General features: G+C 50.4%; 11 protein-coding genes across 11 annotated transcripts; all 11 read left to right on the top strand.

The window, feature by feature from the left end:
* Positions 1 to 4,954: 4,954 nt before the first annotated feature.
* LOC147002659 (uncharacterized) lies at positions 4,955 to 7,000 on the top strand. Its single transcript, XM_085842570.1, is given in 1 exon segment — positions 4,955 to 7,000. A coding segment is annotated over 1 exon segment (2,046 nt).
* Positions 7,001 to 10,104: 3,104 nt separating this feature from the next.
* On the top strand, positions 10,105 to 12,150 carry LOC147002658 (uncharacterized). Its single transcript, XM_085842569.1, has one exon. The coding sequence runs from the start codon at positions 10,105 to 10,107 to the stop codon at positions 12,148 to 12,150; it is 2,046 nt and encodes a 681-aa protein (XP_085698695.1).
* A 3,131-nt stretch (positions 12,151 to 15,281) lies between these two features.
* On the top strand, positions 15,282 to 17,327 carry LOC147002657 (uncharacterized). Its single transcript, XM_085842568.1, has one exon. The coding sequence runs from the start codon at positions 15,282 to 15,284 to the stop codon at positions 17,325 to 17,327; it is 2,046 nt and encodes a 681-aa protein (XP_085698694.1).
* A 3,124-nt stretch (positions 17,328 to 20,451) lies between these two features.
* On the top strand, positions 20,452 to 22,497 carry LOC147002656 (uncharacterized). The gene has a single exon (XM_085842567.1). It carries the CDS (start codon positions 20,452 to 20,454, stop codon positions 22,495 to 22,497), a length of 2,046 nt encoding a protein of 681 aa, XP_085698693.1.
* A 3,109-nt stretch (positions 22,498 to 25,606) lies between these two features.
* LOC147002655 (uncharacterized) lies at positions 25,607 to 28,198 on the top strand. Its single transcript, XM_085842566.1, has 2 exons — positions 25,607 to 27,452; positions 27,999 to 28,198. Exons 1-2 carry the CDS (start codon positions 25,607 to 25,609, stop codon positions 28,196 to 28,198), a joined length of 2,046 nt encoding a protein of 681 aa, XP_085698692.1.
* Positions 28,199 to 31,323: 3,125 nt separating this feature from the next.
* LOC147002654 (uncharacterized) lies at positions 31,324 to 33,915 on the top strand. Its single transcript, XM_085842565.1, has 2 exons — positions 31,324 to 32,173; positions 32,720 to 33,915. The coding sequence occupies exons 1-2, from the start codon at positions 31,324 to 31,326 to the stop codon at positions 33,913 to 33,915; spliced, it is 2,046 nt and encodes a 681-aa protein (XP_085698691.1).
* Positions 33,916 to 37,036: 3,121 nt separating this feature from the next.
* LOC147002653 (uncharacterized) lies at positions 37,037 to 39,082 on the top strand. Its single transcript, XM_085842564.1, has one exon. It carries the CDS (start codon positions 37,037 to 37,039, stop codon positions 39,080 to 39,082), a length of 2,046 nt encoding a protein of 681 aa, XP_085698690.1.
* Positions 39,083 to 42,207: 3,125 nt separating this feature from the next.
* Positions 42,208 to 44,253, top strand: LOC147002652 (uncharacterized). Its single transcript, XM_085842563.1, has one exon. The coding sequence runs from the start codon at positions 42,208 to 42,210 to the stop codon at positions 44,251 to 44,253; it is 2,046 nt and encodes a 681-aa protein (XP_085698689.1).
* Positions 44,254 to 47,350: 3,097 nt separating this feature from the next.
* LOC147002651 (uncharacterized) lies at positions 47,351 to 49,396 on the top strand. The gene has a single exon (XM_085842562.1). It carries the CDS (start codon positions 47,351 to 47,353, stop codon positions 49,394 to 49,396), a length of 2,046 nt encoding a protein of 681 aa, XP_085698688.1.
* Positions 49,397 to 52,542: 3,146 nt separating this feature from the next.
* LOC147002650 (uncharacterized) lies at positions 52,543 to 54,588 on the top strand. The gene has a single exon (XM_085842561.1). The coding sequence runs from the start codon at positions 52,543 to 52,545 to the stop codon at positions 54,586 to 54,588; it is 2,046 nt and encodes a 681-aa protein (XP_085698687.1).
* Positions 54,589 to 59,075: 4,487 nt separating this feature from the next.
* LOC147002649 (uncharacterized) lies at positions 59,076 to 59,963 on the top strand. Its single transcript, XM_085842560.1, has one exon. The coding sequence runs from the start codon at positions 59,076 to 59,078 to the stop codon at positions 59,961 to 59,963; it is 888 nt and encodes a 295-aa protein (XP_085698686.1).
* The last annotated feature ends 7,793 nt before the right edge of the window (positions 59,964 to 67,756 follow it).

Raw genomic sequence — 67,756 nt, 5'->3', positions numbered from 1 at the left:
TGGTCCACTGAGAGAGGCATGGATTCTAGAGACTCTATGCCAGGATTGTTTCTTGCTGTTGATTTGCTTTTCCTGCCACTATTACACAGCCTAATGTATCCTTGGCATCAGCCCACCCTGTTAACCAAATTTTCTGCAGACCAAGATGAAATGGACTTTGATGTAATAGTGCTGTTTAGATGAGTTAATGATTTCATACTTCCTGATAATGATTTTTCAAACTTCTGAAGTTATTCAAATAATTTTAAGCCTCTGTAGAATAAAAAGCTGCAAAGAGCATTGTGTGTTATGAGATAAGTGCCCTAGGAAGATAAAATAAGTTTGGAACAAATTTATAATAGAGGAAAACTTTCTTTCTAGTTTATAAATGAGGCTTCTAATCTCAGCAACTACAGGTCATAAACTGGGATAATCTTTCAAAGACAAAGGTTTATTGTCTTTGAAAGGACATACAATAAATGATTAACTAGTTTATCTGTACATGAATTCACAATAATAAGACACATGGCAGATTTGTTTCTTGATAACAGCTTGCTAATTAGAGACAAAAAACTATTGCTTTAATGTTGTCATGAAATTGTGGAGCAGAAAAAAATAGACAAGGAATGTTTAGTTAGGTACTAGTGTCATGGAAAGACATGTAAACAGTTCTGCTGTATCTCCTTAAATTATTGATCTATGACTTGAACTATTGCTTTAAACTTACTTTGAAATTATCAAATGTTAAAGTTTTTACAAAACCATGTAATCAATTATCCTGCTGTAACAGTTTTACCTGATGATTGCTTTTATGACAATAAGGTAACTTTTTTTCTGAGAAGGTACAGAAACTAAGAACAAAAATAATGTTGTGAAGAAGCCCCTTTCCTGAAGAAGAAGAAGAAGCCCTTTTCTGCTCCAGTGAGTGTCTGTGGTAAACAGACATCAAGTTATCTAGACACACCCTGCCAGAGGACTCATTGGCTCAAAAGGCAAAACTGATCACCCACACCAAGGCCTTAAAATTAAGAAAAGGAAAAAAACCTCAACATCTACACGGATAGCAGGTATGCTTTTGCCACAGTTCACGTCCATTAGGACATGTATCAACAGAAGGGTCTACTGAAGTCTGGAGGAAGAAAATAAGAACAAAGAGGAAATACTGTCTCTACTGAGGCCTTATATGACCCTGCCAAGGTAAACATCATACACTGTCCTAGTCACCATTAAAAAATGGGGCTCAGAGCTAAACAAAGAATTCTCACCTGAGGAATACCGAATGACTGAGAAGCACCTAAAAATGTTCAGCATCCTTAATTATCAGGGAAATGCAAATCCAAACAACCCTGAGATTCCACCTCACACCAGTGAGAATGGCTAAGATAAAAAATTCAGGTGACAGCAGATGCTGGCGAGGATGTGGAGAAAGAGGAATACTCCTCCATTGTTGGTGGGATTGCAAGCTTGTACAACTACTCTGGAAATCAGTCTGGTGGTTCCTCAGAAATTTGGACATAGTATTACCGGAGGATCCAGCAATACCTCTCCTGGGCATATATCCAGAAGATGTTCCAACTGGTAAGAAGGACGCATGCTCCACTATGTTCATAGCAGCCTTATTTATAATAGCCAGAAGCTGGAAAGAACCCAGATGTCCCTCAACAGAGGAATGGATACAGAAAATGTGGTACATTTACACAATGGAGTACTACTCAGCTATTAAAAAGAATGAATTTATGCAATTCCTAGGCAAATGGATGGACCTAGAGGGCATCATCCTGAGTGAGGTAACACAATCACAAAAGAACTCACATGATATGTACTCACTGATAAGTGAATATTAGCCCAGAAAGTTAGAATACCCAAGATACAAGATATAATTTGCAAAACTCAATCTACATTCTAAATCAAGGTTAGGCCCATCACAGTGACACCCCACTCCAGGTATCAACTTCTGTCTTGGACTTTTATTGTTGTGAACAGACAACATGATCAATAAAAACCTACAAACCTAGCCAATGACCAGTTACACCCATGCATACAAAATAAAATATTAAATAAAAAGAAATCTTATAACGGACAACATTTTAATTGGATTGGCTTACAGGGAGAGAGTTTAAGTCCATTATCACGAAGACAGGAGCCTGGCAGTGCCCAAGGAGAGCATGGTGCAGGCAGAGCTGAGAGTTCATACACTAGTGACGCCTGAATAGCAAGGAGACATAAAAAATACCTCAACAGAGGGGCCACACAAAGTGACTGGTGCAGTGGAACACAGAAAGGCTTGGGGGCACAACGTCTATGCTAATGTTCACAGGACACTACCTGAGGCAAGGGGCAGGGAAGATTATTCCATGGGTTTAATGGACTGCTTATATTCTTACCAATGCTTGGTGCTGAGCTGTGCAATGATTTATAAGCCAGTCCTTGCAAATCTACTACTCATAGAACTTTTGGTTTTGATTTGTTATGTTTGGTTTCCATTGTTTTCAATAAAGTTTATTACTTTCAATAAATTTTGTTTGTCTGTTTGTGTGTTGTTTTTTGAGTGGGGGGTTGAATAGGCTCTTTTGATCTAACTGGAGAATGTGTATGAGCTTTCCATTTAAAAGGGATGAAAGACATAGGAAGGTATTCAGGAGGGATGCAGAGAGTCCAGGTAGGAAGGGGAGAGAACAAGGAAGGCTGGGCTGTGTCCAGTGGAGAGACGGGCTTGCTTGATCTAGTAACAAGCAGGTGGAATGTCAACTGAAAGAAGAATGTGTAAGGCATAACCTTGTAAAGATGATCATCTTGGGAATACAGTGCAGCTAGGTGTGAACATCTTTTTCCCAACTTGAAACACAGCCATCAGTCCATTCTTCATCCATCCATTCATCCATCTATCCAACCATTCATCCATGCGTGCCTAAATCAATCTGGAGGTCTTTCTGCTCCTAATGGGATTAATCCCCAGCACCCTCCCTAATCCCTCTTTTGATCTTGAGATTACCAAGTCTTCAAGGTCATGCTGTTTACATGGAGCTCCAAGTTGATCCTTGACCCACATTGGAGGGCATGGTATGTTTACCATCTACAATGACCGACAATTCTACAGAGAGCCTTATGGCATGCCAGCAGGACAAAACAATCTCTCATTTGATGGCCATCACCTCAGGACAACTTATTGGAAGTGTCTCCAGTGTTCAAGGCTAACTCCAGAGATCTAAGAGCACAGAACATACCCCCAGCAAACACAGCACATGCAAGAAGAAGATCAAATCTTTTATTCACCCTGCTCCATAGAAAGTGCACAACCTACTGGTATTTCAAGCTTCCAGGCTCCTTTCCTTCCTTCCTTCCTTCCTTCCTTCCTTCCTTCCTTCCTTCCTTCCTTCCTTCCTCCCTCCTTCCTTCCTTCTTCCTTTCTTCTTTCTTCTTTCTTTCTTTCTTCGTTTCTTTTTTTTTTTTTGTTTATTTTTGTTTTTTGTTTTTTGTTTTTTTTGAGACAGGGTTTCTCTGTATAGCTGTGGCTGTCCTGGAATTCACTTCGTAGACCAGGCTGGCCTGGAACTCAGGAATCTGCCTGCCTCTGCCTCCCAAGTGCTGGGATTAAAGACATGCGCCACCACTGCTGGGCTTCCAGGCTCCTTTTCATATAATCTGTGAAAGAAAAACATTGTAAGGTGTCTCCCTCTCTCTGTGAATCTGTCCGTGTGTCTGTCTCTGTCTCTCTCTCTCCCTCCATTTCTCTTTTATTCCCCCACCCATTTCCCTCCTTGCCTCCATTTCACCATCTCTTCCACTCTCTGTCTCTCTTCCCATCCCTCTACCCTCCCATATGCACTCCCTCCCTTCCATCCACTTTCTACCTCCCTACTTCCCTATCTCTCTCTATCCATTCTTCCCTTCCTTCTGCACTCTGTCACTCTCTCCCTACCACCCTCCACCCTCTGTGCCTAAATCCCTTCCCCCTTCTCTCCACATCTGTGATTGTCTCTCTCTTCGTGTCTTCCTCTGCCCCTAACCCCATCCATGGTCGTGACTTTCTCCTCCATTAGGATATTTGTGAGCATGTGTGTGTGTGTGTGTGTGTGCATGTGTGTGTGTGCGTGTGTGCGTGCATGTATGTGTGTGTGTGGTCTGAGGGTGTGCCTGTTCACAATTGTCTCTGTGTGTTGCTGCCAGGTGCCTGGGGGGCTGTTAGAGTTTCATTTTGATCTCAGTACAGGTGATGTTCCCTCTTGTCCCCACAGCAGGGTCAGACTTGGAAAGCCAAGGAAGGGGGTCTGAAACACTCTAGAGATAGGCTGGAGGTGGTGATGTCTTTGGATCTGTGACCATGAGGTTGGGATGGTCAGTGGGAGGTCTTGTCTTTGTAAGCTGATTGAATCCGGATGGGATGAAATGAACATGGCTTCCATAGGGCTTGGGATTCCTGGAAGGCTGAGTGCAATTCCCCAAGCTTTACTGAAGACTGCTCCCCTTCTCATAGGTGTCCTGGTACCTCTGCCACCTGCCAGTCAATGAATGATATGGCTGATGGGAATGGCGAGTCCTCTGTCTCTTGTGTGCTCCCTGGGTTCTAGAATGGCGATCCCATGGCTTGCCAGGGATGAGGAGCCTTTGGGGAGACTTTGCTGAGTGTCAGAGGATGCGTGAGGTCTGCCTCCTGGTGCCCCGATGTCAGGTGCCAGGCTTGGCAGGTGTGGCAAGGACGCTTGAGGTCTGCCTCCTGGTGCCCTGATGTCTGGCGGCAGGCATGGCAGGCGTGGCGCTTCTTGGCAGCACCCGGAAGAAGGGGTAGGCATGTTCTGTAGCCCAAGGCGCCTAACTGGTAGGTAGTGGGCGGGACTACCTGAGCAGAGGCAGGGGTATTTAAGGGGCAGTGGTCACAGCCACTCTGCAGGCATTTGCTGCAGCTTGTATTTGTTCTGGAGCGGTCCTGAGTAGATTCTCCCAAGGTGAGGACTCCTGGGAGGCAGTCATTGACACCATGGCAGAAGCTGGCAGCCCTGTTGGTGGCAGTGGTGTGGCAGGGGAATCCCGGCGGCGCAGGAAGACGGTTTGGCAGGACTGGCAAGAGGAGGCCCTGCTATCAACTTTCAAGGAGAAGAGATACCTGAGCTTTAAGGAGAGGAAGGATCTGGCCCAGTGAATAGGGGTCTCAGATTGCCGCATCCGCGTGTGGTATCAGAACCGCAGGAATCACAGTGGAGAGGAGGGGCATGCCTCAAAGAGGTCCATCAGAGGCTCCAGCCAGCTAGCCTCGCCACAGCTCCAGGGAGAGCTTGGATCCAGGCCACAGGGTAGAGGCGTGCGCTCATCCAGCAGAAGGCCTCGCACTCGACTCACCTTGCTACAGCGCAGGATCCTAGGGCAAGCCTTTGCGAGGAACCCACGACCAGGCTTTGCTACCAGGGAGGAGCTGGCGCGTGAGACAGGGTTGCCCGAGGACACGATCCACATATGGTTTCAAAACCGAAGAGCTCGGCAGCGCCACAAGACGGGCAGGCCCACAGCTCAAGATCAAAACTTGCTGGCGTCACAAGGGTCGCATGGGGCCCCTGCAGGTCTGCAAGGCAGAGAGCATGAAGGTGCCCAGGAGAGCTTGTTGCCACAGGAAGAAGCAGGAAGTACGGGCATGGATACCTCGAGCCCTAGCGACTTGCCCTCCTTCTGCGAAGAGTCCCAGCCTTCCCAAGTGGCACAGCCCCGTGGAGCAGGCCAACAAGAGGCCCCCACTCAAGGAGGCAACGCAGGCTCTCTGGAACTCCTTCTTGATCAACTGCTGGATGAAGTCCAAGTAGAAGAGCATGCTCCAGCCCCTCTGAATTTGGACGGAGGTCCTGGTGGCAGGGTGCATGAAGGTTCCTGGGATAGCTTTTGGCCACAGGAAGAAGCAGGAAGCACAGGCATGGATACTTCATGCCCCAGTGACGCACCCTCCTTCTGCAGAGAGTCCCAGCCTTCCCAAGTGGCACAGCCCTGTGGAGCGGGCCAAGAAGATGCCCGCACTCATGCAGACAATACAGGCCCTGTAGAACTCCTCCTTGACCAACTGCTAGACGAAGTCCCAAAGGAAGAGCATGTGCCAGCCCCACTGGATTGGGGTAGAAATCCTGGCAGCAGGGAGCATGAAGGTTACCAGGACAGCTTACTGCCCCTGGATGAAGCAGAAAATTCGGGCATGGATACCTCCATCCCTAGTATCTGGCCAAGCTTCTGCAGAGAGTCCCAGCCTCCCCACGTGGCTCAGCCCTCTGGACCATGCCAAGCACAGGCCCCCACTCAAGGTGGGAACATGGATCCCCTGGAGCTCTTCCTCTATCAACAGCTGGATGAAGTCCAAGTAGAAGACCATGCTCCAGCCCTTCTGAATTTGGACGGAGGTCCTGGTGGCAGGGTGCATGAAGGTTCCTGGGATAGCTTTTGGCCACAGGAAGAAGCAGGAAGTACAGGCATGGATACTTCATGCCCCAGTGACGCACCCTCCTTCTGCAGAGAGTCCCAGCCTTCCCAAGTGGCACAGCCCTGTGGAGCGGGCCAAGGAGATGCCCACACTCAAGCAGACAGCACAGGCCCTGTGGAACTCCTCCTTGATCAATTGCTGGACGAAGTCCCAAAGGAAGAGTACGTGCCAGCCCCACTGGACTGGGGTAGAAATCCTGGCAGCAGGGAGCATGAAGGTTCCCAGGACAGCTTACTGCCCCTGGATGAAGCAACAAATTCGGGCATGGATACCTCGGTCCCTAGCATCTGGCCAACCTTCAGCAGAGAGTCCCAGCCTCCCCAAGTGGCACAGCACTCTGAACCAGGCCAAGCACAGGCCCCCACTCAAGGTGGGAACACGGACCCCCTGGAACTCTTCCTTGATCAACTGCTGACCGAAGTCCAACTTGAGGAGCAGGGGCCTGCCCCTGTGAATGTGAAGGAAACAGGGGAGCAAATGGACACGGCACCTGAGCTGCCTCTCACTCCAGAAGAATATCAGACTCTTCTAGATATGCTGTGTCTCCCCGACAGTAGCCCTTTCTTCTAGAAACCCCAGAGGTCAAAGTCCTGAAGAGACCAGATTTGGAACTGGAGAAGGTACCCATCCCAGCAAGGATGTGCATCCAAAACCCAACTCCAGGGACTTCCTGAAATGCAAAGTGTCTCGCTAACTATAAGGATGGTTGGCAGGTGTGGATAATAATGAAGTGCCGCCTCCAGGGCCCGGGGATTAGGAAATCAGCCCTGACAAAGTGAGAGACTCTGCTACAGGGACAGACGGAGAGACCAATAGTGACTCCTCAACAACAAGGAGCCTAAAGATAACCCCAAAAGCAGGGCCACACCTAGTGACTGTCTCCAGTGGACCCTAGGAAATCACACGGGACACTAGGACTAGGTTTAACTACAGAGGACACACACTACCCTAGGGCAATGGGGAGAGTGGACTCCTTCCCTGGGTTATATGGACTGCTGCTATCCTTACAGATGCTTTGTGCAGAGCTGTGCAAGGATTTACAAGCCCGTCCTTTCATATCTACTACTCATAGGTCTTTTGGTTGTTTTCTTTTTCACTTTCTTTTTCTTTTGTTTTTCTCTTTCTTTTGGGAGGGGGGATTGGCTTTGTTGGGTTTGGTTTGGTTTGGTTTTGTGTAGTTTGTTTCCATTGCTTTCAATAAAGTTTACTGGTTTTGACAAAATTTGTTTGTGTGTTTGTGTGCTGTTTTGTGGGATGAGGGGTGGGTTGAATAGGCTGTTTTGTTGTACCTGGAGAATGTGCATGAGCTTTCCATTTAAAAGGGATGAAAGACATAGGAAGGTATTCAGGAGGGATGCAGAGAGGCCAGGTAGGAAGGCGACAGAACAAGGAAGGCTGGGCTGTGTCCAGTGGAGAGACGGGCTTGCTTGATCTAGTAACAAGCAGGTGGAATGTCAACTGAAAGAAGAATGTGTAAGGCATAACCTTGTAAAGATGATCATCTTGGGAATACAGTGCAGCTAGGTGTGAACATCTTTTTCCCAACTTGAAACACAGCCATCAGTCCATTCTTCATCCATCCATTCATCCATCTATCCAACCATTCATCCATGCTTGCCTAAATCAATCTGGAGGTCTTTCTGCTCCTGATCGGATTAATCCCCAGCACCCTCCCTAATCCCTCTTTTGATCTTGAGATTACCAAGTCTTCAAGGTCATGCTGTTTACATGGAGCTCCAAGTTGATCCGTGACCCACATTGGAGGGCATGGTATGTTTACCATCTACAATGACCTACAATTCTACAGAGAGCCTTATGGCATGCCAGCAGGACAAAACAGTCTCTCATTTGATGGCCATCACCTCAGGACAACTTATTTGAAGTGTCTCCAGTGTTCAAGGCTAACTCCAGAGATCTAAGAGCACAGAACATACCCCCAGCAAACACAGCACATGCAAGAAGACGATCAACTCTTTTATTCACCCTGCTCCATAGAAAGTGCACAACCTACTGGTATTTCAAGCTTCCAGGCTCCTTTTCTTTCTTTCTTCCTTCCTTCCTTCCTTCCTTCCTTCCTTCCTTCCTTCCTTCCTTCCTTTCTTTTTTCTTTCTTTCTTTCTTCCTTTCTTCTTTTTTTTTTTTTGTTTGTTATTTTTGTTTTTTTGAGACAGGGTTTCTCTGTATAGCTGTGGCTGTCCTGGAATTCACTTCGTAGACCAGGCTGGCCTGGAACTCAGGAATCTGCCTGCCTCTGCCTCCCAAGTGCTGGGATTAAAGACATGCGCCACCACTGCTGGGCTTCCAGGCTCCTTTTCATATAATCTGTGAAAGAAAAACATTGTAAGGTGTCTCCCTCTCTCTGTGTCTCTGTCCGTGTGTCTGTCTCTGTCTCTCTCTCTCCCTCCATTTCTCTTTTGTTCCCCCTCCCATTTCCCTCCTTGCCTCCATTTCACCATCTCTTCCACTCTCTGTCTCTCTTCCCATCCCTCTACCCTCCCATATGCACTCCCTCCCTTCCATCCACTTTCTACCTCCCTACTTCCCTATCTCTCTCTATCCATTCTTCCCTTCCTTCTGCACTCTGTCACTCTCTCCCTACCACCTTCCACCCTCTGTGCCTAAATCCCTTCCCCCTTCTCTCCACATCTGTGATTGTCTCTCTCTTCGTGTCTTCCTCTGCCCCTAACCCCATCCATGGTCGTGACTTTCTCCTCCATTAGGATATTTGCGAGCATGTGTGTTTGTGTGTGTGTGTGTGTGTGTGTGTGTGCATGTGTGTGTGTACGTGTGTGCGTGCATGTATGTGTGTGTGTGGTCTGAGGGTGTGCCTGTTCACAATTGTCTCTGTGTGTTGCTGCCAGGTGCCTGGGGGGCTGTTAGAGTTTCATTTTGATCTCAGTACAGGTGATGTTCCCTCTTGTCCCCAGAGCAGGGTCAGACTTGGAAAGCCAAGGAAGGGGGTCTGAAACACTCTAGAGAGAGGCTGGAGGTGGTGATGTCTTTGGATCTGTGACCATGAGGTTGGGATGGTCAGTGGGAGGTCTTGTCTTTGTAAGCTGATTGAATCCGGATGGGATGAAATGAACATGGCTTCCATAGGGCTTGGGATTCCTGGAAGGCTGAGTGCAATTCCCCAAGCTTTACTGAAGACTGCTCCCCTTCTCATAGATGTCCTGGTACCTCTGCCACCTGCCAGTCAATGAATGATATGGCTGATGGGAATGGCGAGTCCTCTGTCTCTTGTGTGCTCCCTGGGTGTGGTTCTAGAATGGCGATCCCATGGCTTGCCAGGGATGAGGAGCCTTTGGGGAGACTTTGCTGAGTGTCAGAGGATGCGTGAGGTCTGCCTCCTGGTGCCCCGATGTCAGGTGCCAGGCTTGGCAGGTGTGGCAAGGACGCTTGAGGTCTGCCTCCTGGTGCCCTGATGTCTGGCGGCAGGCATGGCAGGCGTGGCGCTTCTTGGCAGCACCCGGAAGAAGGGGTAGGCATGTTCTGTAGCCCAAGGCGCCTAACTGGTAGGTAGTGGGCGGGACTACCTGAGCAGAGGCAGGGGTATTTAAGGGGCCGTGGTCACAGCCACTCTGCAGGCATTTGCTGCAGCTTGTATTTGTTCTGGAGCGGTCCTGAGTAGATCCTCCCAAGGTGAGGACTCCTGGGAGGCTGTCATTGGCACCATGGCAGAAGCTGGCAGCCCTGTTGGTGGCAGTGGTGTGGCAGGGGAATCCCGGCGGCGCAGGAAGACGGTTTGGCAGGACTGGCAAGAGGAGGCCCTGCAATCAGCTTTCAAGAAGAAGAGATACCTGAGCTTCAAGGAGAGGAAGGATCTGGCCCAGCGAATAGGGGTCTCAGATTGCCGCATCCGCGTGTGGTATCAGAACCGCAGGAATCGCAGTGGAGAGGAGGGGCATGCCTCAAAGAGGTCCATCAGAGGCTCCAGCCGGCTAGCCTCGCCACAGCTCCAGGGAGAGCTTGGATCCAGGCCACAGGGTAGAGGCGTGTGCTCATCCAGCAGAAGGCCTCGCACTCGACTCACCTTGCTACAGCGCAGGATCCTAGGGCAAGCCTTTGTGAGGAACCCACGACCAGGCTTTGCTACCAGGGAGGAGCTGGCGCGTGAGACAGGGTTGCCCGAGGACACGATCCACATATGGTTTCAAAACCGAAGAGCTCGGCAGCGCCACAAGACGGGCAGGCCCACAGCTCAAGATCAAAACTTGCTGGCTTCACAAGGGTCGCATGGGGCCCCTGCAGGTCTGCAAGACAGAGAGCATGAAGGTGCCCAGGAGAGCTTGTTGCCACAGGAAGAAGCAGGAAGTACGGGCATGGATACCTCGAGCCCTAGCGACTTGCCCTCCTTCTGCAGAGAGTCCCAGCCTTCCCAAGTGGCACAGCCCCGTGGAGCAGGCCAACAAGAGGCCCCCACTCAAGGAGGCAACGCAGGCTCTCTGGAACTCCTTCTTGATCAACTGCTGGATGAAGTCCAAGTAGAAGAGCATGCTCCAGCCCCTCTGAATTTGGACGGAGGTCCTGGTGGCAGGGTGCATGAAGGTTCCTGGGATAGCTTTTGGCCACAGGAAGAAGCAGGAAGCACAGGCATGGATACTTCATGCCCCAGTGACGCACCCTCCTTCTGCAGAGAGTCCCAGCCTTCCCAAGTGGCACAGCCCTGTGGAGCGGGCCAAGGCGATGCCCGCACTCAAGCAGACAGCACAGGCCCTGTGGAACTCCTCCTTGATCAACTGCTGGACGAAGTCCCAAAGGAAGAGCATGTGCCAGCCCCACTGGACTGGGGTAGAAATCCTGGCAGCAGGGAGCATGAAGGTTCCCAGGACAGCTTACTGCCCCTGGATGAAGCAGAAAATTCGGGCATGGATACCTTCATCCCTAGTATCTGGCCAAGCTTCTGCAGAGAGTCCCAGCCTCCCCAAGTGGCACAGCACTCTGGACCATGCCAAGCACAGGCCCCCACTCAAGGTGGGAACACGGATCCCCTGGAGCTCTTCCTCTATCAACAGCTGGATGAAGTCCAAGTAGAAGACCATGCTCCAGCCCTTCTGAATTTGGACGGAGGTCCTGGTGGCAGGGTGCATGAAGGTTCCTGGGATAGCTTTTGGCCACAGGAAGAAGCAGGAAGTACAGGCATGGATACTTCATGCCCCATTGACGCACCCTCCTTCTGCAGAGGGTCCCAGCCTTCCCAAGTGGCACAGCCCTGTGGAGCGGGCCAAGGCGATGCCCGCACTCAAGCAGACAGCACAGGCCCTGTGGAACTCCTCCTTGATCAACTGCTTGACGAAGTCCCAAAGGAAGAGCACGTGCCAGCCCCACTGGACTGGGGTAGAAATCCTGGCAGCAGGGAGCATGAAGGTTCCCAGGACAGCTTACTGCCCCTGGATGAAGCAACAAATTCGGGCATGGATACCTCGGTCCCTAGCATCTGGCCAACCTTCAGCAGAGAGTCCCAGCCTCCCCAAGTGGCACAGCACTCTGGACCAGGCCAAGCACAGGCCCCCACTCAAGGTGGGAACACGGACCCCCTGGAACTCTTCCTTGATCAACTGCTGACCGAAGTCCAACTTGAGGAGCAGGGGCCTGCCCCTGTGAATGTGGAGGAAACAGGGGAGCAAATGGACACGACACCTGAGCTGCCTCTCACTCCAGAAGAATATCAGACTCTTCTAGATATGCTGTGTCTCCCCGACAGTAGCCCTTGCTTCTAGAAACCCCAGAGGTCAAAGTCCTGAAGAGACCAGATTTGGAACTGGAGAAGGTACCCATCCCAGCAAGGAAGGATGTGCATCCAAAACCCAACTCCAGGGACTTCCCGAAATGCAAAGTGACTCGCTAACTATAAGGATGGTTGGCAGGTGTGGATAATAATGAAGTGCTGCCTCCAGGGCCCGGGGATTAGGAAATCAGCCTTGACAAAGTGAGAGACTCTGCTACAGGGACAGACGGAGAGACCAATAGTGACTCCTCAACAACAAGGAGCCTAAAGATAACCCCAAAAGCAGGGCCACACCTAGTGACTGTCTCCAGTGGACCCTAGGAAATCACACGGGACACTAGGACTAGGTTTAACTACAGAGGACACACACTACCCTAGGGCAATGGGGAGAGTGGACTCCTTCCCTGGGTTATATGGACTGCTGCTATCCTTACAGATGCTTTGTGCAGAGCTGTGCAAGGATTTACAAGCCCGTCCTTTCATATCTACTACTCATAGGTCTTTTGGTTGTTTTCTTTTTCACTTTCTTTTTCTTTTGTTTTTCTCTTTCTTTTGGGAGGGGGGATTGGCTTTGTTGGGTTTGGTTTGGTTTTGTGTAGTTTGTTTCCATTGCTTTCAATAAAGTTTACTGGTTTTGACAAAATTTGTTTGTGTGTTTGTGTGCTGTTTTGTGGGATGAGGGGTGGGTTGAATAGGCTGTTTTGTTGTACCCGGAGAATGTGCATGAGCTTTCCATTTAAAAGGGATGAAAGACATAGGAAGGTATTCAGGAGGGATGCAGAGAGGCCAGGTAGGAAGGGGAGAGAACAAGGAAGGCTGGGCTGTGTCCAGTGGAGAGACGGGCTTGCTTGATCTAGTAACAAGCAGGTGGAATGTCAACTGAAAGAAGAATGTGTAAGGCATAACCTTGTAAAGATGATCATCTTGGGAATACAGTGCAGCTAGGTGTGAACATCTTTTTCCCAACTTGAAACACAGCCATCAGTCCATTCTTCATCCATCCATTCATCCATCTATCCAACCATTCATCCATGCTTGCCTAAATCAATCTGGAGGTCTTTCTGTTCCTGATGGGATTAATCCCCAGCACCCTCCCTAATCCCTCTTTTGATCTTGAGATTACCAAGTCTTCAAGGTCATGCTGTTTACATGGAGCTCCAAGTTGATCCTTGACCCACATTGGAGGGCATGGTATGTTTACCATCTACAATGACCTACAATTCTACAGAGAGCCTTATGGCATGCCAGCAGGACAAAACAGTCTCTCATTTGATGGCCATCACCTCAGGACAACTTATTTGAAGTGTCTCCAGTGTTCAAGGCTAACTCCAGAGATCTAAGAGCACAGAACATACCCCCAGCAAACACAGCACATGCAAGAAGACGATCAACTCTTTTATTCACCCTGCTCCATAGAAAGTGCACAACCTACTGGTATTTCAAGCTTCCAGGCTCCTTTTCTTTCTTCCTTCCTTCCTTCCTTTCTTCCTTCCTTCCTTCCTTCCTTCCTTTCTTTTTTCTTTCTTTCTTTCTTTCTTTCTTTCTTTCTTTCTTTCTTTCTTTCTTCCTTTCTTCTTTTTTTTTTTCTGTTTGTTATTTTTGTTTTTTTGAGACAGGGTTTCTCTGTATAGCTGTGGCTGTCCTGGAATTCACTTCGTAGACCAGGCTGGCCTGGAACTCAGGAATCTGCCTGCCTCTGCCTCCCAAGTGCTGGGATTAAAGACATGCGCCACCACTGCTGGGCTTCCAGGCTCCTTTTCATATAATCTGTGAAAGAAAAACATTGTAAGGTGTCTCCCTCTCTCTGTGTCTCTGTCCGTGTGTCTGTCTCTGTCTCTCTCTCTCCCTCCATTTCTCTTTTGTTCCCCCTCCCATTTCCCTCCTTGCCTCCATTTCACCATCTCTTCCACTCTCTGTCTCTCTTCCCATCCCTCTACCCTCCCATATGCACTCCCTCCCTTCCATCCACTTTCTACCTCCCTACTTCCCTATCTCTCTCTATCCATTCTTCCCTTCCTTCTGCACTCTGTCACTCTCTCCCTACCACCCTCCACCCTCTGTGCCTAAATCCCTTCCCGCTTCTCTCCACATCTGTGATTGTCTCTCTCTTCGTGTCTTCCTCTGCCCCTAACCCCATCCATGGTCGTGACTTTCTCCTCCATTAGGATATTTGCGAGCATGTGTGTTTGTGTGTGTGTGTGTATGTTTGTGTGTGTGTGCATGTGTGTGTGTACGTGTGTGCGTGCATGTATGTGTGTGTGTGGTCTGAGGGTGTGCCTGTTCACAATTGTCTCTGTGTGTTGCTGCCAGGTGCCTGGGGGGCTGTTAGAGTTTCATTTTGATCTCAGTACAGGTGATGTTCCCTCTTGTCCCCACAGCAGGGTCAGACTTGGAAAGCCAAGGAAGGGGGTCTGAAACACTCTAGAGATAGGCTGGAGGTGGTGATGTCTTTGGATCTGTGACCATGAGGTTGGGATGGTCAGTGGGAGGTCTTGTCTTTGTAAGCTGATTGAATCCGGATGGGATGAAATGAACATGGCTTCCATAGGGCTTGGGATTCCTGGAAGGCTGAGTGCAATTCCCCAAGCTTTACTGAAGACTGCTCCCCTTCTCATAGATGTCCTGGTACCTCTGCCACCTGCCAGTCAATGAATGATATGGCTGATGGGAATGGCGAGTCCTCTGTCTCTTGTGTGCTCCCTGGGTGTGGTTCTAGAATGGCGATCCCATGGCTTGCCAGGGATGAGGAGCCTTTGGGGAGACTTTGCTGAGTGTCAGAGGATGCGTGAGGTCTGCCTCCTGGTGCCCCGATGTCAGGTGCCAGGCTTGGCAGGTGTGGCAAGGACGCTTGAGGTCTGCCTCCTGGTGCCCTGATGTCTGGCGGCAGGCATGGCAGGCGTGGCGCTTCTTGGCAGCACCCGGAAGAAGGGGTAGGCATGTTCTGTAGCCCAAGGCGCCTAACTGGTAGGTAGTGGGCGGGACTACCTGAGCAGAGGCAGGGGTATTTAAGGGGCCGTGGTCACAGCCACTCTGCAGGCATTTGCTGCAGCTTGTATTTGTTCTGGAGCGGTCCTGAGTAGATCCTCCCAAGGTGAGGACTCCTGGGAGGCTGTCATTGGCACCATGGCAGAAGCTGGCAGCCCTGTTGGTGGCAGTGGTGTGGCAGGGGAATCCCGGCGGCGCAGGAAGACGGTTTGGCAGGACTGGCAAGAGGAGGCCCTGCAATCAGCTTTCAAGAAGAAGAGATACCTGAGCTTCAAGGAGAGGAAGGATCTGGCCCAGCGAATAGGGGTCTCAGATTGCCGCATCCGCGTGTGGTATCAGAACCGCAGGAATCGCAGTGGAGAGGAGGGGCATGCCTCAAAGAGGTCCATCAGAGGCTCCAGCCGGCTAGCCTCGCCACAGCTCCAGGGAGAGCTTGGATCCAGGCCACAGGGTAGAGGCGTGCGCTCATCCAGCAGAAGGCCTCGCACTCGACTCACCTTGCTACAGCGCAGGATCCTAGGGCAAGCCTTTGTGAGGAACCCACGACCAGGCTTTGCTACCAGGGAGGAGCTGGCGCGTGAGACAGGGTTGCCCAAGGACACGATCCACATATGGTTTCAAAACCGAAGAGCTCGGCAGCGCCACAAGACGGGCAGGCCCACAGCTCAAGATCAAAACTTGCTGGCTTCACAAGGGTCGCATGGGGCCCCTGCAGGTCTGCAAGACAGAGAGCATGAAGGTGCCCAGGAGAGCTTGTTGCCACAGGAAGAAGCAGGAAGTACGGGCATGGATACCTCGAGCCCTAGCGACTTGCCCTCCTTCTGCAGAGAGTCCCAGCCTTCCCAAGTGGCACAGCCCCGTGGAGCAGGCCAACAAGAGGCCCCCACTCAAGGAGGCAACGCAGGCTCTCTGGAACTCCTTCTTGATCAACTGCTGGATGAAGTCCAAGTAGAAGAGCATGCTCCAGCCCCTCTGAATTTGGACGGAGGTCCTGGTGGCAGGGTGCATGAAGGTTCCTGGGATAGCTTTTGGCCACAGGAAGAAGCAGGAAGCACAGGCATGGATACTTCATGCCCCAGTGACGCACCCTCCTTCTGCAGAGAGTCCCAGCCTTCCCAAGTGGCACAGCCCTGTGGAGCGGGCCAAGGCGATGCCCGCACTCAAGCAGACAGCACAGGCCCTGTGGAACTCCTCCTTGATCAACTGCTGGACGAAGTCCCAAAGGAAGAGCATGTGCCAGCCCCACTGGACTGGGGTAGAAATCCTGGCAGCAGGGAGCATGAAGGTTCCCAGGACAGCTTACTGCCCCTGGATGAAGCAGAAAATTCGGGCATGGATACCTTCATCCCTAGTATCTGGCCAAGCTTCTGCAGAGAGTCCCAGCCTCCCCAAGTGGCACAGCACTCTGGACCATGCCAAGCACAGGCCCCCACTCAAGGTGGGAACACGGATCCCCTGGAGCTCTTCCTCTATCAACAGCTGGATGAAGTCCAAGTAGAAGACCATGCTCCAGCCCTTCTGAATTTGGACGGAGGTCCTGGTGGCAGGGTGCATGAAGGTTCCTGGGATAGCTTTTGGCCACAGGAAGAAGCAGGAAGTACAGGCATGGATACTTCATGCCCCATTGACGCACCCTCCTTCTGCAGAGGGTCCCAGCCTTCCCAAGTGGCACAGCCCTGTGGAGCGGGCCAAGGCGATGCCCGCACTCAAGCAGACAGCACAGGCCCTGTGGAACTCCTCCTTGATCAACTGCTTGACGAAGTCCCAAAGGAAGAGCACGTGCCAGCCCCACTGGACTGGGGTAGAAATCCTGGCAGCAGGGAGCATGAAGGTTCCCAGGACAGCTTACTGCCCCTGGATGAAGCAACAAATTCGGGCATGGATACCTCGGTCCCTAGCATCTGGCCAACCTTCAGCAGAGAGTCCCAGCCTCCCCAAGTGGCACAGCACTCTGGACCAGGCCAAGCACAGGCCCCCACTCAAGGTGGGAACACGGACCCCCTGGAACTCTTCCTTGATCAACTGCTGACCGAAGTCCAACTTGAGGAGCAGGGGCCTGCCCCTGTGAATGTGGAGGAAACAGGGGAGCAAATGGACACGACACCTGAGCTGCCTCTCACTCCAGAAGAATATCAGACTCTTCTAGATATGCTGTGTCTCCCCGACAGTAGCCCTTGCTTCTAGAAACCCCAGAGGTCAAAGTCCTGAAGAGACCAGATTTGGAACTGGAGAAGGTACCCATCCCAGCAAGGAAGGATGTGCATCCAAAACCCAACTCCAGGGACTTCCCGAAATGCAAAGTGTCTCGCTAACTATAAGGATGGTTGGCAGGTGTGGATAATAATGAAGTGCTGCCTCCAGGGCCCGGGGATTAGGAAATCAGCCTTGACAAAGTGAGAGACTCTGCTACAGGGACAGACGGAGAGACCAATAGTGACTCCTCAACAACAAGGAGCCTAAAGATAACCCCAAAAGCAGGGCCACACCTAGTGACTGTCTCCAGTGGACCCTAGGAAATCACACGGGACACTAGGACTAGGTTTAACTACAGAGGACACACACTACCCTAGGGCAATGGGGAGAGTGGACTCCTTCCCTGGGTTATATGGACTGCTGCTATCCTTACAGATGCTTTGTGCAGAGCTGTGCAAGGATTTACAAGCCCGTCCTTTCATATCTACTACTCATAGGTCTTTTGGTTGTTTTCTTTTTCACTTTCTTTTTCTTTTGTTTTTCTCTTTCTTTTGGGAGGGGGGATTGGCTTTGTTGGGTTTGGTTTGGTTTTGTGTAGTTTGTTTCCATTGCTTTCAATAAAGTTTACTGGTTTTGACAAAATTTGTTTGTGTGTTTGTGTGCTGTTTTGTGGGATGAGGGGTGGGTTGAATAGGCTGTTTTGTTGTACCCGGAGAATGTGCATGAGCTTTCCATTTAAAAGGGATGAAAGACATAGGAAGGTATTCAGGAGGGATGCAGAGAGGCCAGGTAGGAAGGGGAGAGAACAAGGAAGGCTGGGCTGTGTCCAGTGGAGAGACGGGCTTGCTTGATCTAGTAACAAGCAGGTGGAATGTCAACTGAAAGAAGAATGTGTAAGGCATAACCTTGTAAAGATGATCATCTTGGGAATACAGTGCAGCTAGGTGTGAACATCTTTTTCCCAACTTGAAACACAGCCATCAGTCCATTCTTCATCCATCCATTCATCCATCTATCCAACCATTCATCCATGCTGCCTAAATCAATCTGGAGGTCTTTCTGCTCCTGATGGGATTAATCCCCAGCACCCTCCCTAATCCCTCTTTTGATCTTGAGATTACCAAGTCTTCAAGGTCATGCTGTTTACATGGAGCTCCAAGTTGATCCTTGACCCACATTGGAGGGCATGGTATGTTTACCATCTACAATGACCTACAATTCTACAGAGAGCCTTATGGCATGCCAGCAGGACAAAACAGTCTCTCATTTGATGGCGATCACCTCAGGACAACTTATTTGAAGTGTCTCCAGTGTTCAAGGCTAACTCCAGAGATCTAAGAGCACAGAACATACCCCCAGCAAACACAGCACATGCAAGAAGACGATCAACTCTTTTATTCACCCTGCTCCATAGAAAGTGCACAACCTACTGGTATTTCAAGCTTCCAGGCTCCTTTTCTTTCTTTCTTCCTTCCTTCCTTTCTTCCTTCCTTCCTTCCTTCCTTTCTTTTTTCTTTCTTTCTTTCTTTCTTTCTTTCTTTCTTTCTTCCTTTCTTCTTTTTTTTTTTTTTTGTTTGTTATTTTTGTTTTTTTGAGACAGGGTTTCTCTGTATAGCTGTGGCTGTCCTGGAATTCACTTCGTAGACCAGGCTGGCCTGGAACTCAGGAATCTGCCTGCCTCTGCCTCCCAAGTGCTGGGATTAAAGACATGCGCCACCACTGCTGGGCTTCCAGGCTCCTTTTCATATAATCTGTGAAAGAAAAACATTGTAAGGTGTCTCCCTCTCTCTGTGTCTCTGTCCGTGTGTCTGTCTCTGTCTCTCTCTCTCCCTCCATTTCTCTTTTGTTCCCCCTCCCATTTCCCTCCTTGCCTCCATTTCACCATCTCTTCCACTCTCTGTCTCTCTTCCCATCCCTCTACCCTCCCATATGCACTCCCTCCCTTCCATCCACTTTCTACCTTTCTACTTCCCTATCTCTCTCTATCCATTCTTCCCTTCCTTCTGCACTCTGTCACTCTCTCCCTACCACCCTCCACCCTCTGTGCCTAAATCCCTTCCCCCTTCTCTCCACATCTGTGATTGTCTCTCTCTTCGTGTCTTCCTCTGCCCCTAACCCCATCCATGGTCGTGACTTTCTCCTCCATTAGGATATTTGCGAGCATGTGTGTTTGTGTGTGTGTGTGTGTGTGTGTGTGTGTGTGTGTGTGTGCATGTGTGTGTGTACGTGTGTGCGTGCATGTATGTGTGTGTGTGGTCTGAGGGTGTGCCTGTTCACAATTGTCTCTGTGTGTTGCTGCCAGGTGCCTGGGGGGCTGTTAGAGTTTCATTTTGATCTCAGTACAGGTGATGTTCCCTCTTGTCCCCACAGCAGGGTCAGACTTGGAAAGCCAAGGAAGGGGGTCTGAAACACTCTAGAGATAGGCTGGAGGTGGTGATGTCTTTGGATCTGTGACCATGAGGTTGGGATGGTCAGTGGGAGGTCTTGTCTTTGTAAGCTGATTGAATCCGGATGGGATGAAATGAACATGGCTTCCATAGGGCTTGGGATTCCTGGAAGGCTGAGTGCAATTTCCCAAGCTTTACTGAAGACTGCTCCCCTTCTCATAGATGTCCTGGTACCTCTGCCACCTGCCAGTCAATGAATGATATGGCTGATGGGAATGGCGAGTCCTCTGTCTCTTGTGTGCTCCCTGGGTGTGGTTCTAGAATGGCGATCCCATGGCTTGCCAGGGATGAGGAGCCTTTGGGGAGACTTTGCTGAGTGTCAGAGGATGCGTGAGGTCTGCCTCCTGGTGCCCCGATGTCAGGTGCCAGGCTTGGCAGGTGTGGCAAGGACGCTTGAGGTCTGCCTCCTGGTGCCCTGATGTCTGGCGGCAGGCATGGCAGGCGTGGCGCTTCTTGGCAGCACCTGGAAGAAGGGGTAGGCATGTTCTGTAGCCCAAGGCGCCTAACTGGTAGGTAGTGGGCGGGACTACCTGAGCAGAGGCAGGGGTATTTAAGGGGCCGTGGTCACAGCCACTCTGCAGGCATTTGCTGCAGCTTGTATTTGTTCTGGAGCGGTCCTGAGTAGATCCTCCCAAGGTGAGGACTCCTGGGAGGCTGTCATTGGCACCATGGCAGAAGCTGGCAGCCCTGTTGGTGGCAGTGGTGTGGCAGGGGAATCCCGGTGGCGCAGGAAGACGGTTTGGCAGGACTGGCAAGAGGAGGCCCTGCAATCAGCTTTCAAGAAGAAGAGATACCTGAGCTTCAAGGAGAGGAAGGATCTGGCCCAGCGAATAGGGGTCTCAGATTGCCGCATCCGCGTGTGGTATCAGAACCGCAGGAATCGCAGTGGAGAGGAGGGGCATGCCTCAAAGAGGTCCATCAGAGGCTCCAGCCGGCTAGCCTCGCCACAGCTCCAGGGAGAGCTTGGATCCAGGCCACAGGGTAGAGGCGTGTGCTCATCCAGCAGAAGGCCTCGCACTCGACTCACCTTGCTACAGCGCAGGATCCTAGGGCAAGCCTTTGTGAGGAACCCACGACCAGGCTTTGCTACCAGGGAGGAGCTGGCGCGTGAGACAGGGTTGCCCGAGGACACGATCCACATATGGTTTCAAAACCGAAGAGCTCGGCAGCGCCACAAGACGGGCAGGCCCACAGCTCAAGATCAAAACTTGCTGGCTTCACAAGGGTCGCATGGGGCCCCTGCAGGTCTGCAAGACAGAGAGCATGAAGGTGCCCAGGAGAGCTTGTTGCCACAGGAAGAAGCAGGAAGTACGGGCATGGATACCTCGAGCCCTAGCGACTTGCCCTCCTTCTGCGGAGAGTCCCAGCCTTCCCAAGTGGCACAGCCCCGTGGAGCAGGCCAACAAGAGGCCCCCACTCAAGGAGGCAACGCAGGCTCTCTGGAACTCCTTCTTGATCAACTGCTGGATGAAGTCCAAGTAGAAGAGCATGCTCCAGCCCCTCTGAATTTGGACGGAGGTCCTGGTGGCAGGGTGCATGAAGGTTCCTGGGATAGCTTTTGGCCACAGGAAGAAGCAGGAAGCACAGGCATGGATACTTCATGCCCCAGTGACGCACCCTCCTTCTGCAGAGAGTCCCAGCCTTCCCAAGTGGCACAGCCCTGTGGAGCGGGCCAAGGCGATGCCCGCACTCAAGCAGACAGCACAGGCCCTGTGGAACTCCTCCTTGATCAACTGCTGGACGAAGTCCCAAAGGAAGAGCATGTGCCAGCCCCACTGGACTGGGGTAGAAATCCTGGCAGCAGGGAGCATGAAGGTTCCCAGGACAGCTTACTGCCCCTGGATGAAGCAGAAAATTCGGGCATGGATACCTTCATCCCTAGTATCTGGCCAAGCTTCTGCAGAGAGTCCCAGCCTCCCCAAGTGGCACAGCACTCTGGACCATGCCAAGCACAGGCCCCCACTCAAGGTGGGAACACGGATCCCCTGGAGCTCTTCCTCTATCAACAGCTGGATGAAGTCCAAGTAGAAGACCATGCTCCAGCCCTTCTGAATTTGGACGGAGGTCCTGGTGGCAGGGTGCATGAAGGTTCCTGGGATAGCTTTTGGCCACAGGAAGAAGCAGGAAGTACAGGCATGGATACTTCATGCCCCATTGACGCACCCTCCTTCTGCAGAGGGTCCCAGCCTTCCCAAGTGGCACAGCCCTGTGGAGCGGGCCAAGGCGATGCCCGCACTCAAGCAGACAGCACAGGCCCTGTGGAACTCCTCCTTGATCAACTGCTTGACGAAGTCCCAAAGGAAGAGCACGTGCCAGCCCCACTGGACTGGGGTAGAAATCCTGGCAGCAGGGAGCATGAAGGTTCCCAGGACAGCTTACTGCCCCTGGATGAAGCAACAAATTCGGGCATGGATACCTCGGTCCCTAGCATCTGGCCAACCTTCAGCAGAGAGTCCCAGCCTCCCCAAGTGGCACAGCACTCTGGACCATGCCAAGCACAGGCCCCCACTCAAGGTGGGAACACGGACCCCCTGGAACTCTTCCTTGATCAACTGCTGACCGAAGTCCAACTTGAGGAGCAGGGGCCTGCCCCTGTGAATGTGGAGGAAACAGGGGAGCAAATGGACACGACACCTGAGCTGCCTCTCACTCCAGAAGAATATCAGACTCTTCTAGATATGCTGTGTCTCCCCGACAGTAGCCCTTGCTTCTAGAAACCCCAGAGGTCAAAGTCCTGAAGAGACCAGATTTGGAACTGGAGGAGGTACCCATCCCAGCAAGGAAGGATGTGCATCCAAAACCCAACTCCAGGGACTTCCCGAAATGCAAAGTGACTCGCTAACTATAAGGATGGTTGGCAGGTGTGGATAATAATGAAGTGCTGCCTCCAGGGCCCGGGGATTAGGAAATCAGCCTTGACAAAGTGAGAGACTCTGCTACAGGGACAGACGGAGAGACCAATAGTGACTCCTCAACAACAAGGAGCCTAAAGATAACCCCAAAAGCAGGGCCACACCTAGTGACTGTCTCCAGTGGACCCTAGGAAATCACACGGGACATTAGGACTAGGTTTAACTACAGAGGACACACACTACCCTAGGGCAATGGGGAGAGTGGACTCCTTCCCTGGGTTATATGGACTGCTGCTATCCTTACAGATGCTTTGTGCAGAGCTGTGCAAGGATTTACAAGCCCGTCCTTTCATATCTACTACTCATAGGTCTTTTGGTTGTTTTCTTTTTCACTTTCTTTTTCTTTTGTTTTTCTCTTTCTTTTGGGAGGGGGGATTGGCTTTGTTGGGTTTGGTTTGGTTTTGTGTAGTTTGTTTCCATTGCTTTCAATAAAGTTTACTGGTTTTGACAAAATTTGTTTGTGTGTTTGTGTGCTGTTTTGTGGGATGAGGGGTGGGTTGAATAGGCTGTTTTGTTGTACCCGGAGAATGTGCATGAGCTTTCCATTTAAAAGGGATGAAAGACATAGGAAGGTATTCAGGAGGGATGCAGAGAGGCCAGGTAGGAAGGGGAGAGAACAAGGAAGGCTGGGCTGTGTCCAGTGGAGAGACGGGCTTGCTTGATCTAGTAACAAGCAGGTGGAATGTCAACTGAAAGAAGAATGTGTAAGGCATAACCTTGTAAAGATGATCATCTTGGGAATACAGTGCAGCTAGGTGTGAACATCTTTTTCCCAACTTGAAACACAGCCATCAGTCCATTCTTCATCCATCCATTCATCCATCTATCCAACCATTCATCCATGCGTGCCTAAATCAATCTGGAGGTCTTTCTGCTCCTGATGGGATTAATCCCCAGCACCCTCCCTAATCCCTCTTTTGATCTTGAGATTACCAAGTCTTCAAGGTCATGCTGTTTACATGGAGCTCCAAGTTGATCCTTGACCCACATTGGAGGGCATGGTATGTTTACCATCTACAATGACCTACAATTCTACAGAGAGCCTTATGGCATGCCAGCAGGACAAAACAGTCTCTCATTTGATGGCGATCACCTCAGGACAACTTATTTGAAGTGTCTCCAGTGTTCAAGGCTAACTCCAGAGATCTAAGAGCACAGAACATACCCCCAGCAAACACAGCACATGCAAGAAGACGATCAACTCTTTTATTCACCCTGCTCCATAGAAAGTGCACAACCTACTGGTATTTCAAGCTTCCAGGCTCCTTTTCTTTCTTTCTTCCTTCCTTCCTTTCTTCCTTCCTTCCTTCCTTCCTTTCTTTTTTCTTTCTTTCTTTCTTTCTTTCTTTCTTTCTTTCTTTCTTTCTTCCTTTCTTCTTTTTTTTTTTTTTTGTTTGTTATTTTTGTTTTTTTGAGACAGGGTTTCTCTGTATAGCTGTGGCTGTCCTGGAATTCACTTCGTAGACCAGGCTGGCCTGGAACTCAGGAATCTGCCTGCCTCTGCCTCCCAAGTGCTGGGATTAAAGACATGCGCCACCACTGCTGGGCTTCCAGGCTCCTTTTCATATAATCTGTGAAAGAAAAACATTGTAAGGTGTCTCCCTCTCTCTGTGTCTCTGTCCGTGTGTCTGTCTCTGTCTCTCTCTCTCCCTCCATTTCTCTTTTGTTCCCCCTCCCATTTCCCTCCTTGCCTCCATTTCACCATCTCTTCCACTCTCTGTCTCTCTTCCCATCCCTCTACCCTCCCATATGCACTCCCTCCCTTCCATCCACTTTCTACCTTTCTACTTCCCTATCTCTCTCTATCCATTCTTCCCTTCCTTCTGCACTCTGTCACTCTCTCCCTACCACCCTCCACCCTCTGTGCCTAAATCCCTTCCCCCTTCTCTCCACATCTGTGATTGTCTCTCTCTTCGTGTCTTCCTCTGCCCCTAACCCCATCCATGGTCGTGACTTTCTCCTCCATTAGGATATTTGCGAGCATGTGTGTTTGTGTGTGTGTGTGTGTGTGTGTGTGTGTGTGTGTGTGCGTGCATGTATGTGTGTGTGTGGTCTGAGGGTGTGCCTGTTCACAATTGTCTCTGTGTGTTGCTGCCAGGTGCCTGGGGGGCTGTTAGAGTTTCATTTTGATCTCAGTACAGGTGATGTTCCCTCTTGTCCCCACAGCAGGGTCAGACTTGGAAAGCCAAGGAAGGGGGTCTGAAACACTCTAGAGATAGGCTGGAGGTGGTGATGTCTTTGGATCTGTGACCATGAGGTTGGGATGGTCAGTGGGAGGTCTTGTCTTTGTAAGCTGATTGAATCCGGATGGGATGAAATGAACATGGCTTCCATAGGGCTTGGGATTCCTGGAAGGCTGAGTGCAATTTCCCAAGCTTTACTGAAGACTGCTCCCCTTCTCATAGATGTCCTGGTACCTCTGCCACCTGCCAGTCAATGAATGATATGGCTGATGGGAATGGCGAGTCCTCTGTCTCTTGTGTGCTCCCTGGGTGTGGTTCTAGAATGGCGATCCCATGGCTTGCCAGGGATGAGGAGCCTTTGGGGAGACTTTGCTGAGTGTCAGAGGATGCGTGAGGTCTGCCTCCTGGTGCCCCGATGTCAGGTGCCAGGCTTGGCAGGTGTGGCAAGGACGCTTGAGGTCTGCCTCCTGGTGCCCTGATGTCTGGCGGCAGGCATGGCAGGCGTGGCGCTTCTTGGCAGCACCTGGAAGAAGGGGTAGGCATGTTCTGTAGCCCAAGGCGCCTAACTGGTAGGTAGTGGGCGGGACTACCTGAGCAGAGGCAGGGGTATTTAAGGGGCCGTGGTCACAGCCACTCTGCAGGCATTTGCTGCAGCTTGTATTTGTTCTGGAGCGGTCCTGAGTAGATCCTCCCAAGGTGAGGACTCCTGGGAGGCTGTCATTGGCACCATGGCAGAAGCTGGCAGCCCTGTTGGTGGCAGTGGTGTGGCAGGGGAATCCCGGCGGCGCAGGAAGACGGTTTGGCAGGACTGGCAAGAGGAGGCCCTGCAATCAGCTTTCAAGAAGAAGAGATACCTGAGCTTCAAGGAGAGGAAGGATCTGGCCCAGCGAATAGGGGTCTCAGATTGCCGCATCCGCGTGTGGTATCAGAACCGCAGGAATCGCAGTGGAGAGGAGGGGCATGCCTCAAAGAGGTCCATCAGAGGCTCCAGCCGGCTAGCCTCGCCACAGCTCCAGGGAGAGCTTGGATCCAGGCCACAGGGTAGAGGCGTGCGCTCATCCAGCAGAAGGCCTCGCACTCGACTCACCTTGCTACAGCGCAGGATCCTAGGGCAAGCCTTTGTGAGGAACCCACGACCAGGCTTTGCTACCAGGGAGGAGCTGGCGCGTGAGACAGGGTTGCCCGAGGACACGATCCACATATGGTTTCAAAACCGAAGAGCTCGGCAGCGCCACAAGACGGGCAGGCCCACAGCTCAAGATCAAAACTTGCTGGCTTCACAAGGGTCGCATGGGGCCCCTGCAGGTCTGCAAGACAGAGAGCATGAAGGTGCCCAGGAGAGCTTGTTGCCACAGGAAGAAGCAGGAAGTACGGGCATGGATACCTCGAGCCCTAGCGACTTGCCCTCCTTCTGCGGAGAGTCCCAGCCTTCCCAAGTGGCACAGCCCCGTGGAGCAGGCCAACAAGAGGCCCCCACTCAAGGAGGCAACGCAGGCTCTCTGGAACTCCTTCTTGATCAACTGCTGGATGAAGTCCAAGTAGAAGAGCATGCTCCAGCCCCTCTGAATTTGGACGGAGGTCCTGGTGGCAGGGTGCATGAAGGTTCCTGGGATAGCTTTTGGCCACAGGAAGAAGCAGGAAGCACAGGCATGGATACTTCATGCCCCAGTGACGCACCCTCCTTCTGCAGAGAGTCCCAGCCTTCCCAAGTGGCACAGCCCTGTGGAGCGGGCCAAGGCGATGCCCGCACTCAAACAGACAGCACAGGGCCTGTGGAACTCCTCCTTGATCAACTGCTGGACAAAGTCCCAAAGGAAGAGCATGTGCCAGCCCCACTGGACTGGGGTAGAAATCCTGGCAGCAGGGAGCATGAAGGTTCCCAGGACAGCTTACTGCCCCTGGATGAAGCAGAAAATTCAGGCATGGATACCTCCATCCCTAGTATCTGGCCAAGCTTCTGCAGAGAGTCCCAGCCTCCCCAAGTGGCACAGCACTCTGGACCATGCCAAGAACTGGCCCCCACTCAAGGTGGGAACACCGATCCCCTGGAGCTCTTCCTCTATCAACAGCTGGATGAAGTCCAAGTAGAAGACCATGCTCCAGCCCTTCTGAATTTGGACGGAGGTCCTGGTGGCAGGGTGCATGAAGGTTCCTGGGATAGCTTTTGGCCACAGGAAGAAGCAGGAAGTACAGGCATGGATACTTCAAGCCCCAGCGACGCACCCTCCTTCTGCAGAGAGTCCCAGCCTTCCCAAGTGGCACAGCCCTGTGGAGCGGGCCAAGAAGATGCCCGCACTCAAGCAGACAGCACAGGCCCTGTAGAACTCCTCCTTGACCAACTGCTAGACGAAGTCCCAAAGGAAGAGCATGTGCCAGCCCCACTGGATTGGGGTAGAAATCCTGGCAGCAGGGAGCATGAAGGTTCCCAGGACAGCTTACTGCCCCTGGATGAAGCAGAAAATTCGGGCATGGATACCTGCATCCCTAGTATCTGGCCAAGCTTCTGCAGAGAGTCCCAGCCTCCCCAAGTGGCTCAGCCCTCTGGACCATGCCAAGCACAGGCCCCCACTCAAGGTGGGAACACGGATCCCCTGGAGCTCTTCCTCTATCAACAGCTGGATGAAGTCCAAGTAGAAGACCATGCTCCAGCCCTTCTGAATTTGGACGGAGGTCCTGGTGGCAGGGTGCATGAAGGTTCCTGGGATAGCTTTTGGCCACAGGAAGAAGCAGGAAGTACAGGCATGGATACTTCATGCCCCAGTGACGCACCCTCCTTCTGCAGAGGGTCCCAGCCTTCCCAAGTGGCACAGCCCTGTGGAGCGGGCCAAGGCGATGCCCGCACTCAAGCGCACAGCACAGGCCCTGTGGAACTCCTCCTTGACCAACTGCTTGACGAAGTCCCAAAGGAAGAGCACGTGCCAGCCCCACTGGACTGGGGTAGAAATCCTGGCAGCAGGGAGCATGAAGGTTCCCAGGACAGCTTACTGCCCCTGGATGAAGCAACAAATTCGGGCATGGATACCTCGGTCCCTAGCATCTGGCCAACCTTCAGCAGAGAGTCCCAGCCTCCCCAAGTGGCACAGCACTCTGGACCAGGCCAAGCACAGGCCCCCACTCAAGGTGGGAACACGGACCCCCTGGAACTCTTCCTTGATCAACTGCTGACCGAAGTCCAACTTGAGGAGCAGGGGCCTGCCCCTGTGAATGTGGAGGAAACAGGGGAGCAAATGGACACGACACCTGAGCTGCCTCTCACTCCAGAAGAATATCAGACTCTTCTAGATATGCTGTGTCTCCCCGACAGTAGCCCTTGCTTCTAGAAACCCCAGAGGTCAAAGTCCTGAAGAGACCAGATTTGGAACTGGAGAAGGTACCCATCCCAGCAAGGAAGGATGTGCATCCAAAACCCAACTCCAGGGACTTCCCGAAATGCAAAGTGTCTCGCTAACTATAAGGATGGTTGGCAGGTGTGGATAATAATGAAGTGCTGCCTCCAGGGCCCGGGGATTAGGAAATCAGCCTTGACAAAGTGAGAGACTCTGCTACAGGGACAGACGGAGAGACCAATAGTGACTCCTCAACAACAAGGAGCCTAAAGATAACCCCAAAAGCAGGGCCACACCTAGTGACTGTCTCCAGTGGATCCTAGGAAATCACACGGGACACTAGGACTAGGTTTAACTACAGAGGACACACACTACCCTAGGGCAATGGGGAGAATGGACTCCTTCCCTGGGTTATATGGACTGCTGCTATCCTTACAGATGCTTTGTGCAGAGCTGTGCAAGGATTTACAAGCCCGTCCTTTCATATCTGCTACTCATAGGTCTTTTGGTTGTTTTCTTTTTCACTTTCTTTTTCTTTTGTTTTTCTCTTTCTTTTGGGAGGGGGGATTGGCTTTGTTGGGTTTGGTTTGGTTTTGTGTAGTTTGTTTCCATTGCTTTCAATAAAGTTTACTGGTTTTGACAAAATTTGTTTGTGTGTATGTGTGCTGTTTTGTGGGATGAGGGGTGGGGTGAATAGGCTGTTTTGTTGTACCCGGAGATTGTGCATGAGCTTTCCATTTAAAAGGGATGAAAGACATAGGAAGGTATTCAGGAGGGATGCAGAGAGGCCAGGTAGGAAGGGGAGAGAACAAGGAAGGCTGGGCTGTGTCCAGTGGAGAGACGGGCTTGCTTGATCTAGTAACAAGCAGGTGGAATGTCAACTGAAAGAAGAATGTGTAAGGCATAACCTTGTAAAGATGATCATCTTGGGAATACAGTGCAGCTAGGTGTGAACATCTTTTTCCCAACTTGAAACACAGCCATCAGTCCATTCTTCATCCATCCATTCATCCATCTATCCAACCATTCATCCATGCGTGCCTAAATCAATCTGGAGGTCTTTCTGCTCCTGATGGGATTAATCCCCAGCACCCTCCCTAATCCCTCTTTTGATCTTGAGATTACCAAGTCTTCAAGGTCATGCTGTTTACATGGAGCTCCAAGTTGATCCTTGACCCACATTGGAGGGCATGGTATGTTTACCATCTACAATGACCTACAATTCTACAGAGAGCCTTATGGCATGCCAGCAGGACAAAACAGTCTCTCATTTGATGGCGATCACCTCAGGACAACTTATTTGAAGTGTCTCCAGTGTTCAAGGCTAACTCCAGAGATCTAAGAGCACAGAACATACCCCCAGCAAACACAGCACATGCAAGAAGACGATCAACTCTTTTATTCACCCTGCTCCATAGAAAGTGCACAACCTACTGGTATTTCAAGCTTCCAGGCTCCTTTTCTTTCTTTCTTCCTTCCTTCCTTTCTTCCTTCCTTCCTTCCTTCCTTTCTTTTTTCTTTCTTTCTTTCTTTCTTTCTTTCTTTCTTTCTTTCTTCCTTTCTTCTTTTTTTTTTTTTTTGTTTGTTATTTTTGTTTTTTTGAGACAGGGTTTCTCTGTATAGCTGTGGCTGTCCTGGAATTCACTTCGTAGACCAGGCTGGCCTGGAACTCAGGAATCTGCCTGCCTCTGCCTCCCAAGTGCTGGGATTAAAGACATGCGCCACCACTGCTGGGCTTCCAGGCTCCTTTTCATATAATCTGTGAAAGAAAAACATTGTAAGGTGTCTCCCTCTCTCTGTGTCTCTGTCCGTGTGTCTGTCTCTGTCTCTCTCTCTCCCTCCATTTCTCTTTTGTTCCCCCTCCCATTTCCCTCCTTGCCTCCATTTCACCATCTCTTCCACTCTCTGTCTCTCTTCCCATCCCTCTACCCTCCCATATGCACTCCCTCCCTTCCATCCACTTTCTACCTTTCTACTTCCCTATCTCTCTCTATCCATTCTTCCCTTCCTTCTGCACTCTGTCACTCTCTCCCTACCACCCTCCACCCTCTGTGCCTAAATCCCTTCCCCCTTCTCTCCACATCTGTGATTGTCTCTCTCTTCGTGTCTTCCTCTGCCCCTAACCCCATCCATGGTCGTGACTTTCTCCTCCATTAGGATATTTGCGAGCATGTGTGTGTGTGTGTGTGTGTGTGTGTGTGTGTGTGTGTGTGTGCATGTGTGTGTGTACGTGTGTGCGTGCATGTATGTGTGTGTGTGGTCTGAGGGTGTGCCTGTTCACAATTGTCTCTGTGTGTTGCTGCCAGGTGCCTGGGGGGCTGTTAGAGTTTCATTTTGATCTCAGTACAGGTGATGTTCCCTCTTGTCCCCACAGCAGGGTCAGACTTGGAAAGCCAAGGAAGGGGGTCTGAAACACTCTAGAGATAGGCTGGAGGTGGTGATGTCTTTGGATCTGTGACCATGAGGTTGGGATGGTCAGTGGGAGGTCTTGTCTTTGTAAGCTGATTGAATCCGGATGGGATGAAATGAACATGGCTTCCATAGGGCTTGGGATTCCTGGAAGGCTGAGTGCAATTTCCCAAGCTTTACTGAAGACTGCTCCCCTTCTCATAGATGTCCTGGTACCTCTGCCACCTGCCAGTCAATGAATGATATGGCTGATGGGAATGGCGAGTCCTCTGTCTCTTGTGTGCTCCCTGGGTGTGGTTCTAGAATGGCGATCCCATGGCTTGCCAGGGATGAGGAGCCTTTGGGGAGACTTTGCTGAGTGTCAGAGGATGCGTGAGGTCTGCCTCCTGGTGCCCCGATGTCAGGTGCCAGGCTTGGCAGGTGTGGCAAGGACGCTTGAGGTCTGCCTCCTGGTGCCCTGATGTCTGGCGGCAGGCATGGCAGGCGTGGCGCTTCTTGGCAGCACCTGGAAGAAGGGGTAGGCATGTTCTGTAGCCCAAGGCGCCTAACTGGTAGGTAGTGGGCGGGACTACCTGAGCAGAGGCAGGGGTATTTAAGGGGCCGTGGTCACAGCCACTCTGCAGGCATTTGCTGCAGCTTGTATTTGTTCTGGAGCGGTCCTGAGTAGATCCTCCCAAGGTGAGGACTCCTGGGAGGCTGTCATTGGCACCATGGCAGAAGCTGGCAGCCCTGTTGGTGGCAGTGGTGTGGCAGGGGAATCCCGGCGGCGCAGGAAGACGGTTTGGCAGGACTGGCAAGAGGAGGCCCTGCAATCAGCTTTCAAGAAGAAGAGATACCTGAGCTTCAAGGAGAGGAAGGATCTGGCCCAGCGAATAGGGGTCTCAGATTGCCGCATCCGCGTGTGGTATCAGAACCGCAGGAATCGCAGTGGAGAGGAGGGGCATGCCTCAAAGAGGTCCATCAGAGGCTCCAGCCGGCTAGCCTCGCCACAGCTCCAGGGAGAGCTTGGATCCAGGCCACAGGGTAGAGGCGTGCGCTCATCCAGCAGAAGGCCTCGCACTCGACTCACCTTGCTACAGCGCAGGATCCTAGGGCAAGCCTTTGTGAGGAACCCACGACCAGGCTTTGCTACCAGGGAGGAGCTGGCGCGTGAGACAGGGTTGCCCGAGGACACGATCCACATATGGTTTCAAAACCGAAGAGCTCGGCAGCGCCACAAGACGGGCAGGCCCACAGCTCAAGATCAAAACTTGCTGGCTTCACAAGGGTCGCATGGGGCCCCTGCAGGTCTGCAAGACAGAGAGCATGAAGGTGCCCAGGAGAGCTTGTTGCCACAGGAAGAAGCAGGAAGTACGGGCATGGATACCTCGAGCCCTAGCGACTTGCCCTCCTTCTGCGGAGAGTCCCAGCCTTCCCAAGTGGCACAGCCCCGTGGAGCAGGCCAACAAGAGGCCCCCACTCAAGGAGGCAACGCAGGCTCTCTGGAACTCCTTCTTGATCAACTGCTGGATGAAGTCCAAGTAGAAGAGCATGCTCCAGCCCCTCTGAATTTGGACGGAGGTCCTGGTGGCAGGGTGCATGAAGGTTCCTGGGATAGCTTTTGGCCACAGGAAGAAGCAGGAAGCACAGGCATGGATACTTCATGCCCCAGTGACGCACCCTCCTTCTGCAGAGAGTCCCAGCCTTCCCAAGTGGCACAGCCCTGTGGAGCGGGCCAAGGCGATGCCCGCACTCAAACAGACAGCACAGGGCCTGTGGAACTCCTCCTTGATCAACTGCTGGACAAAGTCCCAAAGGAAGAGCATGTGCCAGCCCCACTGGACTGGGGTAGAAATCCTGGCAGCAGGGAGCATGAAGGTTCCCAGGACAGCTTACTGCCCCTGGATGAAGCAGAAAATTCAGGCATGGATACCTCCATCCCTAGTATCTGGCCAAGCTTCTGCAGAGAGTCCCAGCCTCCCCAAGTGGCACAGCACTCTGGACCATGCCAAGAACTGGCCCCCACTCAAGGTGGGAACACCGATCCCCTGGAGCTTTTCCTCTATCAACAGCTGGATGAAGTCCAAGTAGAAGACCATGCTCCAGCCCTTCTGAATTTGGACGGAGGTCCTGGTGGCAGGGTGCATGAAGGTTCCTGGGATAGCTTTTGGCCACAGGAAGAAGCAGGAAGTACAGGCATGGATACTTCAAGCCCCAGCGACGCACCCTCCTTCTGCAGAGAGTCCCAGCCTTCCCAAGTGGCACAGCCCTGTGGAGCGGGCCAAGAAGATGCCCGCACTCAAGCAGACAGCACAGGCCCTGTAGAACTCCTCCTTGACCAACTGCTAGACGAAGTCCCAAAGGAAGAGCATGTGCCAGCCCCACTGGATTGGGGTAGAAATCCTGGCAGCAGGGAGCATGAAGGTTCCCAGGACAGCTTACTGCCCCTGGATGAAGCAGAAAATTCGGGCATGGATACCTGCATCCCTAGTATCTGGCCAAGCTTCTGCAGAGAGTCCCAGCCTCCCCAAGTGGCTCAGCCCTCTGGACCATGCCAAGCACAGGCCCCCACTCAAGGTGGGAACACGGATCCCCTGGAGCTCTTCCTCTATCAACAGCTGGATGAAGTCCAAGTAGAAGACCATGCTCCAGCCCCTCTGAATTTGGACGGAGGTCCTGGTGGCAGGGTGCATGAAGGTTCCTGGGATAGCTTTTGGCCACAGGAAGAAGCAGGAAGCACAGGCATGGATACTTCATGCCCCAGTGACGCACCCTCCTTCTGCAGAGAGTCCCAGCCTTCCCAAGTGGCACAGCCCTGTGGAGCGGGCCAAGGCGATGCCCGCACTCAAGCGCACAGCACAGGCCCTGTGGAACTCCTCCTTGACCAACTGCTTGACGAAGTCCCAAAGGAAGAGCACGTGCCAGCCCCACTGGACTGGGGTAGAAATCCTGGCAGCAGGGAGCATGAAGGTTCCCAGGACAGCTTACTGCCCCTGGATGAAGCAACAAATTCGGGCATGGATACCTCGGTCCCTAGCATCTGGCCAACCTTCAGCAGAGAGTCCCAGCCTCCCCAAGTGGCACAGCACTCTGGACCAGGCCAAGCACAGGCCCCCACTCAAGGTGGGAACACGGACCCCCTGGAACTCTTCCTTGATCAACTGCTGACCGAAGTCCAACTTGAGGAGCAGGGGCCTGCCCCTGTGAATGTGGAGGAAACAGGGGAGCAAATGGACACGACACCTGAGCTGCCTCTCACTCCAGAAGAATATCAGACTCTTCTAGATATGCTGTGTCTCCCCGACAGTAGCCCTTGCTTCTAGAAACCCCAGAGGTCAAAGTCCTGAAGAGACCAGATTTGGAACTGGAGAAGGTACCCATCCCAGCAAGGAAGGATGTGCATCCAAAACCCAACTCCAGGGACTTCCCGAAATGCAAAGTGTCTCGCTAACTATAAGGATGGTTGGCAGGTGTGGATAATAATGAAGTGCTGCCTCCAGGGCCCGGGGATTAGGAAATCAGCCTTGACAAAGTGAGAGACTCTGCTACAGGGACAGACGGAGAGACCAATAGTGACTCCTCAACAACAAGGAGCCTAAAGATAACCCCAAAAGCAGGGCCACACCTAGTGACTGTCTCCAGTGGATCCTAGGAAATCACACGGGACACTAGGACTAGGTTTAACTACAGAGGACACACACTACCCTAGGGCAATGGGGAGAATGGACTCCTTCCCTGGGTTATATGGACTGCTGCTATCCTTACAGATGCTTTGTGCAGAGCTGTGCAAGGATTTACAAGCCCGTCCTTTCATATCTGCTACTCATAGGTCTTTTGGTTGTTTTCTTTTTCACTTTCTTTTTCTTTTGTTTTTCTCTTTCTTTTGGGAGGGGGGATTGGCTTTGTTGGGTTTGGTTTGGTTTTGTGTAGTTTGTTTCCATTGCTTTCAATAAAGTTTACTGGTTTTGACAAAATTTGTTTGTGTGTATGTGTGCTGTTTTGTGGGATGAGGGGTGGGGTGAATAGGCTGTTTTGTTGTACCCGGAGATTGTGCATGAGCTTTCCATTTAAAAGGGATGAAAGACATAGGAAGGTATTCAGGAGGGATGCAGAGAGGCCAGGTAGGAAGGGGAGAGAACAAGGAAGGCTGGGCTGTGTCCAGTGGAGAGACGGGCTTGCTTGATCTAGTAACAAGCAGGTGGAATGTCAACTGAAAGAAGAATGTGTAAGGCATAACCTTGTAAAGATGATCATCTTGGGAATACAGTGCAGCTAGGTGTGAACATCTTTTTCCCAACTTGAAACACAGCCATCAGTCCATTCTTCATCCATCCATTCATCCATCTATCCAACCATTCATCCATGCGTGCCTAAATCAATCTGGAGGTCTTTCTGCTCCTGATGGGATTAATCCCCAGCACCCTCCCTAATCCCTCTTTTGATCTTGAGATTACCAAGTCTTCAAGGTCATGCTGTTTACATGGAGCTCCAAGTTGATCCTTGACCCACATTGGAGGGCATGGTATGTTTACCATCTACAATGACCTACAATTCTACAGAGAGCCTTATGGCATGCCAGCAGGACAAAACAGTCTCTCATTTGATGGCCATCACCTCAGGACAACTTATTTGAAGTGTCTCCAGTGTTCAAGGCTAACTCCAGAGATCTAAGAGCACAGAACATACCCCCAGCAAACACAGCACATGCAAGAAGACGATCAACTCTTTTATTCACCCTGCTCCATAGAAAGTGCACAACCTACTGGTATTTCAAGCTTCCAGGCTCGTTTTCTTTCTTCCTTCCTTCCTTCCTTCCTTCCTTCCTTCCTTCCTTCCTTCCTTCCTTCCTTCCTTCCTTCTTTCTTTCTTTCTTTCTTTCTTCCTTTCTTCCTTTCTTCTTTTTTTTTTTGTTTGTTATTTTTGTTTTTTTGAGACAGGGTTTCTCTGTATAGCTGTGGCTGTCCTGGAATTCACTTCGTAGACCAGGCTGGCCTGGAACTCAGGAATCTGCCTGCCTCTGCCTCCCAAGTGCTGGGATTAAAGACATGCGCCACCACTGCTGGGCTTCCAGGCTCCTTTTCATATATTCTGTGAAAGAAAAACATTGTAAGGTGTCTCCCTCTCTCTGTGTCTCTGTCCGTGTGTCTGTCTCTGTCTCTCTCTCTCCCTCCATTTCTCTTTTGTTCCCCCTCCCATTTCCCTCCTTGCCTCCATTTCACCATCTCTTCCACTCTCTGTCTCTCTTCCCATCCCTCTACCCTCCCATATGCACTCCCTCCCTTCCATCCACTTTCTACCTCCCTACTTCCCTATCTCTCTCTATCCATTCTTCCCTTCCTTCTGCACTCTGTCACTCTCTCCCTACCACCCTCCACCCTCTGTGCCTAAATCCCTTCCCCCTTCTCTCCACATCTGTGATTGTCTCTCTCTTCGTGTCTTCCTCTGCCCCTAACCCCATCCATGGTCGTGACTTTCTCCTCCATTAGGATATTTGCGAGCATGTGTGTTTGTGTGTGTGTGTGTATGTTTGTGTGTGTGTGCATGTGTGTGTGTACGTGTGTGCGTGCATGTATGTGTGTGTGTGGTCTGAGGGTGTGCCTGTTCACAATTGTCTCTTTGTGTTGCTGCCAGGTGCCTGGGGGGCTGTTAGAGTTTCATTTTGATCTCAGTACAGGTGATGTTCCCTCTTGTCCCCACAGCAGGGTCAGACTTGGAAAGCCAAGGAAGGGGGTCTGAAACACTCTAGAGATAGGCTGGAGGTGGTGATGTCTTTGGATCTGTGACCATGAGGTTGGGATGGTCAGTGGGAGGTCTTGTCTTTGTAAGCTGATTGAATCCGGATGGGATGAAATGAACATGGCTTCCATAGGGCTTGGGATTCCTGGAAGGCTGAGTGCAATTCCCCAAGCTTTACTGAAGACTGCTCCCCTTCTCATAGGTGTCCTGGTACCTCTGCCACCTGCCAGTCAATGAATGATATGGCTGATGGGAATGGCGAGTCCTCTGTCTCTTGTGTGCTCCCTGGGTGTGGTTCTAGAATGGCGATCCCATGGCTTGCCAGGGATGAGGAGCCTTTGGGGAGACTTTGCTGAGTGTCAGAGGATGCGTGAGGTCTGCCTCCTGGTGCCCCGATGTCAGGTGCCAGGCTTGGCAGGTGTGGCAAGGACGCTTGAGGTCTGCCTCCTGGTGCCCTGATGTCTGGCGGCAGGCATGGCAGGCGTGGCGCTTCTTGGCAGCACCCGGAAGAAGGGGTAGGCATGTTCTGTAGCCCAAGGCGCCTAACTGGTAGGTAGTGGGCGGGACTACCTGAGCAGAGGCAGGGGTATTTAAGGGGCCGTGGTCACAGCCACTCTGCAGGCATTTGCTGCAGCTTGTATTTGTTCTGGAGCGGTCCTGAGTAGATCCTCCCAAGGTGAGGACTCCTGGGAGGCTGTCATTGGCACCATGGCAGAAGCTGGCAGCCCTGTTGGTGGCAGTGGTGTGGCAGGGGAATCCCGGCGGCGCAGGAAGACGGTTTGGCAGGACTGGCAAGAGGAGGCCCTGCAATCAGCTTTCAAGAAGAAGAGATACCTGAGCTTCAAGGAGAGGAAGGATCTGGCCCAGCGAATAGGGGTCTCAGATTGCCGCATCCGCGTGTGGTATCAGAACCGCAGGAATCGCAGTGGAGAGGAGGGGCATGCCTCAAAGAGGTCCATCAGAGGCTCCAGCCGGCTAGCCTCGCCACAGCTCCAGGGAGAGCTTGGATCCAGGCCACAGGGTAGAGGCGTGCGCTCATCCAGCAGAAGGCCTCGCACTCGACTCACCTTGCTACAGCGCAGGATCCTAGGGCAAGCCTTTGTGAGGAACCCACGACCAGGCTTTGCTACCAGGGAGGAGCTGGCGCGTGAGACAGGGTTGCCCGAGGACACGATCCACATATGGTTTCAAAACCGAAGAGCTCGGCAGCGCCACAAGACGGGCAGGCCCACAGCTCAAGATCAAAACTTGCTGGCTTCACAAGGGTCGCATGGGGCCCCTGCAGGTCTGCAAGACAGAGAGCATGAAGGTGCCCAGGAGAGCTTGTTGCCACAGGAAGAAGCAGGAAGTACGGGCATGGATACCTCGAGCCCTAGCGACTTGCCCTCCTTCTGCGGAGAGTCCCAGCCTTCCCAAGTGGCACAGCCCCGTGGAGCAGGCCAACAAGAGGCCCCCACTCAAGGAGGCAACGCAGGCTCTCTGGAACTCCTTCTTGATCAACTGCTGGATGAAGTCCAAGTAGAAGAGCATGCTCCAGCCCCTCTGAATTTGGACGGAGGTCCTGGTGGCAGGGTGCATGAAGGTTCCTGGGATAGCTTTTGGCCACAGGAAGAAGCAGGAAGCACAGGCATGGATACTTCATGCCCCAGTGACGCACCCTCCTTCTGCAGAGAGTCCCAGCCTTCCCAAGTGGCACAGCCCTGTGGAGCGGGCCAAGGCGATGCCCGCACTCAAGCAGACAGCACAGGCCCTGTGGAACTCCTCCTTGACCAACTGCTAGACGAAGTCCCAAAGGAAGAGCATGTGCCAGCCCCACTGGATTGGGGTAGAAATCCTGGCAGCAGGGAGCATGAAGGTTCCCAGGACAGCTTACTGCCCCTGGATGAAGCAGAAAATTCGGGCATGGATACCTGCATCCCTAGTATCTGGCCAAGCTTCTGCAGAGAGTCCCAGCCTCCCCAAGTGGCTCAGCCCTCTGGACCATGCCAAGCACAGGCCCCCACTCAAGGTGGGAACACGGATCCCCTGGAGCTCTTCCTCTATCAACAGCTGGATGAAGTCCAAGTAGAAGACCATGCTCCAGCCCTTCTGAATTTGGACGGAGGTCCTGGTGGCAGGGTGCATGAAGGTTCCTGGGATAGCTTTTGGCCACAGGAAGAAGCAGGAAGTACAGGCATGGATACTTCATGCCCCAGTGACGCACCCTCCTTCTGCAGAGGGTCCCAGCCTTCCCAAGTGGCACAGCCCTGTGGAGCGGGCCAAGGCGATGCCCGCACTCAAGCGCACAGCACAGGCCCTGTGGAACTCCTCCTTGATCAACTGCTTGACGAAGTCCCAAAGGAAGAGCACGTGCCAGCCCCACTGGACTGGGGTAGAAATCCTGGCAGCAGGGAGCATGAAGGTTCCCAGGACAGCTTACTGCCCCTGGATGAAGCAACAAATTCGGGCATGGATACCTCGGTCCCTAGCATCTGGCCAACCTTCAGCAGAGAGTCCCAGCCTCCCCAAGTGGCACAGCACTCTGGACCAGGCCAAGCACAGGCCCCCACTCAAGGTGGGAACACGGACCCCCTGGAACTCTTCCTTGATCAACTGCTGACCGAAGTCCAACTTGAGGAGCAGGGGCCTGCCCCTGTGAATGTGGAGGAAACAGGGGAGCAAATGGACACGACACCTGAGCTGCCTCTCACTCCAGAAGAATATCAGACTCTTCTAGATATGCTGTGTCTCCCCGACAGTAGCCCTTGCTTCTAGAAACCCCAGAGGTCAAAGTCCTGAAGAGACCAGATTTGGAACTGGAGAAGGTACCCATCCCAGCAAGGAAGGATGTGCATCCAAAACCCAACTCCAGGGACTTCCCGAAATGCAAAGTGTCTCGCTAACTATAAGGATGGTTGGCAGGTGTGGATAATAATGAAGTGCTGCCTCCAGGGCCCGGGGATTAGGAAATCAGCCTTGACAAAGTGAGAGACTCTGCTACAGGGACAGACGGAGAGACCAATAGTGACTCCTCAACAACAAGGAGCCTAAAGATAACCCCAAAAGCAGGGCCACACCTAGTGACTGTCTCCAGTGGATCCTAGGAAATCACACGGGACACTAGGACTAGGTTTAACTACAGAGGACACACACTACCCTAGGGCAATGGGGAGAATGGACTCCTTCCCTGGGTTATATGGACTGCTGCTATCCTTACAGATGCTTTGTGCAGAGCTGTGCAAGGATTTACAAGCCCGTCCTTTCATATCTGCTACTCATAGGTCTTTTGGTTGTTTTCTTTTTCACTTTCTTTTTCTTTTGTTTTTCTCTTTCTTTTGGGAGGGGGGATTGGCTTTGTTGGGTTTGGTTTGGTTTTGTGTAGTTTGTTTCCATTGCTTTCAATAAAGTTTACTGGTTTTGACAAAATTTGTTTGTGTGTATGTGTGCTGTTTTGTGGGATGAGGGGTGGGGTGAATAGGCTGTTTTGTTGTACCTGGAGAATGTGCATGAGCTTTCCATTTAAAAGGGATGAAAGACATAGGAAGGTATTCAGGAGGGATGCAGAGAGGCCAGGTAGGAAGGCGAGAGAACAAGGAAGGCTGGGCTGTGTCCAGTGGAGAGACGGGCTTGCTTGATCTAGTAACAAGCAGGTGGAATGTCAACTGAAAGAAGAATGTGTAAGGCATAACCTTGTAAAGATGATCATCTTGGGAATACAGTGCAGCTAGGTGTGAACATCTTTTTCCCAACTTGAAACACAGCCATCAGTCCATTTTTCATCCATTCATCCATCTATCCAACCATTCATCCATGCGTGCCTAAATCAATCTGGAGGTGTTTCTGCTCCTGATGGGATTAATCCCCAGCACCCTCCCTAATCCCTCTTTTGATCTTGAGATTACCAAGTCTTCAAGGTCATGCTGTTTACATGGAGCTCCAAGTTGATCCTTGACCCACATTGGAGGGCATGATATGTTTACCATCTACAATGACCTACAATTCTACAGAGAGCCTTATGGCATGCCAGCAGGACAAAACAGTCTCTCATTTGATGGCCATCACCTCAGGACAACTTATTTGAAGTGTCTCCAGTGTTCAAGGCTAACTCCAGAGATCTAAGAGCACAGAACATACCCCCAGCAAACACAGCACATGCAAGAAGACGATCAACTCTTTTATTCACCCTGCTCCATAGAAAGTGCACAACCTACTGGTATTTCAAGCTTCCAGGCTCCTTTTCTTTCTTCCTTCCTTCCTTCCTTCCTTCCTTCCTTCCTTCCTTCCTTCCTTTCTTTTTTCTTTCTTTCTTTCTTTCTTTCTTTCTTTCTTTCTTTCTTTCTTCCTTTCTTCTTTTTTTTTTTTTGTTTGTTATTTTTGTTTTTTTGAGACAGGGTTTCTCTGTATAGCTGTGGCTGTCCTGGAATTCACTTCGTAGACCAGGCTGGCCTGGAACTCAGGAATCTGCCTGCCTCTGCCTCCCAAGTGCTGGGATTAAAGACATGGGCCACCACTGCTGGGCTTCCAGGCTCCTTTTCATATAATCTGTGAAAGAAAAACATTGTAAGGTGTCTCCCTCTCTCTGTGTCTCTGTCCGTGTGTCTGTCTCTGTCTCTCTCTCTCCCTCCATTTCTCTTTTGTTCCCCCTCCCATTTCCCTCCTTGCCTCCATTTCACCATTTCTTCCACTCTCTGTCTCTCTTCCCATCCCTCTACCCTCCCATATGCACTCCCTCCCTTCCATCCACTTTCTACCTTTCTACTTCCCTATCTCTCTCTATCCATTCTTCCCTTCCTTCTGCACTCTGTCACTCTCTCCCTACCACCCTCCACCCTCTGTGCCTAAATCCCTTCCCCCTTCTCTCCACATCTGTGATTGTCTCTCTCTTCGTGTCTTCCTCTGCCCCTAACCCCATCCATGGTCGTGACTTTCTCCTCCATTAGGATATTTGCGAGCATGTGTGTTTGTGTGTGTGTGTGTGTATGTTTGTGTGTGTGTGCATGTGTGTGTGTACGTGTGTGCGTGCATGTATGTGTGTGTGTGGTCTGAGGGTGTGCCTGTTCACAATTGTCTCTTTGTGTTGCTGCCAGGTGCCTGGGGGGCTGTTAGAGTTTCATTTTGATCTCAGTACAGGTGATGTTCCCTCTTGTCCCCACAGCAGGGTCAGACTTGGAAAGCCAAGGAAGGGGGTCTGAAACACTCTAGAGATAGGCTGGAGGTGGTGATGTCTTTGGATCTGTGACCATGAGGTTGGGATGGTCAGTGGGAGGTCTTGTCTTTGTAAGCTGATTGAATCCGGATGGGATGAAATGAACATGGCTTCCATAGGGCTTGGGATTCCTGGAAGGCTGAGTGCAATTCCCCAAGCTTTACTGAAGACTGCTCCCCTTCTCATAGGTGTCCTGGTACCTCTGCCACCTGCCAGTCAATGAATGATATGGCTGATGGGAATGGCGAGTCCTCTGTCTCTTGTGTGCTCCCTGGGTGTGGTTCTAGAATGGCGATCCCATGGCTTGCCAGGGATGAGGAGCCTTTGGGGAGACTTTGCTGAGTGTCAGAGGATGCGTGAGGTCTGCCTCCTGGTGCCCCGATGTCAGGTGCCAGGCTTGGCAGGTGTGGCAAGGACGCTTGAGGTCTGCCTCCTGGTGCCCTGATGTCTGGCGGCAGGCATGGCAGGCGTGGCGCTTCTTGGCAGCACCCGGAAGAAGGGGTAGGCATGTTCTGTAGCCCAAGGCGCCTAACTGGTAGGTAGTGGGCGGGACTACCTGAGCAGAGGCAGGGGTATTTAAGGGGCCATGGTCACAGCCACTCTGCAGGCATTTGCTGCAGCTTGTATTTGTTCTGGAGCGGTCCTGAGTAGATCCTCCCAAGGTGAGGACTCCTGGGAGGCTGTCATTGGCACCATGGCAGAAGCTGGCAGCCCTGTTGGTGGCAGTGGTGTGGCAGGGGAATCCCGGCGGCGCAGGAAGACGGTTTGGCAGGACTGGCAAGAGGAGGCCCTGCAATCAGCTTTCAAGAAGAAGAGATACCTGAGCTTCAAGGAGAGGAAGGATCTGGCCCAGCGAATAGGGGTCTCAGATTGCCGCATCCGCGTGTGGTATCAGAACCGCAGGAATCGCAGTGGAGAGGAGGGGCATGCCTCAAAGAGGTCCATCAGAGGCTCCAGCCGGCTAGCCTCGCCACAGCTCCAGGGAGAGCTTGGATCCAGGCCACAGGGTAGAGGCGTGCGCTCATCCAGCAGAAGGCCTCGCACTCGACTCACCTTGCTACAGCGCAGGATCCTAGGGCAAGCCTTTGTGAGGAACCCACGACCAGGCTTTGCTACCAGGGAGGAGCTGGCGCGTGAGACAGGGTTGCCCGAGGACACGATCCACATATGGTTTCAAAACCGAAGAGCTCGGCAGCGCCACAAGACGGGCAGGCCCACAGCTCAAGATCAAAACTTGCTGGCTTCACAAGGGTCGCATGGGGCCCCTGCAGGTCTGCAAGACAGAGAGCATGAAGGTGCCCAGGAGAGCTTGTTGCCACAGGAAGAAGCAGGAAGTACGGGCATGGATACCTCGAGCCCTAGCGACTTGCCCTCCTTCTGCGGAGAGTCCCAGCCTTCCCAAGTGGCACAGCCCTGTGGAGCAGGCCAACAAGAGGCCCCCACTCAAGGAGGCAACGCAGGCTCTCTGGAACTCCTTCTTGATCAACTGCTGGATGAAGTCCAAGTAGAAGAGCATGCTCCAGCCCCTCTGAATTTGGACGGAGGTCCTGGTGGCAGGGTGCATGAAGGTTCCTGGGATAGCTTTTGGCCACAGGAAGAAGCAGGAAGCACAGGCATGGATACTTCATGCCCCAGTGACGCACCCTCCTTCTGCAGAGAGTCCCAGCCTTCCCAAGTGACACAGCCCTGTGGAGCGGGCCAAGGCGATGCCCGCACTCAAGCAGACAGCACAGGCCCTGTGGAACTCCTCCTTGACCAACTGCTAGACGAAGTCCCAAAGGAAGAGCATGTGCCAGCCCCACTGGATTGGGGTAGAAATCCTGGCAGCAGGGAGCATGAAGGTTCCCAGGACAGCTTACTGCCCCTGGATGAAGCAGAAAATTCAGGCATGGATACCTGCATCCCTAGTATCTGGCCAAGCTTCTGCAGAGAGTCCCAGCCTCCCCAAGTGGCTCAGCCCTCTGGACCATGCCAAGCACAGGCCCCCACTCAAAGTGGGAACACGGATCCCCTGGAGCTCTTCCTCTATCAACAGCTGGATGAAGTCCAAGTAGAAGACCATGCTCCAGCCCTTCTGAATTTGGACGGAGGTCCTGGTGGCAGGGTGCATGAAGGTTCCTGGGATAGCTTTTGGCCACAGGAAGAAGCAGGAAGTACAGGCATGGATACTTCATGCCCCAGTGACGCACCCTCCTTCTGCAGAGGGTCCCAGCCTTCCCAAGTGGCACAGCCCTGTGGAGCGGGCCAAGGCGATGCCCGCACTCAAGCGCACAGCACAGGCCCTGTGGAACTCCTCCTTGACCAACTGCTTGACGAAGTCCCAAAGGAAGAGCACGTGCCAGCCCCACTGGACTGGGGTAGAAATCCTGGCAGCAGGGAGCATGAAGGTTCCCAGGACAGCTTACTGCCCCTGGATGAAGCAACAAATTCGGGCATGGATACCTCGGTCCCTAGCATCTGGCCAACCTTCAGCAGAGAGTCCCAGCCTCCCCAAGTGGCACAGCACTCTGGACCAGGCCAAGCACAGGCCCCCACTCAAGGTGGGAACACGGACCCCCTGGAACTCTTCCTTGATCAACTGCTGACCGAAGTCCAACTTGAGGAGCAGGGGCCTGCCCCTGTGAATGTGGAGGAAACAGGGGAGCAAATGGACACGATACCTGAGCTGCCTCTCACTCCAGAAGAATATCAGACTCTTCTAGATATGCTGTGTCTCCCCGACAGTAGCCCTTGCTTCTAGAAACCCCAGAGGTCAAAGTCCTGAAGAGACCAGATTTGGAACTGGAGAAGGTACCCATCCCAGCAAGGAAGGATGTGCATCCAAAACCCAACTCCAGGGACTTCCCGAAATGCAAAGTGTCTCGCTAACTATAAGGATGGTTGGCAGGTGTGGATAATAATGAAGTGCTGCCTCCAGGGCCCGGGGATTAGGAAATCAGCCTTGACAAAGTGAGAGACTCTGCTACAGGGACAGACGGAGAGACCAATAGTGACTCCTCAACAACAAGGAGCCTAAAGATAACCCCAAAAGCAGGGCCACACCTAGTGACTGTCTCCAGTGGATCCTAGGAAATCACACGGGACACTAGGACTAGGTTTAACTACAGAGGACACACACTACCCTAGGGCAATGGGGAGAATGGACTCCTTCCCTGGGTTATATGGACTGCTGCTATCCTTACAGATGCTTTGTGCAGAGCTGTGCAAGGATTTACAAGCCCGTCCTTTCATATCTGCTACTCATAGGTCTTTTGGTTGTTTTCTTTTTCACTTTCTTTTTCTTTTGTTTTTCTCTTTCTTTTGGGAGGGGGGATTGGCTTTGTTGGGTTTGGTTTGGTTTTGTGTAGTTTGTTTCCATTGCTTTCAATAAAGTTTACTGGTTTTGACAAAATTTGTTTGTGTGTATGTGTGCTGTTTTGTGGGATGAGGGGTGGGGTGAATAGGCTGTTTTGTTGTACCTGGAGAATGTGCATGAGCTTTCCATTTAAAAGGGATGAAAGACATAGGAAGGTATTCAGGAGGGATGCAGAGAGGCCAGGTAGGAAGGCGAGAGAACAAGGAAGGCTGGGCTGTGTCCAGTGGAGAGACGGGCTTGCTTGATCTAGTAACAAGCAGGTGGAATGTCAACTGAAAGAAGAATGTGTAAGGCATAACCTTGTAAAGATGATCATCTTGGGAATACAGTGCAGCTAGGTGTGAACATCTTTTTCCCAACTTGAAACACAGCCATCAGTCCATTCTTCATCCATCCATTCATCCATCTATCTAACCATTCATCCATGCGTGCCTAAATCAATCTGGAGGTCTTTCTGCTCCTGATGGGATTAATCCCCAGCACCCTCCCTAATCCCTCTTTTGATCTTGAGATTACCAAGTCTTCAAGGTCATGCTGTTTACATGGAGCTCCAAGTTGATCCTTGACCCACATTGGAGGGCATGGTATGTTTACCATCTACAATGACCTACAATTCTACAGAGAGCCTTATGGCATGCCAGCAGGACAAAACAGTCTCTCATTTGATGGCCATCACCTCAGGACAACTTATTTGAAGTGTCTCCAGTGTTCAAGGCTAACTCCAGAGATCTAAGAGCACAGAACATACCCCCAGCAAACACAGCACATGCAAGAAGACGATCAACTCTTTTATTCACCCTGCTCCATAGAAAGTGCACAACCTACTGGTATTTCAAGCTTCCAGGCTCCTTTTCTTTCTTCCTTCCTTCCTTCCTTCCTTCCTTCCTTCCTTCCTTCCTTCTTTCTTTCTTTCTTTCTTCCTTTCTTCCTTTCTTCTTTTTTTTTTTGTTTGTTATTTTTGTTTTTTTGAGACAGGGTTTCTCTGTATAGCTGTGGCTGTCCTGGAATTCACTTCGTAGACCAGGCTGGCCTGGAACTCAGGAATCTGCCTGCCTCTGCCTCCCAAGTGCTGGGATTAAAGACATGCGCCACCACTGCTGGGCTTCCAGGCTCCTTTTCATATATTCTGTGAAAGAAAAACATTGTAAGGTGTCTCCCTCTCTCTGTGTCTCTGTCCGTGTGTCTGTCTCTGTCTCTCTCTCTCCCTCCATTTCTCTTTTGTTCCCCCTCCCATTTCCCTCCTTGCCTCCATTTCACCATCTCTTCCACTCTCTGTCTCTCTTCCCATCCCTCTACCCTCCCATATGCACTCCCTCCCTTCCATCCACTTTCTACCTCCCTACTTCCCTATCTCTCTCTATCCATTCTTCCCTTCCTTCTGCACTCTGTCACTCTCTCCCTACCACCCTCCACCCTCTGTGCCTAAATCCCTTCCCCCTTCTCTCCACATCTGTGATTGTCTCTCTCTTCGTGTCTTCCTCTGCCCCTAACCCCATCCATGGTCGTGACTTTCTCCTCCATTAGGATATTTGCGAGCATGTGTGTTTGTGTGTGTGTGTGTATGTTTGTGTGTGTGTGCATGTGTGTGTGTACGTGTGTGCGTGCATGTATGTGTGTGTGTGGTCTGAGGGTGTGCCTGTTCACAATTGTCTCTTTGTGTTGCTGCCAGGTGCCTGGGGGGCTGTTAGAGTTTCATTTTGATCTCAGTACAGGTGATGTTCCCTCTTGTCCCCACAGCAGGGTCAGACTTGGAAAGCCAAGGAAGGGGGTCTGAAACACTCTAGAGATAGGCTGGAGGTGGTGATGTCTTTGGATCTGTGACCATGAGGTTGGGATGGTCAGTGGGAGGTCTTGTCTTTGTAAGCTGATTGAATCCGGATGGGATGAAATGAACATGGCTTCCATAGGGCTTGGGATTCCTGGAAGGCTGAGTGCAATTCCCCAAGCTTTACTGAAGACTGCTCCCCTTCTCATAGGTGTCCTGGTACCTCTGCCACCTGCCAGTCAATGAATGATATGGCTGATGGGAATGGCGAGTCCTCTGTCTCTTGTGTGCTCCCTGGGTGTGGTTCTAGAATGGCGATCCCATGGCTTGCCAGGGATGAGGAGCCTTTGGGGAGACTTTGCTGAGTGTCAGAGGATGCGTGAGGTCTGCCTCCTGGTGCCCCGATGTCAGGTGCCAGGCTTGGCAGGTGTGGCAAGGACGCTTGAGGTCTGCCTCCTGGTGCCCTGATGTCTGGCGGCAGGCATGGCAGGCGTGGCGCTTCTTGGCAGCACCCGGAAGAAGGGGTAGGCATGTTCTGTAGCCCAAGGCGCCTAACTGGTAGGTAGTGGGCGGGACTACCTGAGCAGAGGCAGGGGTATTTAAGGGGCCGTGGTCACAGCCACTCTGCAGGCATTTGCTGCAGCTTGTATTTGTTCTGGAGCGGTCCTGAGTAGATCCTCCCAAGGTGAGGACTCCTGGGAGGCTGTCATTGGCACCATGGCAGAAGCTGGCAGCCCTGTTGGTGGCAGTGGTGTGGCAGGGGAATCCCGGCGGCGCAGGAAGACGGTTTGGCAGGACTGGCAAGAGGAGGCCCTGCAATCAGCTTTCAAGAAGAAGAGATACCTGAGCTTCAAGGAGAGGAAGGATCTGGCCCAGCGAATAGGGGTCTCAGATTGCCGCATCCGCGTGTGGTATCAGAACCGCAGGAATCGCAGTGGAGAGGAGGGGCATGCCTCAAAGAGGTCCATCAGAGGCTCCAGCCGGCTAGCCTCGCCACAGCTCCAGGGAGAGCTTGGATCCAGGCCACAGGGTAGAGGCGTGCGCTCATCCAGCAGAAGGCCTCGCACTCGACTCACCTTGCTACAGCGCAGGATCCTAGGGCAAGCCTTTGTGAGGAACCCACGACCAGGCTTTGCTACCAGGGAGGAGCTGGCGCGTGAGACAGGGTTGCCCGAGGACACGATCCACATATGGTTTCAAAACCGAAGAGCTCGGCAGCGCCACAAGACGGGCAGGCCCACAGCTCAAGATCAAAACTTGCTGGCTTCACAAGGGTCGCATGGGGCCCCTGCAGGTCTGCAAGACAGAGAGCATGAAGGTGCCCAGGAGAGCTTGTTGCCACAGGAAGAAGCAGGAAGTACGGGCATGGATACCTCGAGCCCTAGCGACTTGCCCTCCTTCTGCGGAGAGTCCCAGCCTTCCCAAGTGGCACAGCCCCGTGGAGCAGGCCAACAAGAGGCCCCCACTCAAGGAGGCAACGCAGGCTCTCTGGAACTCCTTCTTGATCAACTGCTGGATGAAGTCCAAGTAGAAGAGCATGCTCCAGCCCCTCTGAATTTGGACGGAGGTCCTGGTGGCAGGGTGCATGAAGGTTCCTGGGATAGCTTTTGGCCACAGGAAGAAGCAGGAAGCACAGGCATGGATACTTCATGCCCCAGTGACGCACCCTCCTTCTGCAGAGAGTCCCAGCCTTCCCAAGTGGCACAGCCCTGTGGAGCGGGCCAAGGCGATGCCCGCACTCAAGCAGACAGCACAGGCCCTGTGGAACTCCTCCTTGATCAACTGCTGGACAAAGTCCCAAAGGAAGAGCATGTGCCAGCCCCACTGGACTGGGGTAGAAATCCTGGCAGCAGGGAGCATGAAGGTTCCCAGGACAGCTTACTGCCCCTGGATGAAGCAGAAAATTCGGGCATGGATACCTGCATCCCTAGTATCTGGCCAAGCTTCTGCAGAGAGTCCCAGCCTCCCCAAGTGGCTCAGCCCTCTGGACCATGCCAAGCACAGGCCCCCACTCAAGGTGGGAACACGGATCCCCTGGAGCTCTTCCTCTATCAACAGCTGGATGAAGTCCAAGTAGAAGACCATGCTCCAGCCCTTCTGAATTTGGACGGAGGTCCTGGTGGCAGGGTGCATGAAGGTTCCTGGGATAGCTTTTGGCCACAGGAAGAAGCAGGAAGTACAGGCATGGATACTTCATGCCCCAGTGACGCACCCTCCTTCTGCAGAGAGTCCCAGCCTTCCCAAGTGGCACAGCCCTGTGGAGCGGGCCAAGGAGATGCCCGCACTCAAGCAGACAGCACAGGCCCTGTGGAACTCCTCCTTGATCAACTGCTTGACGAAGTCCCAAAGGAAGAGCACGTGCCAGCCCCACTGGACTGGGGTAGAAATCCTGGCAGCAGGGAGCATGAAGGTTCCCAGGACAGCTTACTGCCCCTGGATGAAGCAACAAATTCGGGCATGGATACCTCGGTCCCTAGCATCTGGCCAACCTTCAGCAGAGAGTCCCAGCCTCCCCAAGTGGCACAGCACTCTGGACCAGGCCAAGCACAGGCCCCCACTCAAGGTGGGAACACGGACCCCCTGGAACTCTTCCTTGATCAACTGCTGACCGAAGTCCAACTTGAGGAGCAGGGGCCTGCCCCTGTGAATGTGGAGGAAACAGGGGAGCAAATGGACACGACACCTGAGCTGCCTCTCACTCCAGAAGAATATCAGACTCTTCTAGATATGCTGTGTCTCCCCGACAGTAGCCCTTGCTTCTAGAAACCCCAGAGGTCAAAGTCCTGAAGAGACCAGATTTGGAACTGGAGAAGGTACCCATCCCAGCAAGGAAGGATGTGCATCCAAAACCCAACTCCAGGGACTTCCCGAAATGCAAAGTGTCTCGCTAACTATAAGGATGGTTGGCAGGTGTGGATAATAATGAAGTGCTGCCTCCAGGGCCCGGGGATTAGGAAATCAGCCTTGACAAAGTGAGAGACTCTGCTACAGGGACAGACGACAGACGGAGAGACCAATAGTGACTCCTCAACAACAAGGAGCCTAAAGATAACCCCAAAAGCAGGGCCACACCTAGTGACTGTCTCCAGTGGACCCTAGGAAATCACACGGGACATTAGGACTAGGTTTCACTACAGAGGACACACACTACCCTAGGGCAATGGGGAGAGTGGACTCCTTCCCTGGGTTATATGGACTGCTGCTATCCTTACAGATGCTTTGTGCAGAGCTGTGCAAGGATTTACAAGCCCGTCCTTTCATATCTACTACTCATAGGTCTTTTGGTTGTTTTCTTTTTCACTTTCTTTTTCTTTTGTTTTTCTCTTTCTTTTGGGAGGGGGGATTGGCTTTGTTGGGTTTGGTTTGGTTTTGTGTAGTTTGTTTCCATTGCTTTCAATAAAGTTTACTGGTTTTGACAAAATTTGTTTGTGTGTTTGTGTGCTGTTTTGTGGGATGAGGGGTGGGTTGAATAGGCTGTTTTGTTGTACCCGGAGAATGTGCATGAGCTTTCCATTTAAAAGGGATGAAAGACATAGGAAGGTATTCAGGAGGGATGCAGAGAGGCCAGGTAGGAAGGGGAGAGAACAAGGAAGTCTGGGCTGTGTCCAGTGGAGAGACGGGCTTGCTTGATCTAGTAACAAGCAGGTGGAATGTCAACTGAAAGAAGAATGTGTAAGGCATAACCTTGTAAAGATGATCATCTTGGGAATACAGTGCAGCTAGGTGTGAACATCTTTTTCCCAACTTGAAACACAGCCATCAGTCCATTCTTCATCCATCCATTCATCCATCTATCCAACCATTCATCCATGCGTGCCTAAATCAATCTGGAGGTCTTTCTGCTCCTGATGGGATTAATCCCCAGCACCCTCCCTAATCCCTCTTTTGATCTTGAGATTACCAAGTCTTCAAGGTCATGCTGTTTACATGGAGCTCCAAGTTGATCCTTGACCCACATTGGAGGGCATGGTATGTTTACCATCTACAATGACCTACAATTCTACAGAGAGCCTTATGGCATGCCAGCAGGACAAAACAGTCTCTCATTTGATGGCCATCACCTCAGGACAACTTATTTGAAGTGTCTCCAGTGTTCAAGGCTAACTCCAGAGATCTAAGAGCACAGAACATACCCCCAGCAAACACAGCACATGCAAGAAGACGATCAACTCTTTTATTCACCCTGCTCCATAGAAAGTGCACAACCTACTGGTATTTCAAGCTTCCAGGCTCCTTTTCTTTCTTCCTTCCTTCCTTCCTTCCTTCCTTCCTTCCTTCCTTCCTTCCTTCCTTCCTTCCTTTCTTTTTTCTTTCTTTCTTTCTTTCTTTCTTTCTTTCTTTCTTTCTTTCTTCCTTTCTTCTTTTTTTTTTTGTTTGTTATTTTTGTTTTTTTGAGACAGGGTTTCTCTGTATAGCTGTGGCTGTCCTGGAATTCACTTCGTAGACCAGGCTGGCCTGGAACTCAGGAATCTGCCTGCCTCTGCCTCCCAAGTGCTGGGATTAAAGACATGCGCCACCACTGCTGGGCTTCCAGGCTCCTTTTCATATAATCTGTGAAAGAAAAACATTGTAAGGTGTCTCCCTCTCTCTGTGTCTCTGTCCGTGTGTCTGTCTCTGTCTCTCTCTCTCCCTCCATTTCTCTTTTGTTCCCCCTCCCATTTCCCTCCTTGCCTCCATTTCACCATCTCTTCCACTCTCTGTCTCTCTTCCCATCCCTCTACCCTCCCATATGCACTCCCTCCCTTCCATCCACTTTCTACCTCCCTACTTCCCTATCTCTCTCTATCCATTCTTCCCTTCCTTCTGCACTCTGTCACTCTCTCCCTACCACCCTCCACCCTCTGTGCCTAAATCCCTTCCCCCTTCTCTCCACATCTGTGATTGTCTCTCTCTTCGTGTCTTCCTCTGCCCCTAACCCCATCCATGGTCGTGACTTTCTCCTCCATTAGGATATTTGCGAGCATGTGTGTTTGTGTGTGTGTGTGTGTATGTTTGTGTGTGTGTGCATGTGTGTGTGTACGTGTGTGCGTGCATGTATGTGTGTGTGTGGTCTGAGGGTGTGCCTGTTCACAATTGTCTCTTTGTGTTGCTGCCAGGTGCCTGGGGGGCTGTTAGAGTTTCATTTTGATCTCAGTACAGGTGATGTTCCCTCTTGTCCCCACAGCAGGGTCAGACTTGGAAAGCCAAGGAAGGGGGTCTGAAACACTCTAGAGATAGGCTGGAGGTGGTGATGTCTTTGGATCTGTGACCATGAGGTTGGGATGGTCAGTGGGAGGTCTTGTCTTTGTAAGCTGATTGAATCCGGATGGGATGAAATGAACATGGCTTCCATAGGGCTTGGGATTCCTGGAAGGCTGAGTGCAATTCCCCAAGCTTTACTGAAGACTGCTCCCCTTCTCATAGGTGTCCTGGTACCTCTGCCACCTGCCAGTCAATGAATGATATGGCTGATGGGAATGGCGAGTCCTCTGTCTCTTGTGTGCTCCCTGGGTGTGGTTCTAGAATGGCGATCCCATGGCTTGCCAGGGATGAGGAGCCTTTGGGGAGACTTTGCTGAGTGTCAGAGGATGCGTGAGGTCTGCCTCCTGGTGCCCCGATGTCAGGTGCCAGGCTTGGCAGGTGTGGCAAGGACGCTTGAGGTCTGCCTCCTGGTGCCCTGATGTCTGGCGGCAGGCATGGCAGGCGTGGCGCTTCTTGGCAGCACCCGGAAGAAGGGGTAGGCATGTTCTGTAGCCCAAGGCGCCTAACTGGTAGGTAGTGGGCGGGACTACCTGAGCAGAGGCAGGGGTATTTAAGGGGCCGTGGTCACAGCCACTCTGCAGGCATTTGCTGCAGCTTGTATTTGTTCTGGAGCGGTCCTGAGTAGATCCTCCCAAGGTGAGGACTCCTGGGAGGCTGTCATTGGCACCATGGCAGAAGCTGGCAGCCCTGTTGGTGGCAGTGGTGTGGCAGGGGAATCCCGGCGGCGCAGGAAGACGGTTTGGCAGGACTGGCAAGAGGAGGCCCTGCAATCAGCTTTCAAGAAGAAGAGATACCTGAGCTTCAAGGAGAGGAAGGATCTGGCCCAGCGAATAGGGGTCTCAGATTGCCGCATCCGCGTGTGGTATCAGAACCGCAGGAATCGCAGTGGAGAGGAGGGGCATGCCTCAAAGAGGTCCATCAGAGGCTCCAGCCGGCTAGCCTCGCCACAGCTCCAGGGAGAGCTTGGATCCAGGCCACAGGGTAGAGGCGTGCGCTCATCCAGCAGAAGGCCTCGCACTCGACTCACCTTGCTACAGCGCAGGATCCTAGGGCAAGCCTTTGTGAGGAACCCACGACCAGGCTTTGCTACCAGGGAGGAGCTGGCGCGTGAGACAGGGTTGCCCGAGGACACGATCCACATATGGTTTCAAAACCGAAGAGCTCGGCAGCGCCACAAGACGGGCAGGCCCACAGCTCAAGATCAAAACTTGCTGGCTTCACAAGGGTCGCATGGGGCCCCTGCAGGTCTGCAAGACAGAGAGCATGAAGGTGCCCAGGAGAGCTTGTTGCCACAGGAAGAAGCAGGAAGTACGGGCATGGATACCTCGAGCCCTAGCGACTTGCCCTCCTTCTGCGGAGAGTCCCAGCCTTCCCAAGTGGCACAGCCCCGTGGAGCAGGCCAACAAGAGGCCCCCACTCAAGGAGGCAACGCAGGCTCTCTGGAACTCCTTCTTGATCAACTGCTGGATGAAGTCCAAGTAGAAGAGCATGCTCCAGCCCCTCTGAATTTGGACGGAGGTCCTGGTGGCAGGGTGCATGAAGGTTCCTGGGATAGCTTTTGGCCACAGGAAGAAGCAGGAAGCACAGGCATGGATACTTCATGCCCCAGTGACGCACCCTCCTTCTGCAGAGAGTCCCAGCCTTCCCAAGTGGCACAGCCCTGTGGAGCGGGCCAAGGCGATGCCCGCACTCAAGCAGACAGCACAGGGCCTGTGGAACTCCTCCTTGATCAACTGCTGGACAAAGTCCCAAAGGAAGAGCATGTGCCAGCCCCACTGGACTGGGGTAGAAATCCTGGCAGCAGGGAGCATGAAGGTTCCCAGGACAGCTTACTGCCCCTGGATGAAGCAGAAAATTCGGGCATGGATACCTGCATCCCTAGTATCTGGCCAAGCTTCTGCAGAGAGTCCCAGCCTCCCCAAGTGGCTCAGCCCTCTGGACCATGCCAAGCACAGGCCCCCACTCAAGGTGGGAACACGGATCCCCTGGAGCTCTTCCTCTATCAACAGCTGGATGAAGTCCAAGTAGAAGAACATGCTCCAGCCCTTCTGAATTTGGACGGAGGTCCTGGTGGCAGGGTGCATGAAGGTTCCTGGGATAGCTTTTGGCCACAGGAAGAAGCAGGAAGTACAGGCATGGATACTTCATGCCCCAGTGACGCACCCTCCTTCTGCAGAGAGTCCCAGCCTTCCCAAGTGGCACAGCCCTGTGGAGCGGGCCAAGGAGATGCCCGCACTCAAGCAGACAGCACAGGCCCTGTGGAACTCCTCCTTGATCAACTGCTTGACGAAGTCCCAAAGGAAGAGCACGTGCCAGCCCCACTGGACTGGGGTAGAAATCCTGGCAGCAGGGAGCATGAAGGTTCCCAGGACAGCTTACTGCCCCTGGATGAAGCAACAAATTCGGGCATGGATACCTCGGTCCCTAGCATCTGGCCAACCTTCAGCAGAGAGTCCCAGCCTCCCCAAGTGGCACAGCACTCTGGACCAGGCCAAGCACAGGCCCCCACTCAAGGTGGGAACACGGACCCCCTGGAACTCTTCCTTGATCAACTGCTGACCGAAGTCCAACTTGAGGAGCAGGGGCCTGCCCCTGTGAATGTGGAGGAAACAGGGGAGCAAATGGACACGACACCTGAGCTGCCTCTCACTCCAGAAGAATATCAGACTCTTCTAGATATGCTGTGTCTCCCCGACAGTAGCCCTTGCTTCTAGAAACCCCAGAGGTCAAAGTCCTGAAGAGACCAGATTTGGAACTGGAGAAGGTACCCATCCCAGCAAGGAAGGATGTGCATCCAAAACCCAACTCCAGGGACTTCCCGAAATGCAAAGTGTCTCGCTAACTATAAGGATGGTTGGCAGGTGTGGATAATAATGAAGTGCTGCCTCCAGGGCCCGGGGATTAGGAAATCAGCCTTGACAAAGTGAGAGACTCTGCTACAGGGACAGACGACAGACGGAGAGACCAATAGTGACTCCTCAACAAAAAGGAGCCTAAAGATAACCCCAAAAGCAGGGCCACACCTAGTGACTGTCTCCAGTGGACCCTAGGAAATCACACGGGACATTAGGACTAGGTTTCACTACAGAGGACACACACTACCCTAGGGCAATGGGGAGAGTGGACTCCTTCCCTGGGTTATATGGACTGCTGCTATCCTTACAGATGCTTTGTGCAGAGCTGTGCAAGGATTTACAAGCCCGTCCTTTCATATCTACTACTCATAGGTCTTTTGGTTGTTTTCTTTTTCACTTTCTTTTTCTTTTGTTTTTCTCTTTCTTTTGGGAGGGGGGATTGGCTTTGTTGGGTTTGGTTTGGTTTTGTGTAGTTTGTTTCCATTGCTTTCAATAAAGTTTACTGGTTTTGACAAAATTTGTTTGTGTGTTTGTGTGCTGTTTTGTGGGATGAGGGGTGGGTTGAATAGGCTGTTTTGTTGTACCCGGAGAATGTGCATGAGCTTTCCATTTAAAAGGGATGAAAGACATAGGAAGGTATTCAGGAGGGATGCAGAGAGGCCAGGTAGGAAGGGGAGAGAACAAGGAAGTCTGGGCTGTGTCCAGTGGAGAGACGGGCTTGCTTGATCTAGTAACAAGCAGGTGGAATGTCAACTGAAAGAAGAATGTGTAAGGCATAACCTTGTAAAGATGATCATCTTGGGAATACAGTGCAGCTAGGTGTGAACATCTTTTTCCCAACTTGAAACACAGCCATCAGTCCATTCTTCATCCATCCATTCATCCATCTATCCAACCATTCATCCATGCGTGCCTAAATCAATCTGGAGGTCTTTCTGCTCCTGATGGGATTAATCCCCAGCACCCTCCCTAATCCCTCTTTTGATCTTGAGATTACCAAGTCTTCAAGGTCATGCTGTTTACATGGAGCTCCAAGTTGATCCTTGACCCACATTGGAGGGCATGGTATGTTTACCATCTACAATGACCTACAATTCTACAGAGAGCCTTATGGCATGCCAGCAGGACAAAACAGTCTCTCATTTGATGGCCATCACCTCAGGACAACTTATTTGAAGTGTCTCCAGTGTTCAAGGCTAACTCCAGAGATCTAAGAGCACAGAACATACCCCCAGCAAACACAGCACATGCAAGAAGACGATCAACTCTTTTATTCACCCTGCTCCATAGAAAGTGCACAACCTACTGGTATTTCAAGCTTCCAGGCTCCTTTTCTTTCTTCCTTCCTTCCTTCCTTCCTTCCTTCCTTCCTTCCTTCCTTCCTTTCTTTTTTCTTTCTTTCTTTCTTTCTTTCTTTCTTTCTTTCTTTCTTTCTTTCTTTCTTTCTTTCTTTCTTCCTTTCTTCTTTTTTTTTTTGTTTGTTATTTTTGTTTTTTTGAGACAGGGTTTCTCTGTATAGCTGTGGCTGTCCTGGAATTCACTTCGTAGACCAGGCTGGCCTGGAACTCAGGAATCTGCCTGCCTCTGCCTCCCAAGTGCTGGGATTAAAGACAGGCACCAGAACTGCTGGACTTCCAGGCTCCTTTTCATATAGTCTGTGAAAGAAACACATTGTAAGTTGTCTCCCTCTCTCTCTGTCTATGTCCATGTGTCTGTCTCTGTCTCTCTCTCTCCCTTCATTTCTCTTTTGTTCCCCCTTCCATTTCCCTCCTTGCCTCCATTTCACCATCTCTTCCACTCTCTGTCTCTCTTCCCATCCCTCTACCCTCCCATCTGCACCCCCTCCCTTCCATCCACTTTCTACCTCCCTACTTCCCTATCTCTCTCTATCCATTCTTCCTTTCCTTCTGCACTCTGTCACTCTATCCCTACCACCCTGCACCCTCTGTCCCTAAATCCCTTCCCCCTTCTCTCCACATCTGTGATTGTCTCTCTCTTCGTGTCTTCCTCTGCCCCTAACCCCATCCATGGTCGTGACTTTCTCCTCCCTTAGGATATTTGCGAGCATGTGTGTGTGTGTGTGTGTGTGTGTGTGTGTGTGTGTGTGTGTGCGTGTGTGTGTGTGTGTGCGTGTGTGCGTGCATGTATGTGTGTGTGTGGTCTGAGGGTGTGCCTGTTCACTATTGTCTCTGTGTGTTGCTGCCAGGTGCCTGGGGGGCTGCTTAGAGTTTCATTTTGATCTCAGTACAGGTGATGTTCTTTCCTTCATTCCTTCCTTTCTTTCTTTTTTCTTTCTTTCTTACTTTTTTCTTTTCTTTTCTTTTTTTTCTTTTGTTTTTTGTTTTTTGTTTTTTGGTTTTTGTTTTTGTTTTGTTTTGTTTTTTTGAGACAGGGTTTCTCTGTGTAGCTGTGGCTGTCCTGGAATTCACTTCGTAGACCAGGCTGGCCTGGAACTCAGGAATCTGCCTTCCTCTGCCTCCTAAGTGCTTGGATTAAAGACATGCGCCACCACTGCTGGGCTTCCAGGCTCCTTTTCATGCACTCTGTGAAAGAAACACCTTGTAAGTTGTCTCCATCTCTCTCTGTCTCTGTCTGTCTGTCTGTCTGTTTGTCTCTCTATGTCTTTCTGTCTCTCCCTCTCCCTCCAATTTCCCTCCTTGCCTCCATTTCACCATCTCTTCCTCTCTCCATCTCTCTTTCCATCCTTCTACCCTCCCATATGTACTCCCTCCCTTCCATACACTTTCTATCTTCCTACTTCCCTATCTCTCTCTATTCATTTTTCCCTTCCTTCTGCACTCTGTCACTCTCTCCCTACCACCCTCCACCCTCTGTCCCTAAATCCTTTCCCCCTTCCCTCCACATCTGTTTTTGTCTCTCTCTTCATGTCTTCCTCTGCCCCTACACCAACCATGGTCGTGACTTTCTCCTCTCTTAGGATATTCGCGAGCATGTGTGTGTGTGTGTGTGTGTGTATGTGTGTGCTAGTGTTTGCCTGCATGTGTTTGTGTGTGTGTTTGTGTGTGTGTGTGTGCGTGCGTGACTGCATGAATGCGGGTTTGTGTGTGTGTGTATGTGTGTGTGTGTGTGTGTTTGTGTGTAGTCTGAGTGTGTGCCTGTTCATAATTGTCTCTGTGTGTTGCTGCCAGGTGCCTGGGGGGCTGTTTAGAGTTTCATTTTGATCTCAGTATAGGTGCTGTTCCCTTTTGTCCTCATAATAGGGGCTAGACTTGGAAAGCCGAAAAGGGGATCTGAAACCCTCTAGAGATAGGCTGGAGGTGATGATGTCTTTGGGTCTCAGACCATGAAATTGGGATACTCAGTGGGAGGTATTGTCTTTGTAAGCTGATTGAATTCCCGATGGGATGAAATGAACATGGCTTTCATAGGGCTTGGGAATCCTGGAAGGCTGAGTCCAATTCCCCGAGCTTTACTGAAGACTGCTCCCCTTCTCATAGGTGTCCTGGTACCTCTGCCACCTACCAGTCAATGAATGATATGGCTGATGGGAATGGCGAGTCTTCTGACTTTTGTGTGCTCCCTGGGTGTGGGTCTAGAATGGCAACCCCGTGGCTTGCCAGGGATGAGGAGCCTTTGGGGAGACTTTGCAAAGTGTCAGAAGACGCTTGAGGTCCGCCTCCTGGTGCCCTGACGTCATGTGCCAGGCTTGGCAGTTTTGGCATGGGCGCTTGAGGTCTGCCTCCTGGTGCACTGACGTCGTGTGCCAGGCTTGGCAGGTGTGGCAAGGACCCTTGAGGTCTGCCTCCTGGTTCCCTAATGTCTGGCGGCAGGCGTGGCAGGCATGGCGCTTCTTGGTGGCACTGGGAAGAAGGGGTAGGCATGTTCTGTAGCCCAAGGCACCTAACTGGTAGGTAGTGGGCGGGAATACCTGAGCAGAGGCAGAGGTATTTATGGGGCCGTGGTCACAGCCACTCTGCAGGCATTTGCTGCAGCTTCTGTTTGTTCTGGAGCGGTCCTGAGTAGATTCTACCAAGGTGAGGACTCCTGGGAGGCCGTCATTGGCACCATGGCAGAAGCTGGCATCCGTGTTGGTGGCAATGGTTGGCACGAGAATTCTCACGGCGAAGGAAGACGGTTTGACAGGAATGGCAAGAGGAGGCCCTATCAGCTTTCAACTAGAACAGATACCTGAGCTTCAAGGAGAGGAAGGACCTGGCCAGGAGAATGGGGATCCCAGATTGCTGCATCTGGGTGTGGTTTCAGAACCACAGGAAATCGCAATGGATGGGGAGGGGCATGCCTCAAAGAGGTTCACCTGAGGCTTCAACCAGATAGCCTCACCACAGCTCCAGGAAGAGCTAGGCTCCAGGGTACATGGTAGAGGCATGCGATCGTCCAGCAGAAGGCCTCGCACTGGACTCTCCTTGTCGCAGCGCAGGATCCTAGCACAAGCATTTGAGAGGAACCCACGAGCAGGCTATGCTACCAGGGAGGAGCTGGCACGTGAGACAGGGTTGCCAGAGGACACGATCCACATATGGTTGCAAAACCAAAGAGCTTGGCGCCACAGGAGGGGCAGGCCCACAGCTCAAGATCAAGACTTCCTGTCCTCACAAGTGTGGGGTGTGGCCCCTGCAGGTCAGGTAGGCAGGGGGCATGAAGGTGCACAGGAGTACTCGTTGCCACAGGAAGAAGCAGGATGTACGGTCACCAGCAACTCACCCTCCTTCTGCAGAGAGTCCCAAGTTTCCCAAGTGGCACAGCCCTGTGGAACAGGCCAAGAACAGGTCCCCACTCAAGCAAGCAACGTAGGCCCTCTGGAACTTCTCTTTGACGAACTGCTGGACAAAGTCCAGGTGGAAGATCGTGTACCAGCCCCTTTGAATTTGGGTATTGATCCTGGCGGCAGGGACCCTGAAGGTTCCCAGGACAGCTTACTGCCCGTGGATGAAGCAGCAAATTTGTGCATGCATACCTCGGTCCCAAGCATCTCGCCAAACTTGTGGGGAGAGTCCCAGCCTCCCCAAGTGGCACAGCCCTCTGGACCAGGCCAAGCACAGGCCCCCATTCAAAATGGGTACACAGACCCTCTGGAGCTCTTTCTCGATCAACTGCTGACCGAAGTCCAACTTGAGGAGCAGGAGCCTGCACCTGTGAATGTGGAGGAAACAGGGGAGCAAATGGACACAACACCTGAGCTGCCTCTCACTCCAGAAGAATATCAGACTCTTTTAGATATGCTCTCTCTCCCCGACAGTACACCTTGCATCTAGAAATCAAAATCCTGAAGAGACCCAATTTGGAACCCTAGAAGGTACCCATCCCAGGAAGGATGTGCATCAAAAACCCAACTCTAGTGACTTCCCGAAATGCAAGGTGTCTTGCTAACTATAAGGAGGGATGGCAGGTGGCAATAATAATGAAGTGCTGTCTCCAGGGCTCAGGGATTAGGAAATCAGCCCTGAGAAAGTGAGAGACTCTGTTACAGGGACAGACTGAGAGGCCAATAGTGACTCCTCAACAACAAGGAGCCTAAAGATAACCCCAAAAGCAGGGCCACACCTAGTGACTGGCTCCAGTGGACCCCAGGAAATCACACAGGACACTAGGTCCAGGCTTCACTACAGAGGACAGACAGTACCTGTGGGCAATGGGGAGAGTGGATTCCTTCCCTGGATTATATGGACTGCTGCTATCCTTACAGATGCTTCGTGCAGAGCTGTGCAAGATTTTACAGGCCAGTCTTTTAATATCTAGTACTCATAGGTCTTTAGTTTGTTTTCTTTTTCATTTTTACTTTCTTTTTCATTTTTTCTTTTTTCTTATTTATTTATTTATTTATTTATTTATTTATTTATTTATTTTGGTTTGGCTTTGTTGGGTTTGGTTTGAGTTTGTGTAGTTTGTTTCCATTGCTTTCAATAAAGTTTTTTGGTTTTAACAAAATTTGTTTGTGTGTTTGTGTGCTGTTTTGTGGGATGAGGGGTGGGTTGAATAGGCTGTTTTGTTGTACCCGGAGATTGTGCATGAGCTTTCCATTTGAAAGGGATGAAAGACATAGGAAGGTATTCAGGAGGGATGCAGAGAGGCCAGGTAGGAAGGGGAGAGAACAAGGAAGTCTGGGCTGTGTCCAGTGGAGAGACGGGCTTGCTTGATCTACTAACAAGCAGGTGGAATGTCAACTGAAAGAAGAATGTGTGTAAGGCATAACCTTGTAAAGAAACATCTTGGGAATACAGTGCAGCCAGCGTTTTTTAAATTTGGTCATTTGTTCGATTTTTAGTTTTTTGAGGGTTTTATGTATTTTGAATATCCGTTGTATGTTTGATATGGAGTGTTTTAAAAAACTTTTCCTATTCTATGCTGTCTCTTTGTCCTAATGATGGTGTCCTTCACCATACTTGGGCTGTTGAGTTTTATGTGGTTTCATTTTATAATTTTTATTCTTAATGCTTGTGCTAATGGGTTTCTGTTCAGAATTTTTTTTCCTGTGCCAGTAGGTTCTAGCTTATTCTCCATTTTCTCTTCTATCAGGTTCAGGGTGTCCAGTTTCATTTTGAGGTCTTTGATCTATTTGGTGTGAGTTTTGTAGAGAGAGATATGTACATATCTATTTACATCAGTTTACATATAGACTTTCTGTTTGACCAGCACCTTTTTTTTGTAGATGCTGGGGTTTTTTAATGTATTTCTGATTTTTATATGAAACACCAGATGTCCATATGTATGTGGACTTATATTTGTAACTTCAGTTGGATCCTATTGATCAACTTGTACATCTATGTTTGTGCCATACAATGCTGTTTTTATTATTATAGTTCTATATTACAACTTGATATCAAGGATAGTGATTTTATGACCTAAAGCTCTTTTATCATTTAGGATTGTTTTGACTATACTGGGGTGTGTGTGTGTGTGCGTGCGTGTGTGTGTGCGTGCGTGTGTTTTGTGTTTTTATATGAAGTATTATCTTAGTCAGGTTTTCCATTCCTGGACAAAATATCATGACCAAGAAGCAAGTTTGGAGGAAAGGGCTTATTTTGCTTACACTTCCATACTGCTGTTCATCACCAAGGAAGTCAGGACTGGAACTCAGGCAAGTCAGAAAGCAAGAGCTGATGCAGAGGCTATGGAGGGATGTTCATTACTGGCTTGCTTCTCTTGGCTTGCTCAGCCTGCTCTCTTATAGAACCCAAGACTACCAGCCAATAAATGGTCCCACCCACAATTGGCCTTTCCCCCTTGATCACTAATTGAGGAAATACCCCACAGCTGGATCTCATGGAGGCACTTCCCCAACTGAAGCTCCTCTCTCTGTGATAACCCCAGCCTGTGTCAAGTTGACACATAAAACCAGCCAGAACAAAGTTGAAAATTGTCCTTTCAAGATTTGTTGAGAATTGCATTGCTATTTTATGGGGATTTCTTTAGTTTGGATGTCTCTGTCTACTATGTTAATCCTACCAAGCCACAAGCATGGAAGTTCTTTCCATCTTTTGATATCTTCTTTAATTTCTTTCTTCAATATCCTGAAATTTTTATCATACATTCCTTTCACTTGCTTGGCTAGAGTTACCCCTCAAGATATTTTTTGAGGATATTGTGAATTTTATTATTCCCCTGATTTAATTTTTCAGTATGTATTTAACTTTGTAGAGGAAGGCTACTGATTTTTGTGAGTTAATTTCTATACAGCAACTTTACTCCAAGTGTTATCAGGTAAAGGAGTTTCCCAGGGGTACTTTTAGGGTAACTTGTGTATGCAATGATATCATGTGCAAATAAAGATATGTTGACTTCCTTGTTTCCATTTTGATCTCCATCAGTTGTCTTCATGCTCTATTATATAAGAAGATAGTGGGCAACCTTGTCCTGTTTCTGATTTTAGTGGAATTCTTTGAGGTTCTCTTCATTTAACTTGATGTTGGCTATGGGCTTGCTGCAAATTTCCTTTCTTTGTTCAGGTAGATCCCTGCATCACTTTAATCTCTCCAGGAATTTTATCATGAAGGGGTGTTGGATTTTTTCAAAGGCTTTGCAGCATATAATGAGATGATCATATTTCTTTGTCTTTTATTATGTTTATATGGTACATTACATTTATTGATTCATACATGCAGAACTTTTCCTCTTTGTTTAGGATGAAGCCTACTTGTTGATTATCTTTGATGGTCTTTTTGATGTTGTTAGATTTGGTTTGCAAGCATTTTACTGAGAATTTTTATACGTATGTTCAAAGGGAAAGTGGTTTGTGATTTTCTTTGATGGGGTTTTATGTGATATGGGCATCAAGGTAACTGTGGTCTTGTAAAATGAGTTGGGCAGCGTTCTGTATCTATTTTGTGGAATAATTTGAGGGGTATTGGCATTAATTCTTTTAGACTCTGCTAGAATTGTGTGCTAACACTTTTGATCCTGGGCTTTTTAGTTGTTGTTAGGAGACTTTTAATGACTGTTTCTATTTTGCATGGTGTTGTAGGCCTATTTATATTGTCTCTCTGATCTTGATTTAAGTTTTGTAAGTGGTCTTTATTGAGTAAATTACCAATTTGCTTTTGTCTTTCAATTTGGTGGGCTACAAGTTTTTTTAAAAATATTTTTATTACATATTTTCCTCAGTTACATTTCCAATGCTATCCCAAAAGTCCCCCATAGCGCCCCCCACTTCCCTACCCACCCATTCCCATTCTTTTGGCCCTGGCATTCCCCTATATTGGGGCATCTAAAGTTTGCAAGTCCAATGGGCCTCTCTTTCCAATGATGGCCGACTAGGCCATCTTTCGATACATATGCATATAGAGACAAGAGCTCCAGGGTTCTGGTTAGTACATCATGTTGTTCCAACAATAGGGTTGCAGATCCCTTTAGCTCCTTGGGTACTTTCTCTAGCTTCTGCATAGGGAGCCCTGTGATACATCCAATAGCTGACTGTGAACATCCACTCCTGTGTTTGCTAGGCCCCGGCATCGTCTCACAAGAGACAGCTATATTTGGGTCCTTTCAGCAAAATCTTGCTAGTGTATGCAATGGTGTCAGTGTTTAGAAGCTGCTTATGGGAAGGATCCCTGGATACGGCAGTCTCTAAATGGTCCATTCTTTCATCACAGCTATGAACTTTGTCTCTGTAACTCCTTCCCTGGGTGTTTTGTTCCCAATTCTAAGAAGGGGCACAGTGTCCACACTTTGGTCTTCATTCTTCTTGAGTTTCATGCGTTTAGTAAATTGTATCTTATATCTTGGGTATCCTAAGTTTTGGGCTAATATCCACTTATCAGTGAATAAATGTTGTGTGAGTTCTTTTGTGATTGTGTTACTTCAGTCAAGATGATGCCCTCCAGGTCCATCCATTTGGCTATGAATTTCATAAATTCATTCTTTTTAGTAGCTGAGTAGTACTCCATTGTGTAAATGTACCATAATTTCTGTATCCATTCCTCTGTTGAGGGACATCTGGGTTCTTTCCAGCTTCTGGCTATTATAAATAGGGCTGCTATGAACATAGTGGAGCATGTGTCCTTCTTACCGGTTGGGACATCTTCTGGATATATGCCCAGGAGAGGTATTGCTGGATCCTCTGGTAGTACTATGTCCAATTTTCTGAGGAACCGCCAGACTGATTTCCAGAGTGGTTGTACAAGCTTGCAATCCCACCAACAATGGAGGAGTGTTCCTCTTTCTCCACATCCTCGCCAGCATCTGCTGTCACCTGAATTTTTGATCTTAGCCATTCTGACTGGTGTGAGGTGGAATCTCAGGGTTGTTTTGATTTGCATTTCCCTGATGATTAAGGATGTTGAACATTTTTTCAGGTGCTTCTCTGCCATTCGGTATTCTTCAGGTGAGAATTCTTTGTTCCGTTCTGAGCCCCATTTTTTAATGGGGTTATTTGACTTTCTGGAGTCCACCTTCTTGAGTTCCTTATATATATTGGATATTAGACCCTTATCTGATTTAGGATAGGTAAAGATCCTTTCCCAATCTGTTGGTGGTTTTTTTTGTCTTATTGATGGTGTGTCAACTTGGCACAAGCAGGTGGTATCTTAGCTGAGGAAATACCTCCATGAGATCCAGATGTAAGGCATTTCCTCGATTAATTATCAAGGGTGGGAAGTCCCAGCCCATTGTGGGTGGTGCCATCCCTGGGCTGGTAGTCTTGGGTTATATAATAGAGCAAGATGTCTAGCCAGGGGAAGCAAGCCAGTAAGCAGCACTCCTCCTTGGCTTCTGCATCCACTTCTGCCTTTAAGTTCCTACCATGTATGCATTCCAGTCCTGACTTGTTTTGGTGATGAACATCATATGGAAGTGTAAGTTGAATAAACCCTTTCCTTTTTCAACTTGCTTCTTGGTCATGTTGTTTTGTGGAGGAATAGAAACCCTGAGTAACACAGTGCCTCAAGATCATTCATAAGCCAACAACAGGCATGCCTTTGGTGCATATACATCCATGCAGGGAAAACATTCACATAAGTAAAATAAGCCAAATTAATGTTTTTTTTAGGAGATAGAAATTTGTCTTGTTTTCATGACTGAAACCTTGGGATGCTGGAAATGGAGACCAAAAATTCAGTGCCATATCTATATAGTGAGTTTTCCTCCTGCCTGGACTAAATGAAGCTTTGTGTGAGAAAAGTTTATTTTTATGCTTATCTTGTATTTTATATGTATCAGTACAAATGAATAAATTTTACATTAGCTAAGACTGAGCTTTGAAGAGTCTGGTAAACTTTGGAATTCTGGGGATGTGCCAACCAGGAGAAGTAATCAAAGAACAAGAATGCAATATAGGTAGCAACTAAACTAATGTCTTTTACCACTTTATTTATTCATGCCATTGGATGTTGACATGGTCAATATTCATTGTCAAAGTCTCTGAATTCAAAATGGTCTGAGAGAAATAATCTAGGTATCTCTGTGAGTACATTTCCCAAAATAATTAACTACAAAAGACCCACCTTGAAGTGTGTGGCACAATCATAAGAAATGAGTACCTTAGTCTGAATAAAACGGGAATAAAAAAAGACAGATATGTAACAGTTAATTTCTTCTCTACTTCCTCATTGCAGATACACTGTGTCCAGTGTGGTGGCTTGAGTGAGAGTGATCCAATGAGCTCTTGCATCTGAATGCTTTGTCCCCAGTTAACAGATATATTTTGGGAAGGGTTGGTAATTGTGGCCCTATTTAGAAGATGTTGCACTGATGGTGGGCATTGAGAGTTCAAGAGCCCATGCCAGGTTCAGCCTATCTCTTATGTCTCCAACTTGAGGATCAGATAGAAGTTCTAGTCCTGCTTTAATTTCATGTCTGTCTGTATCCCACTATGCTTTCCACCATGACTGTCACATACCTACTTTTCAAACCTATAAGCAAACCAACAGTTAAATGTTTTCTTTTATAATTTGCTTGGTTGTGGTGTTTCCTCATAACAATCAAATCCTAACTTTGACAACCAATCATCTCATGACCTTGACATCATGCTTTTGTATCACAATATAATGGAATCCCTCAAACCATGAGCCAACATAAAGAATTCTTGCCTTTGGTTGGTTTAGCCATATATTTTTGTTCACATCAATGAGAAAACTACAAAATAGAAGAGCTGGTAATGAGAAATGGTGACATTCTTTTGACTACCTGTATTATAGGTGATTGGTTTGGACCAATGAGTGGAGAAGAACACAATGATATGGACAGAAGTCTACTATGGCAGGACTGCACTACTTTATAATGATGACAGTAGAATCCTGTATAATTCAAGGTGGGAAATTTAGATATTATTAGATCATTTCTGTTATATTCCAAGGGAAACAAAGTCTGATTGCTTTCTTTTCATTTCCTGATATTTGAAGTGGGGCTGAATTCAATATTCTATCATGGCCAATTTTAAGTCTATGTGCTTTGTAGGCAACCAAGAACTACTAAAACATTTAGGAGGAGGAAAAGACAGGCAATGCATAATATGAACTATTTGCTACCATTCTTCAGAATGTCTCCCTGTGATGTCATCCCAAGCAACCAATGAATCATTGCTTGACAGAGTTGTTTTTCCTCAATTTCTGTACCACAACCAGTGTCCTGGTGATTTTTCTAGTAGCTGTCACCAAATCTCAAACAGAATCACCTCAAGGGAAGAAGAGTTTGTTTGTGCACAGGCTTTCAAGACACACAGAAGCCATGGTGGTATGAGCATGTGTTTGCTTATAGTGCTTATAGCATGTGTTTGCTTATAGTAGATATAGTTTGGTGCTGAATTAGAAGTACTCCATCTTGTATAGACACAATTCCTCTAGCTAAGCTCTACCTCCAAGTGTTCCACAAATCCCCAAACTAGAAATGAATTGCTCAAAATATTCAAGATATTTAAAAAAGGCCATGGGATTTTGAATGAGAAATATCTCCTTCAATTTTGGCCAGCTGAACACATCCATACCAGTTGTCAGCACAGTTTGGGGAACACTTATATGGTAAAGCCTTGGTAGCAGAAGTCCATTATTGGGGCTGTCCTTGAGATGAACAAGCCAAAGCTTTATTTGGTGGTTCTGCTTTCTCCTTGATTTTGAGGATGTGATGATTTTAGGTGTGTGTTTTTGCCCTCAAGATTCCAGCTAACTCTCACGACTTTACTCCACCTTCATGGGACCTTATTACTCCAATCATAAGCCAGCTATGCCCCTATTCCCTTAAGATTTCATGTTTATGTGCTTTTTATGCACACACACACACACACACACACACACACACACACACACACACACACACACAGAATAGTAACCAGTACGCACACTCTTAGCAGAGAGGGCTCTTACCCATGTCCACCCTACCTGTGTTGCCTAGAAGTCAAGGCAGATTCTTTTCTGTGTCCACTCCAGAGGGAAAATAATCCCTGCAAGTAGTCTCTATCCCAGATCTCATCCTCTGTCATGTAGCATAGGTCTCATGTGAACCAAGTGTGCTTCCTGGCGGCACAACATTTCCTCATCCCTCAGAAATCTTGAAGTCTGTAAAGACCCCCTTTTGTCTAATGGGAATAAAACTGTGTGCACCAGGCTGTCACTGAGAGGCC

Source organism: Mus caroli, unplaced genomic scaffold (assembly GCF_978045245.1).
Source record: "Mus caroli unplaced genomic scaffold, Mus_caroli_1 scaffold_9, whole genome shotgun sequence".
NCBI lineage: Eukaryota > Metazoa > Chordata > Mammalia > Rodentia > Muridae > Mus > Mus caroli.
The sequence above is the reverse complement of the archived record's forward strand: the minus strand, read 5'-3'. Positions and strand labels throughout refer to the sequence as shown.

What these genes read in the sequence shown, in the direction of transcription:
- LOC147002658 (XM_085842569.1), top strand. Translation starts at nt 10,105, where the DNA reads ATGGCAGAAGCTGGCAGCCCTGTTGGTGGCAGTGGTGTGGCAGGGGAA.
- LOC147002657 (XM_085842568.1), top strand. Translation starts at nt 15,282, where the DNA reads ATGGCAGAAGCTGGCAGCCCTGTTGGTGGCAGTGGTGTGGCAGGGGAA.
- LOC147002656 (XM_085842567.1), top strand. Translation starts at nt 20,452, where the DNA reads ATGGCAGAAGCTGGCAGCCCTGTTGGTGGCAGTGGTGTGGCAGGGGAA.
- LOC147002655 (XM_085842566.1), top strand. Translation starts at nt 25,607, where the DNA reads ATGGCAGAAGCTGGCAGCCCTGTTGGTGGCAGTGGTGTGGCAGGGGAA. An exon ending in AGCACAGGCCCCCACTCAAG is followed by an intron (nt 27,453 to 27,998) that starts GTGGGAACACGG and finishes CCCCCACTCAAG; the next exon opens with GTGGGAACACGGACCCCCTG.
- LOC147002654 (XM_085842565.1), top strand. Translation starts at nt 31,324, where the DNA reads ATGGCAGAAGCTGGCAGCCCTGTTGGTGGCAGTGGTGTGGCAGGGGAA. An exon ending in CCCTCTGAATTTGGACGGAG is followed by an intron (nt 32,174 to 32,719) that starts GTCCTGGTGGCA and finishes ATTTGGACGGAG; the next exon opens with GTCCTGGTGGCAGGGTGCAT.
- LOC147002653 (XM_085842564.1), top strand. Translation starts at nt 37,037, where the DNA reads ATGGCAGAAGCTGGCAGCCCTGTTGGTGGCAGTGGTGTGGCAGGGGAA.
- LOC147002652 (XM_085842563.1), top strand. Translation starts at nt 42,208, where the DNA reads ATGGCAGAAGCTGGCAGCCCTGTTGGTGGCAGTGGTGTGGCAGGGGAA.
- LOC147002651 (XM_085842562.1), top strand. Translation starts at nt 47,351, where the DNA reads ATGGCAGAAGCTGGCAGCCCTGTTGGTGGCAGTGGTGTGGCAGGGGAA.
- LOC147002650 (XM_085842561.1), top strand. Translation starts at nt 52,543, where the DNA reads ATGGCAGAAGCTGGCAGCCCTGTTGGTGGCAGTGGTGTGGCAGGGGAA.
- LOC147002649 (XM_085842560.1), top strand. Translation starts at nt 59,076, where the DNA reads ATGCGATCGTCCAGCAGAAGGCCTCGCACTGGACTCTCCTTGTCGCAG.